Source organism: Dermochelys coriacea, chromosome 11 (genome assembly GCF_009764565.3).
Source record: "Dermochelys coriacea isolate rDerCor1 chromosome 11, rDerCor1.pri.v4, whole genome shotgun sequence".
Taxonomy (NCBI): Eukaryota; Metazoa; Chordata; order Testudines; family Dermochelyidae; genus Dermochelys; species Dermochelys coriacea.
Window position 1 is genome coordinate 56,514,384 of NC_050078.2, and position 72,089 is coordinate 56,586,472.

Consider the following 72,089-nt stretch of genomic DNA (forward strand, 5'->3'; position numbering starts at 1 on the left):
AAGAATGAGCTCTCAAAACTGGATACTCTCATAAATAAACAACCTTCCACACAAACTTCCTTGTGGCTGGACTTTAAAAAAACTAGACAAGCCATTTACAACACACACGTTGCTTCTCTACAAAAGAAAAAGGACACAACTATCTAAACTACTACATGCCACAAGGGACCACAACAGTGGTTCCCTTAACCCACCCAGCAATATTGTTAATCTATCCAACTATACTCTTAGACCAGTAGAAGAATCTATCTTATCTCGGGGCCTCTCCTTCTGCCCCTCGAACATGATACAGTTCTGTGGTGACCTAGAATACTATTTTCAGCATCTCCGACTCAAGGAATATTTCCAACACACCTCTGAACAATATACTAACCCACAGAGACCTTCCTACCAACACTACAAAAAGAAGGATTCTGGGTGGACTCCTCCTGAAGGTCGAAACAAGAGACTGGACTTCTACATAGAGTGCTTCTGCCGACGTGCACGGGCTGAAATTGTGGAAAAGCAGCATCACTTGCCCCATAAGCTCAGCCGTGCAGAACACAATGCCATCCACAGCCTCAGAAACAACTCTGACATCATAATCAAAAAGACTGACAAAGGAGGTGCTGTCGTCATCATGAATAGGTCGGAATATGAACAAGATGCTACTAGGCAGCTCTCCAACACCACTTTCTACAAGCCATTACCCTCTGATCCCACTAAAGGTTACCAAAAGAAACTATAGCATTTGCTCAAGAAACTCCCTGAAAAAGCACAAGAAAAAATCCGCACAGACATACCCCTGGAACCCTGACCTGGGGTATTCTATCTGCTACCCAAGCTCCAAAAATCTGAAAATCCTGGATGCCCCATCATCTCAGGCATTGGCACCCTCACAGCAGGATTATCTGGCTATGTAGACTCCTTCCTTAGGCCCTACGCTACCAGCACTCCCAACTATCTTCGAGACACCACTGACTTCCTGAGGAAACTACAATCCATCGGTGATCTTCCTGAAAACACCATCCTGGCCACTATGGATGTAGAAGCCCTCTACACCAACATTCCACACAAAGATGGACTACGAGCCATCAGGAACAGTATCCCCGATAATGTCATGGCTAACCTGGTGGCTGAACTTTGTGACTTTGTCCTCACCCATAACTATTTCACATTTGGAGACAATGTATACCTTCAAATCAGCAGCACTGTGATGGATACCCACATGGCCTAACCCTAACCCTTGAGGAATTCCACCATGATTTCAACAATTTCCATCCCACCATCAACCTCAGCCTGGACCAGTCCACACAAGAGATCCACTTCCTGGACACTGCGGTGCTAATAAGCGATGGTCACATAAACACCACTCTATACCAGAAACCTACTGACTGCTATTCCTACCTACATGCCTACAGCTTTCACCCAGATCACACCACACAATCCATTGTCTACATCCAAGCTCTACAATATAACTGCATTTGCTCCAACCCCTCAGACAGAGACAAACACCTACAAGATCTCTATCAAGCATTCTTACAGCTACAATACCCACCTGCTGAAGTGAAGAAACAGCTTGACAGAGCCAGAAGAGTACCCAGAAGTCACCTACTACAGGACAGGCCCAACAAAGAAAACAACAGAACGCCACTAGCCATCACCTTCAGCCCCCAACTAAAACCTCTCCAACGCATCATCAAGGATCTACAACCTGTCCTGAAGGACGACCCATCACTCTCACAGATCTTGGGAGACAGGCCAGTCCTTGCTTACAGACAGCCCCCCAACCTGAAGCAAATACTCTCCAGCAACCACACACCACACAACAGAACCACTAATCCAGGAACCTATCCTTGCAACAAAGCCCGTTGCCAACTCTGTCCACATATCTATTCAAGGGACACTATCATAGGGCCTAATCACATCAGCCACACTATCAGAGGCTCGTTCACCTGCGCATCTACCAATGTGATATATGCCATCATGTGCCAGCAATGCCCCTCTGCCATGTACATTGGTCAAATTGGACAGTCTCTACATAAAAGAATAAATGGACACAAATCAGACGTCAAGAATTATAACAGTCAAAAACCAGTTGGAGAACACTTCAATCTCTCTGGTCACTCGATTACAGACCTAAGAGTGGCTATTCTTCAACAAAAAAACTTCAAAAACAGACTCCAACGAGAGACTGCTGAATTGGAATTAATTTGCAAACTGGATACAATTAATTTAGGCTTGAATAGAGACTGGGAGTGGATGGTCATTACACAAAGTAAAACTATTCCCCCCCCCCCCGTTCCTCAGACTTTGTCAACTGCTGGAAATAGCCCACCTTGATTATCGCTACAAAAAGTTTTCTTCCTCCTCCCGCCCCCCCGCTGGTAATAGCTCATCTTAAGTGATCACTCTCCTTACAGTGTGTATGGCAACACCCATTGTTTCATGTTCTCTGTGTATATAAATCATCTCCCCACTGTATTTTCCACTGCATGCATCCGATGAAGTGAGCTGTAGCTCACGAAAGCTTATGCTCAAATAAATTTGTGAGTCTCTAAGGTGCCACAAGTCCTCCTCTTCTTTTTACTAATTTAAGTAACGAGCTCAGACTCCACTTGGGATCCAGACAGAGGCATATGTGGATTGTGCAGTCTGAACTTCCAAATACTATGATTTGAAGAAAAAAAAACAAGTAATTCCTTTTAAAAGTAGGTTTCAGAGTAGCAGCCATGTTAGTCTGTATTCGCAAAAAGAAAAGGAGTACTTGTGGCACCTTAGAGACTAACAAATTTATTAGAGCATAAGCTTTCGTGAGCTACAGCTCAATGCATCCAATGAAGTGAGCTGTAGCTCACGAAAGCTTATGCTCTAATAAATTTGTTAGTCTCTAAGGTGCCACAAGTACTCCTTTTCTTTTTTCTTTTAAAAGTAGTAACACAAGGTCTAAGTCTCCAACTTGTTTGAAGATTTCAAGGATTATTCCTGTTCCAAATTGTTCTAAACTGCAAATATTAAACTTTAAAAGGCACAGAGTATTTTTTTTAATTCAAATCATTAGTTTTCTGTCCCTGAAGAATCACTAAATCTGTCCATATTTTTATCATTTCAATTTTGTAGGAAAGTAAAATATTTGTGCTTTAAGACTGAAAGTTTACCACTTGCTAACTGAAGAGGCAAAAGATGCCTGGACAACTCCATCCTGGATGCCTGAATGGCACATATAACAATGGGTTTTAAAAGCTAAAGTAGATAATACCAACAAAATAAAACATGAGGCTATTTGCAAAGTGACAGATTAAGAAACCAAACCTCAGTCACCAGAAAGTCATTTCACACAGAAGAGCCCTGATCCAAAGTCAATTGAAGCTAGTGAAAGTGTTTCCATTTTAATGGATTTTGAATCAGGTCGAAAGACATTAAAAATTGTGTTAAAAAACAGGAACGTTTTATGTTAATCAACTAGTTACAGTAAATTGACCTGTGTGTTCCACACACTCTTCTCATTAATTAAAATGTCACTTTTAAAACTAAAGTTAGCCAAAGGGAAAATAAACTGATTTTAGAACTTGTCAATAGAAATTGTATGTCTGTTAAAGTGGTGAATATCTGTTGAGTCAAAGATAAATAAATCACATTTGAATTGACATGTGTCATAAATATAAAGGGAAGGGTAAACACCTTTAAATCCCTCCTGGCCAGAGGAAAAATCCTTTCACCTGTAAAGGGTTAAGAAGCTAAGACAACCTCGCTGGCACCTGACCAGAATGACCAATGAGGAGACAAGATACTTTCAAAGCTGGAGGGGGGAGAAACAAAGGGTTCTCTCTGTTTGTTTTACTTTTGCCAGGACCAGAGCAGGAATGCAGGTCAAAACTCCTGTAAAAAGTCAGTAAGCAATCTAGTTAGATATGCGTTAGATTCCGTTTTGTTTAAATGGCTGATAAAATAAGTTGTGCTGAATGGAATGTATGTTCCTGTTTTTGTGTCTTTTTGTAACTTAAGGTTTTGCCTAGAGGGATTCTCTGTGTTTTGAATCTGATTACCCTGTAAGGTATTTACCATCCTGATTTTACAGAGGTGATTCTTTTTACTTTTTTTTCAATTAAAATTCTTCTTTTAAGAACCTGATTGCTTTTTTCTTGTTCTTAAGATCCAAGGGTTTGGGTCTGTGTTCACCTATGCAAATTGGTGAGGATTTTTATTAAGCCTTCCCCAGGAAAGGGGGTTTTAGGGCTTGGGAGAATTTTGGAGGGAAAGACGTTTCCAAGTGGGCTCTTTCCCTGTTATATATATTTGTTAGAGGCTTGGTGGTGGCAGCAATAAAGTCCAGGGACAAAAGGAAAAGTAGTTTGTACCTTGGGAAGTTTTAACCTAAGCTGGTAAAAATAAGCTTAGGGGGTTTTTCATGCAGGTCCCCACATCTGTACCCTAGAGTTCAGAGTGGGGAAGGAACCTTGACAACATGTGAGTATCTTGTTTTTTCCAAAATCCTTTTCTGTGTGGGTTTGTGTGGAAATTTGGGGTGGGAAAAGGAGAGATGGTGATGGAAGAATGATTCTTGAAACCTCTAGAACTTGTAATTTAAATATGGGTTTTTGAGAAACATTTGAGTTTCAGAAAACATTTTTGTAAATTTTTCCAATTTCCTAACTATTGTTTTCCAAGCTGTTTGTTGGTTGCTTTTTTGTTTTGTTTTTTAATATCTATTTCTAACTTAACAGAAGGCTGTACTATACAAACAATCAAGTCTTTTTCTAGAACAATTATTGCGCACCTCCTGGAACTAGAGGGAATATAACCAAATGTACAGGAGCCCAAGGCTTACATTTTGTCAGATATCAATGTCCAGGGTAGGTATCTGGGTCTGGATCTGAGGCTGCTCGGAAGGAGTGCTCCACCATGAGGAGCCAAACTTTAATCTTCCGGGTTTTTTAAATCTTTTTTGAAAGCTGAGCAGATATTGCACTGAGCTGGGATGTGTGTGTGTCCCAGACAGAGGGGACAGCAGGATATATTCCCAGCAGGTAAGGCAGCCCTTGAATCCCAGGGATCGCTACATACGAGGTCAATGACAACCCCTAAGGCAAACCCCTCAGAATGGAGAGAGGAGAAAGAAGGTACGAAACAGAAATCCCCCAAATTAACTAAAGAGGTATGATTATCAAAAGAACTAAACAAACTAATCTAAGATAACACTAGAGCTAAGAACTCACTGCTAAGCCAGAGTGTACCTGAAGCAGGCATGCTAGACACTCCACCACAAGCTGTTGGGTGGCTGATAAGAAACTGAGGGCAGTTTGCCTACACAGCTCTATATATCCTCAGTACAAGGCAGAAGGATGTCTGGAGTGCAAGCAGAACTGAACAGGCACTGCTAGCAACATCTCCAATCAAAGCTGTGTCGGGCACCAAAGGGATATTGCTCTAAAACAGAACAGTGCCGTAGCTTACCAGTCTCCCCAAGTCCTTTTAGCCAACAAGAGCCAAAAGCACTATCTCTAGCTTTTTCCAGGGTCACACTGTGCTTACCGGTGCCTGGTTGGCTTTTTCTTCTCTCTCTGTTCTTGCCTGTAACATCAATATCTGTGTGTTCTCTCACACTCCCACACACACCTACTCAAAACAGTGCTCAGCCCCAAAGCTCCTGGGCAGGCTCTAACCCCACCTTTTGTCTTATAGGGGGCTTATATTTATAGATATGGTAACTGAAAGGTGAGGTCACAACTATCAACCTCAATAGGTTTTCACTCAACCCACAACAAAGTTTCATCCAGCTCGATTTTTAAAGGTATTTGGGTACCAGCTCCCATTGAAATTGATGGCCCCAAACTTTTTAAGGCACTTTTGAAAATCACACTAGGCACCTGTCTGCATCTTTAGATGCCTACACACCTTTGAAAATCTGGCCCCAAATTCCTTAGGCTGTATTAAACCTGAGGGGTTTTGTGTGGAGTAAAATGGGAACAGGCAGAAATATTTGCCCTTGAGTGGAACATAATAGTTGAGGCCCATGATAAAATGTCTATGTAATCAACCCACGTTAGTTGTCTATTTATTTAAACACTTTATCTAAAAGCAGTAGCCATCAAAGTTCTGAGTGCACATTTTTTAGAATAATTTGACAATTACACTAAAATTAGTAGTCTTTGTCCAAATTAAACAATATATCAGAGAAGTCCTACCATCCATATTCAATTAAAACTTCCACTGAGTCAATAAACATTTTGTCTCATTGCAGGCTGAGTGCAAACTGCAGCATTTTGGCCCTTAGTATTAATTTTGATGTAATTGCATCATTATTGTCTGTTTATTAACTTCTAGCTAGTTATTAAATGTATTAACCTCAACTGATTAGTTTTTAATGAAAAGCTGTTTTCTTTGCATTAATATGCAATTATTACACTGATTGGTCCAAAGAGACGCATCTAATTAGAATACTTATTTAAAGCTATTTAAGCTCCAGTTATTAAAATAACTTTTGAAATATCCATATGAGTCTGCTGTAGTGCTGTCAAGACTCAAAAATCTGTTTTTCAAACTGGCACATGCAGTAAGTATTCTTTTAGTGATCCTTATGTTAAAAAGAAAAGGAGTACTTGTGGCACCTTAGAGACTAACAAATTCATTAGAGCTAGCTCACGAAAGCTTATGCTCTAATAAATTTGTTAGTCTCTAAGGTGCCACAAGTACTCCTTTTCTTTTTGCGAATACAGACTAACACGGCTGCTACTCTGAAACTTATGTTAAAATGTAATATAAAGTATTACACTGTTTTCTGTAAGTCAGAGTCAAAAGGTACATATCACTGAGTGTGCACAGAACACATTTATCTCTGTTCAGCTTAAAATATTGGCATGCAGTTAAAGTCTTATAGGCTTCTGCTATTGATGCATGGGGATATATATGTGTGACATCTATTAGCACTAATGGGAGTTGCCCAGGTAGATCTCCTATCCATTGGTTAGAGAAAAGACTTGCAATGCACTTTACCACATAGAGCAAGACAAGTTTCATTTATCATTTCCCACCTTCAAATATTCACTTAAGAAATCTTTTTACTTGGCAGAGCTAAAACGTGTAAAAATAACATCTTATTTCCATTTCTGTTTGTATCGCCAACTTCATATGTTATCCCGGCTTTTTTTCATCATGTCCTCTTCCACAGTTCAAAGCATCTGTGAAAGAAAGATAAAGAAATGAGTACTGCTCCTAAGGAATGCAATATGAGATCTTTACACTTAACATTCATAAAAAGAACAATCAGAAATGTTATCTCTGACGGGTAAATTGACACTTTATTAAATCCAGTAGACATCAAATTTCAAGTAAAACTCCTGCCAAATATACATGGGGATTTTGCAGTAACACAGGCAGAAACTAGAACCAACATGATATGCAAGCATTTTTATGACAAAAATTATGTGTTTTTCTAGGAATTTGATGGTACAGAAAAGTATGATGGAGTGGAGCTGCTTATTTTGTTAAACTGGAATAGGAACAAACAAAGCTGAACCTGAACAAATCTTTGTTTCTTCCCCTATGGGTTAGACACATAATAACCATCTTCTGCTGAACTATTAAATTACTAGGTTTCAGACTTTCATAGGACATTGGGAAACCCCTTAGGCTCTTTTTTCACTAAACCCCTAACCTGTCTCTGTTAATTTGCCTCCCTTCTTAGGCTTGATCTGCACTATAAACTTATGTCCGTATAACTATGCCATAGAGGCATGTGGAAAATCCCCAACCCTGAGTGACGTAGTTATACTGACCTAACTCCCAGTGTAGACTGTGCTATGTCAACAGGAGGACTTCTCTCATTGACTTAGCTACCATCTCTCAGAGAGATAGAGAAGCTCTCCTGTCAGCATAGGTAGCATCGTCACGAAGCAGCACAACTGCAGCACTGTATGTGCAGACAAGCCCTTAAACTTCAAGCCTACATATTTTTTCTGTCTTTCTTTTTTTTTCTTTTGGGGCTAATGCTATTGATCTTTCTGACTCAAATGGTAATTCTGTCACTTCATTTTCTCCCTTTCCTGTCTGCTCCCTTATTTCACAGGAGGGGGTCTGGGCTTCCTTTTTTTACACATTTGGTTTGAGAGTCCTGGTGAAGTGGTGCTTCTCTAAGCCTGTTTCAGTTAATATTATTTTTGTATCAGTCTGGGACAGAAGGGGTACAAGGAACAAAAACAGGGGAATTAGGGCAGAGAGGTCTTAGGGCACCCTGAAAAAGTATTTCCTTGGTCTCACATGGGCCTATCTCATTCCCAGCCTAGGGATGGTGATGACTTGGCTTGGTTGCTTCATCATTTTACCTCTCTCTTCCTGGATTCAGGGCAACAATTTCTATAACCTTTAAGTCACAAAGAACCAAATTCTGGACCATTTCACAAGTCTCGAGTAAATGGACCTTGCACACATACAAAGGATGCAGGGAATGGAATCTTTGCTCAAACCATCGGGTCACAGTCGCTCACATATCTCTACTGCTCTGAAGTTACTGCAAAATGCTACCTCTAAGCTCCCCTTAGGCGAGGTTGTTGGCTAGTAGATCCATTCCAAACTGAATAGCCACAATCAAAACATAAAGAATTGGGGATCATAATAGCATTTTTCAGGGCTGCCCATTTCAAGCAAATGAGCAGATATTGGAAGCAGATAGATCTTTTCAATTCTTTGTCGCTAATGTAAATATGGTGCAGGTCAGTCACAGCACAATTCATAACCACCTGATGGATACTGGATAGCCCAGATGGGGTTCTAACCCATCAGAAGCAATAGGCAGTAAATGGCTATTTGACAGCCTCGGCAAAATGGCCAAGGATTCAATGGGCATGAAAAATGTTACAGTCTCTCACTCCTTGAGGTGATCCTAGCCTTGAGCATACAAATGTGTATAAGAGAAATCTTGCCCTACCAGTGCCCATAAAATATTTGTACTGTGGTTGCATATAGGGTTTTCTTTTCCAGTGCTGTCTCCTGACACTATTCACAAGCACTAAATACAATACGATAAAAATGAAGAAACAAATCAAGACTTCTGAGGGAGAGTTATTTTAAAGAAGATCTGCATTTGCTTTTCATCTGAATTCACTTTAATTGTAAATTCACTCTCTGGAATTGAAAACATGTCTCTGTATTTATTTTAACATCAGGCCCGAGGATAGCTCTTTTTAAAAACAGCACTGCTACATCTGCAGCCTCCCACTCGCAGAAACGCTGTTCAGAAGACAAATAAAGTTCAAATTTCCAGCAACATGATGAAGATTATTGCTTTCCCAGTAAATTACTCTTAGCCTTCAGCTCTAAGTTGTCAGCTAGGTGAAGGACAATTTGTGTTAAGGAAGTGCTGTGTGGGGAGTTGAGCTGTCAGACCCAAACCAGAATTGGATTTTCTTTTTTCCCCAAAAATGTGCAGAGACCTATTGATATTCTTCTTTAATAATACATTATTTATTAGCAGGGAGTGCTTGTTTGTCACTGACATTTACCAGAAATTGAAGATATCAAATAAATTATTCCTATATTTGGAGTTGTATATTTTCCATGATTTCTTTGTATTGGCTCCTCTTTCTTATGCTGCCCTGTTTCCCTGCCCTGCCTTCATTATAGTGGGGGGAACAACAGCAGCTCTTCAGCCTCTACAAAGGCTGTAGTAGCAAGGTTGGTTCCACTTTAGCCCCCTGCAGTGACACCAAGGAGGGGATTATAAGCAATTCCGTGCTTGGGAACCAGAGACGAGAAAGGCAGCAGGTGTCCAGGCCCCTGCAGTGTGGCCAAGGATGGGAATAGCGAGAGCTCTCCAACTAACCACATGGGGACCCAGCAGGAGAGTGGCAACAGCTCTTAAGCCCTCTGCAAGGCATAAGAGATGGGTACTAAAAAATACTGGAAAATGACTCAGGGGTACTTCAATATTACTTGGTCATTAGCCTAGTAATTATAACAGTGCTGCTCCTGCCTGATGTCGTAATTTAAGAGGTTTCAGCATTTCCATTATAATCAGCTGCATTTATTTCCTGGGGTTCATGGGCCATAAAATGTACACCAGGAAAAGGATAAGGGCTTGCCATGCTGACAATTAAGTTCAGCTGCAGTGCTTTGGCAGTCTCTGAGCTGCAAATAGCTTGGGTGGATCTTTCATCATGCTCCAGGGTGCCGTGCAAGGCGCACTTGTTCCCTGAGAGCTTTTAATGGAGACTTTTAACTAAGGTTTTTAATTGGATCTTTTTTACAAAAGTGGGGCAGTTCATTGTGTGCTAGTCACATAGCTCTCCCTCAGCAAGATAGTGGGGTTGGACCATTTGAAGAAGAAGGGGCTGACTTTTAGAAATGTTGAGAACCTTTTAGACTGACTTTTAGAATGTTAGAGAAATTATTCAGGACCATCCATTGCTCCTTCCTTGTAACAGCCAATGGGGCCTATGCTCCTTTGTGAGCAATATAAGCATTGCTTATCCCCCCCTCCCCCCAGTAGAAGGTTCAAAATATGATATGTCAGGTTTCTTCCTCCTCTTTGTTGGGCCTTAGTAGCTAATGCACTCAGATCTCACATGCTTCTGGGTACTTTTCCATCAGCCACATCTTTGAGCATCCTGTGTCTTTGCAGAGGAAGATACTGAATCTTGCAGAGGCTGGAGTGCAATAAGGAGAAGCATAGCTCCTCATCTACTAGGCCCTGATAGGAAAGCTATATATATTTAGGGAAGCCAGTCAACTATGTGTTTGGGAGGAGAGGGCTGGGTGGGAGGAAAGAGAAGGATAGGGGAGTGCAAGAGGGTTTTCTTTTAGAGGTCAAGGAAAAAGAGAGACAGGCAAAACTTGAAACCTGACCCCAGGGCCATTCAGAACGGTTGTCAACAGTCCTGTTTTTGATTAAATGGTCCAGTGTTTTGAAAGTATGTCCAGGGTAACTGCAATGCTGGTCTGTGTCCTGGAACCATAGGTCTGATCCAAAATCCACTGAAGTCACTGGAAAAACTCTCACTGGATTTAATGGGCTGTGGACCTGCAGCAGAAGGTGGCCAGTCATATCTCTGCTCTGCTAAGAGTCAAGCAACATTTTCCCTAGCGGCTCAGTAGCCCCTCACAATCCTTTTTCTCGCTCTCTCCCTACTACACAAATGCAGGGTGACATTTGGCAGATTAAACATTCAGTCTAAGTACGATTTTTTCCTCTAAATATCAGAAAAAATTGTATTGATGTTTTACAGCATTCTTCAGTCATCCAGGATGCATTGAAACCCATTTTATTTTTCAATTTGCACCCCTCTCTCATGACATGATGCAGGCACCACTAAGTCCATCATGAGTGTCTGGGCCTGGATATTTACATCTTTCCAATAACTGAGATTTTGTTTAAGAAATGTGGCTCTCGGCATATGAACATTTGCTCTAATTTCAGTGACACTTTCAGGGCAAAGATTTTTTTCTCACTGGATGCTCTAGCTCATACCCAGCTGCCTGTTCAATCGTACAGACCCTAACATTTCTACAAGATACATTATTTTCTACCAGGTCAACAATCCTTGAGCTAAAATGGATTAGGACAGACTATCACGTCTCTGCCATCAAAACCACACTTTGAAACAATTCACCAGATACATATTTATCCAACAAACTATCTCACATTTTGAAAATGGAAACTTAAAAGATGGGTCTCATCCACCAAACTGCGTGTGTGATTAATTAATGCATTTTTAAAAGAAAACATTGATATTTACAGTAGGATTGGGTGACTGTCTCAGTGTATTAGGTTTTACACTTTTTACTTGGGCAGGGCAAAGAATTACACCATTCAGTCAACTTGAACTGTTTGTATTGATCTGCATCGCAGATTGGGGGGAAATGATATATTGTCTCACTGGAAGCTTTTTCCTGGTTTTATTTACTTTGCAGCAGTGCAATATTTTTCTCAGCATAGATTGAGTGCAATGGCTTCATAAAATGGCCCAGGAGGCATCCATGGTACCATTAAAAGAGAGTTCTCTCTGCTCAGAACTTACCAAGTTCTAGTGCTGAAGAAATGGAGTCCCCTGGCATATTATTCCCACAGCTGCCATGATGAGCCAGCACTTGAAATTCACTTGAAATACTTCTCAGCTGTGCTGACTGTGATAAAAATATGGTGTAGCAATTTCTCCCTTAAAACATTACTACTCCCATGAATGAGAAATAGAGCTCCTTCAAGAACTAAATACCCTGGGAAATCATTTGAAATGGGATAATTAATACCAGGATCGCCATCAGAGCTTGGTGAATTTAATTTATTTTCCCTCTTTTTTCTATTCACCTGTTTCCATGAGCAGATTGTGGTTTCCTTGAATTCATCTGTTAACTGAAATTACTCACCAAAGACTGAATTGATCCATTAGGCTGAGCCCAGAGAAGGGGATGTGGTACCTCAGGAGGAGCTTGAGGAAGTAATTGTGACACAGAGAGGGTCCAATTTCCTTGCTTGTACCCTTTGCTCTGAGTGGGGAATAAGTGACTTCATTTCATGATGCAGCTGCCCATCAGTCTAGGTTAACATATGTGGGTTGTTTTTAGTTTCTAACACTGAATTTTACTGAGTATAAATGAAGTGCTAGCAAGGCAGCTATGATGAGCAAACTACAGAACTCTGTCTATGAAAACCCCCCACAGAAAGGCCAATCTGATCAGAATTAACAGAGTATGTGACAACTTAAAAGACTTCTCAGCAAAAAAGACCATCTGGACAAAATGGGCCAAATTCTCCTCTCAGTTAATCCACTGACCTCAGTGAGAGTCATACTGCTCTCCTGGCAGGAGTGTTTGTCCCCAGCTGTTTGACTTTGCCACATTTTGTACCATCTGTGATGTTACTTCGTTTCTGTAGAATGACAATGGCAAAACCACTGGGCAGCAATCAGCAAGAAGAGAAATTACTGCTGATAATTATTCTCAAAAGAACTTTGGTTTCGACCATGTTAAGAGAAGACCGTATCAGAAAGAGTCACACAAAAGCTGGCAGTAGTAGGAAATTGAAGTGTGAGTGCCTTCACTTGCTCCACTTCTTCCAGTGTTGAGGTGGAAGGAAATAGTCAATGAAACCAAATGGGAAATGCATCTGACAAAATCATTCTTTTCTGGGATTCCAAACGTTCTTTTTGCCAAGCCTGACCCTGAGAAACTACCATTGGTCCCCATCCCTCCTGAATAAGGTCCACAAAGTGATTTAAAAAGAAAGTGATCAACACTTGTTGGTTTAGGGCCCAGTGCAGTTCCCACTGAAGTCAACAGAAATATTCTCATTGTCTAAGTGACAGCTGGATCAGGCTCTTGACCTTCTGTTGCTTTAACACTATTAACTGTGCACATAAGGACACTGTGATATGGAGAAATGCATACAGGCTGGAAAGCAGGAGATCCTTAGTTGTAATCCAGGCTCTGTCACTGATTATGAGTGGCCTTCATCATAAATAGCTATAATACAATGGATTGGTTACATTAGTTTGCTTCAGTGACAAAATTCAACCTTTTTAAAATTTAAACATGGCATGAAACATATTTATCCCCATTCACACTTTCCTTTTGACTTACTTAAGATGCTAAATTTAAATGATATCTTTAGCTAATTCACTTGACATACAGTATGTTTCATTTAATCCCCATTGTCCCAGTTCAATAAACTCCATGTGAGCAAGGGCCCATGAAGAACTAATTGTAGTCCCAGTGGTCTATATTTATTTCAACAGTAAATATCAAAACCAGAGGTAGTTCTCTAAGAGATAATACAGGAAAATGAATGCACCATGCTAAGGGATGGTTTTTACATAACTATCACTATATACAGCTCCAACTTTTCATTTGCTTTTATCCGTTGTCCCTCAGTAAATTACTGAGGCCATAAATATAGAACATTTGAATAGATTTCTGAATGAAATCCTTGAATACATCTTAGAAATGAGCCATGTGAGGAGACATTTGCCACAAAAACAGCAGAAATTATTTTGTCTGTATTTTGACTGAGAGTTGATTCTGCAATCCTAATCCAAGAAAAACCACCGCTGCTTTACATAGAAGTTTGCCTAAATAAGAACTGCTGTATTAGGGTCTGTCACAGAGTTTGTGGTAGTTCAAAAAGCAAAAACTTAACATCTAATGTAATATAAAATAGTCTGTAGGTATTATCACTAACTGAAAGGATCTTTGACTGTGAACCAGTCTTCTAAGGGAAGTAGTGGAAACTCCCTCTCTTGAGTCATTTAAAAATAGACTGGACAAAGCACTCAAGAAGACAATGTAAAGGTTATTGCCAAGGCGATGCATAAGGAGTTCTAGTAGAAATTTCCGATTTATTATAATAGCATTGGCTGACAGTGATAATAAACCCTTATTGTGGCACTGGCTGGCAGTGACAATAAACCCTTCAACATCATATGATGGTGGTAAGTCTACCAGCCATGACTTCATTAAGGACTTGATCCAAGGGCCACTGAAGTCAGTAGAAAGACACTTAATAATTTAGGGGTTAACCCATAGTCCATAACTTTGATGGACTATGGGTCAACCCCTAAATTATTAACCTTAGTATACCGCAAACACTTAGCCTAGGAGTAGCCAGTGATCCTAATCCTTTTTTGTTTCATAGTCAGCTCTAAGCCTTAAGCCTGATAGGCAACTCACTGCCCACACACTTGGCCACAAACAGTTTATCTGTGGATGTTGCATTATACCTATGCATGTCAGTATGGTTTACTACCATTATCGGCCTTAGCACTATAAGTTCTCCAAAACCCAGTCTCAGACTTTGGAATTATAGGCCCCGAGCCCTATGTATATACTCCTAAAGCACAAATTCCCATGACAAATAAATCTCTATTGCTAACTGCCTGATAGGCTCCAAAACAAAGATGCTGCAACCCTGGACCAAACACTTACCACTCTTAAATTGTAACACTCCCCCACCCCAGCCACACAGGGTATGAACTTCTCCTCCTTTATGGTGTTCCAGAAAATGGTGAGAAAACCAAGAGCTAGGTCTATGTATTGCCAATGGAAAACACCGTCTCAACCCCCAAACCAAAAAACTAGCTCTGAGCATTTGAGTGAGGATCTCCAAGCATACTCCCCTGTACCCAGCCATAATCTCTGCCAACTTCTTTAGCTCATCTTGAGATGTCAAGCCTGGCCAGAGTCAGCGACATAAATTAGGGCATAAATATAGCACAGAAACTGTCACACCAGATCAGACCACTGGTCTGTCTACTCCAATGTCTTGTCTTGACAGTGGCCAATACAAGTTGTCTCACAGGAAGATACAAGAATCCTACAGTGGATAATTATGATCCTGAGCTGGATTCTCTTTGTTATGCAAGAAAAGGCAAAGAGCAAGACATTCTCTGTGGGAGCTCCAACGCTATGAAGATTGTCAATCTAAAACACCACTAATATAGTGAATTTCAGGATCTGCTGCAAAAGATATCTGTTTGAGGGAGTTTTGGGAGGTGACTGAGAGTATGCTTCCCACAAAAGCTAAGGGGTGGGAAGGATATTCTGTACATGGCTGGCTGGATGGATGGCTGAGTTCCTGTCGCAATGATTGCTTTAATACTGATGGGATTTCATTGTATTAGTAATCATGTTTTATGGTGCCTAAAGCCTTGGATGGGCATCTTTTTTTATTATTTTAAAATCTAAATAAATAAGTAAAATAAAAATAGGAGTAAACTGCCATATGGAAAGCTGTTTGTTTAACCTCATTAGTTAATGGTTATTTTATTCCAAGGAGCTATTAAAAATAAAAACACTTAAGTATTATGCATATTTAAATAAGAATATATGGGAATATGGAAACTCTGATTTCAATTCAGAAGCAAAGGAAAAGAACAATATCTAAATTGGGACAAACCAACTTTCCCACTAACTTTATATTGTTCCAGTACTTGTCTAGTAAGCTACTAGGGAGAAATTTAAGCCACTAGACAAGCAAATGCTATAATCACCTTGCCATGATCACAAAAGAGATTTTTTAATATACATTCCGAACCCTCTTTTTATAGCAGATCTTAGGTACTCTTTGAGATATGGGAATATCCTTCTTATTTTATTTGTGCGCTTTCTCACTACTTCTTCATTCAAACTACTGTACATCATCTTTTAAAGCACTGTAAAAATAAATTATTTTCTACCTATAAAAATAAACCCATCACAAATAAGTTTATATTTTTTCAATTTTTTCAAGCATGTTATGGGAGAAGTTTATTATTCTTACTACTGCCAATTATTTTTTTTAAATTAGTATTAGTGGAAAATATCTGGCTGGTGGTTGGCTACTACTGCCACAAATTCTGTATGTGTTGAAACACATCTGGGCCAAATCTGTCCAGCTGTCTCTGGGCAATTCATAATGTAGCTGGAGAAAGTGGCACAGAACTAATTCTGTAATTGTGATAAATAGATGTCCTTAGGTAAAATGATCCTTCATTATGAAAGAGAAAAAATCATAGTATTGACTAAGAAAGAATTCACAGTATTCACTAAGCATAAGAAGTTTTTTTACACAGTAGTTTTACTGTACCTTCACAGTAGTGTGTGTGTGTTTGTAGTAGCATCTTCACAATCATGAGTTATATACTTAATTTTAATCAGATTAAAATTGGTTTACATGGATTTAACCTGCTCCTGTTAAACAGGATTAATCATTGTAAGAGTGTCAATATACAATGTTGAAGCAGTTTAAATTGATACCGCATCACAACTGTATTTAAACTGGTGTAATTTCTGTGTGCAGACAAGCCTTCGGTCAGTTTCTCTCTCTTTCACTCTTCTTATGCATAATGGAATTGTCCTCTAAAAAAATTAACCGCAGTAAAAAGGTTCTTTTGTGCATCTATCCAGTGGGCATGTTCTGTAAATCAGTGGAAGGATATTGTGATAAAAAAGAACATAAGAATGGCCCTACTGGGTCACACCAATGGTCCATCTAGTCCTGTATCCTGTCTTCTAACAGTAGCCAGTGCCAGATGCTTCAGAGGGAATGAACAATGAATTATTGTGTGATCCAACCCCTTCAAGTTATGTTCCCATTTCCTCCTGGCCTGTTTCTGTTCAGTTAAGAAAGAACCATATTCATTCTCATCACCTTATTCTTATTTTCTCCCCTCTCACTGCGTACGTTTCACGCAGCTTGGGAAATTGTGCTATACTCTGCTGAGACCAAACTTGGAGCATCACCAAGAATTCATGATTTTGGTATTTTTTTCCAACAATTATTCATTTGATTATTCCATTTGGTCTGGTGTTTCAGTTCTAACCCGTTACAGGTTGAAGCTCCTTTTCCTACCCTGAACATCTAAAGGGGAACTAAGAAATAGGTTTACATTGGCTTTCAGAAATTATTCCTTCTTATCTGAATCAGTCTTCAATGGAATCTACACAACAATATCTTAAACGTTTGATGAGTATTTCCAACTCCTATTGCTTGAGTTATAACAATAAAGCTAAATTTTCTTTCAGCCCCAGGTGTTATACAACGTTCCCTTCCTTTCCTAAGTTGAATGAACATTTCTTTTGGAAACACAATAACCTCACTTTGTCCACTTCATATCTGAAAAGACAAGATAAAAGTTGATAGGTTAGATATTTTTTGTGTTATCCATCTGTGTTCACACATTATAATGCCATGGAAAAACACATTTTGCCATATAGCAGATCAGACCAGTTGGCCCATTAATTCTACTAAACTTCCTATACCGTTGCCAGTACTCTTTGGTTTAAGAGTCTCCCTTCTCCTTGACCTTATTTAACCTGTGTCTTCTCTTTGTTTTTACTTGAAGAAGCCTTTTTTCTGATTAATATGCAGGGCCATTATCCTGCAAATATAATCCTACATGGAGTTCCCATTGAAGCCTATAAGCAGTAGATCCTTTTGCTGGATTCATAGATTAATAGTGTTTAAGATCAGAAGAGACAAGTAAATCATCTAATCTGACTTCCTGTATGTCACAGATCATTAAATTTTGAAGTCTTTCAACTATAATGGTTAAAGCCATTTAAAAAATATTGATTTGGGGCTGAATTGAGAAGAAGGGGGATTATTGGGGGTTGAAGCTTCCCTGCCATCTCTCTCTCTCTCTCTCTCTCTCTCTCTCTCTCTCTCTCTCTCTCTCTCACACACACACACACACACACACACACACACACACACACACACACACACACATACAAAAGCATCAATAATTTCTTAATAAATATAGATATGGTTATCAGTGATACCCAGAAATTTCACCATTCCTGTATCAAACCTTGTAGTAACCAATGAAGGGCAAAAAAGTTTGCTTAAACTAAACAATTGAGCTGGCCCTCTTCTTAATATTTAATTTAAACTTTTTATGGGTTTGAAAATAGTTTTGTGCCCTATTTTACTGTGATCTCTATTTCCAATGAGGACTGGAAGCTTAAGCAATGAAACTTAATGCGACAAACTGCTCTGGCAGCATTTCTAGTATAGTGGGAAGCAGGAAAGATCAGAAACTCCAAGAGTTTATTGCTGAGGAATTTCCAGTCTTCCTTTGTGGACTCAGGAGGTTTGGATAAGAATCTGGGATTCTGGGCATTGAAAAACACTGAACATTTTATGCATCTGAGAACATTAACTATAACACCATATGGTTCCATGGATATACACAGTGCCATGACCTGGAAAATGTAGATGTACACAAAAGCCATGATTTGAAAGTGTGGCAAATCTGCAGAAAAAGTAGCAAGATTTTAAAATGGCCTGAAACTCACACCACCATTTTGGGTTACTTTTTTCTAATGACAGAATTTCTGTGGGCCAATTTGAAGCTTTCGAAAACTAAATTTAGCTTCTAAATACCTTTTAGAACATTGCCTATAAACAAAGGCTCTTTAGAACAAAGCCTCTTATGCTTCAGATATGGTCATGTTGATTTCCCTCCTGAGACAGACAAAATCTAAAATGGCAGCCAGTAGCAAGTCAATGCAGCTTCTTTTGGAGGCCACGGGAAGTTTTAGTTGGTTTGGTTCTTTTTTTCCTCGTCAAAGGTTATTTTAGTTTTGCTTATGCTCTAAGGGGCTTTCTTTAAGAAAACTAAAGCTTCAAAAGTGGCCACTAGGGAACTATTTATGATCTCCAGTTTGGACTCAGTGTATTATGGAGGGAACGCTCAAGGTCAAAGCTTCCTTTTCAGTTTTGAATGACTCTTTGAAGAGTAACTCTAATTAAAGATGCATTTTAACCTGAAGCTTTTAAATTTCCAAATGCTACCACAGGGGACACTTCACAGGAGTGCAGTCAGCATGGTGGTCCCAAAACATATCCGATTTCAAGGTCCAATAAGTCACATATTATTTATTATTTGTATTCCCTAACACCTATTATTTGTAACACCTAGGAGCCCTAGTCATGGACCAAGACCGCCTTATTCTAGGTGCTGTACAAACATAGAATCATAGATTTTAAGGTCAGAAGGGACCATTATGATCATCTAATCTGACCTCCTGCTCAATGCAGGTCATGGAATCTCACCCACCAACTCCTGTAACAAACTCCTAATTTATGTCTGAGCTACTGAAGTCCTCAAATCATGGTTTAAAGACTTCAAGGTGCAGAGAATCCTCCAGCAAGTGACCCATGCCCCACACTGCAGAGGAAGGCGAAAAACCCCCAGGGCCTCTGCCAATCTGCCCTGGGGGAAAATTCCTTCCCGACTCCAAATATGGCAGTACAACTATACCCTAAGCATGTGGGCAAGACTCACCAGCCAGACACCCAGGAAAGAATTCTCTGTTGTAACTCAGATACCACCCCATCTAACATCCATCTCAGGCCATTGGGCATATCTACCACTAGTAGTCAAAGATCAATTAATTGCAAAAGTTAGGCTATCCTATCATATCATCTTCTCCATAAACGTATCAAGCTTTGTCTTGAAGCCAGATATGTCATTTGCCCCCACTGCTTCCCTTGGAAGACTGTTCCAGAACTTCACTCCTCTGATGGTTAGAAACCTTCGTCTAATCTCAAGTCTAAACTTCCCGATAGCCAGTTTATACCATTTGTTCTTGTGTCCAGATTGGTACCAAGCTTAAATAATTCCTCTCCCTCTCCTGTATTTATCCCTCTGATATATTTATAGAGATCAATCATATCTCCCCTCAACCTTCTTTTAGTTAGGCTAAACAAGCCAAGCTCCTTGAGTCTCCTTTCATAAGACAGGTTTTCCATTCCTCGCATCATCCTAGTAGCCCTTCCCTGTACCTATTTCAGTTGAATTCTTCCTTCTTAAACATGGGAGACCAGAACTGCACACAATATTCCAGATGAGGTCTCACCAGTGCCTTGTATAACAGTACTAACACCTCCTTATCTCTACTGGAAATACTGATGCATCCCAGGACCACAGGAAGACATATTTCCTTCATGCATCTTTAGACAACAGTGTGTGCAGCATGCCAAAGCTGAGTGACTCTTATGGATATATCTTGACTCCAATTCACACCCAATGCAGCCAATAAGCTGTGGGGAGTGAGGAGGTAATAAGAACCATCCCTCCTCCTTGCACAGCCCACCTAAAGGGAGCACAAGGGCTTCCACCAAGTTGTTGCCTATCACCCTTGGACTAATTTCCCAAGGAGGCATCAGAACGATGACTCTGCCCCTACATGCTCAGTGGGATTATGCTTGCACCCCCAAATGTCACAATACTTCCCAATGCTTCCCTGAGGCAGCAAAGATTCATACCACCCCTTCAAACAGACTCAGTCTTAAAGGTAAAATCTAGTTCTTAATGTTCCTAAAATATGCTCTATTCCCTAGAGGTGGTTTCCTGAATACAAAGCTGTCAGTTACTTGGAAATATCCGTGATATCATAGTGGAAATGTTGGTTTCCAATTATCTGAGACTCCCAAACTCACTTCACTTGTAGTCTTGAAAAACAGTTTTAGTGGCAAAAGACCAAAGCTTTCTTTGGAAGCCTTCATATCAGCTAATTTTCTTTTAAATTTCATTTTTAACCTTTTTTACATTATAGAAAAGTACATGTCAACAGACTGGAATTAAAAAGGTGACAAACTGTGAAGAATTAAAACTTCTAATTTAACAGATGAGCAACTGCAAATAACAAAATCTCAAACAAACACAATTTTAATGAAAGGTGACATGCTAGAGAGAGGTTTTTTTCTCATCATCAGGTGGTAACAAATGAGTTTAGGAAGCCATACAATAATACCGTGTTTGCAATAACAAATTCATATCCTGTGCTGTTAATTTGTTTTGTTGCTTGCTTTCTGAAACTACCTATGACACTTCTTTTGTAATAGTATATTTTCTTCACACTAGAAGTGTCAGAATTTGTTCATGTCTGGACTAGCTCTCATCTCTTATTACTATCAAGTATTGCTCTTATTTTTCATCCCCTATGGAGTTTAATTTTTTAGCCTGCTGAGATGGTGGTTGTAGCAAGTGTTGTGAAGGTATATAGTTCTGTGGGGCATTATGCAATATTTGATGTATATAGAAGTGCTATGTTCTGTTCAAGTTGCAGACCTGTTTAGAGAGAAATATTTAATTATGGTAAAACTCTGAAAAAAAATTCAACATGAATTAAGCAAACCATTAAACTAAACTAATTATGGATCTAAGAATTTGCTAAAAATTTTCTGACTGATTGCAAAGAAGTAGGGACATGGTTAGCTGTCCCTTATACATTTTAGGACTTATTTCCAAAGAGTGCATGTGCAAGTCCCATTATTTGTTGATGAGATTTTTTTTGTATGTACCTTCCACTCATTGCTTGGTAAATGTATCCCTTAGAGTGCTTACCTATTTGTTCCACTCACTGGCTTTGAATATTTGATCATGCTCTTAGCCTTTTCCCAGTTTGTGTTTGAATGGTTGTTTTCATTTTGTTTTTAAGAGACTATCAGAATTAACACAACTGGAAAGAGTGTTTGGTCTATTTTGCCGCTTTCATTGAACATTTTGTTGGCAAGGTTTTTATCTTTGCCTGTGTCTTCTAGCATATCCATATATTGATTCCGAGAGTTTAACTATAATAATTATCTCTCTGGTCTGCCTAAGGCTTCATTTGTTCTCTTTCTATGCCCACATTTTAAAAAAATACTTTGAAAACAAAAAGCTTTAGATAAGAGCTAAGGGCCTGTCTACACAGCAACTTAGTGCACAGCAAGCCAGGGTGTGAATGTACAGCACACTAGCCTGCCACACACTAACTGGCTGTGTGTGTTATGTGTACAGAATACACACAAAGATATTCGATAAAAACATAAAATACTCTTGCTGGAAGATTGCAATGTTACACTATTTTATTTCTTCATATTTAGAACTACAACATACAAGGACCCAAAACCAGAAAGAGACAAAGTAGGCTGCTCCCTAAAACAGAGAGGAACACCTCACCCCACCTTACTCTCAGATGTTTGGCTGCACACGGACTGCTGCGCTTCTCTACGGAGTCCCCTAGCCTGCAAGCAGGGCCAGGGGGGAAAGGCTGAAATTTAAAGTGACAGCCTATAATTTGAATACAGTTTTTAAATACACCACAGTGTGAACCCTGCTACCATGCACTAAAAGTTGTTCCCATGCACCTAAAGTAACCACGCACTTTGACATACTCTCCCTTCAAACAGCAGTACATTGAAATGAATGTGGAATGTTTAGAGTGTGAGAGCAGGGTCCACATAGCCAGCTATGCATGGCAGGCAAGTGTGCTATACATTCACACTCTGGCTTGCAGCATACTAACTCTCCATGTAGACAAGCCCTAAGAATTGTAACTATTATTACCACTCTTCTTAATGTCAAAGAGCATTGTATTTCTACAGTGAGCATGTTTAGACAGCTATATTGGTTCTATTTTGAATTATTATATTACAGGTACACCAAGAAGCTCCCACCAAGATCAGGGTCCCATTGTACTAGGCACAGTACAAATATATAGCCTGAGACAGTCACCGCCATGAAGACCTCAGACAAAAGTAGTTTTATCCCCATGTTACATATGGGGAACACAGAGGGATTAAACAACTTGCTTAAGATCACAGGAAGTAGGTGGCTGTGCTGGAAATTGAATCCTGATTTTCTGAGTCCCAAAACAGTATCCTAACCAGAAAAGCTCCCTGCCTTCCCACACCCCATTCTTTTCATCAAGTACCTGCAGTAACATGTCTTCCTGTACTTAGAAAAGGAAACACCATAGTTCTGCGGTCGCTGTTGAGAGGTGAATATTTTTTATGGCACCCTCTGTATATGGAGAGGAGAAGATATCCAGCATGTTTGTGAATTTCTAATTTCCAGATGGAGAGTGAATTCCGTTTATGTTGGAGAAAAGCTGCTGGACATTGGTGTATCTTCTTACTAATTTTGCCAAGAGTGGCTAGCATACAGGCTACTACCGTCTCATCATTCAAATCTCTCCTAAAGGTCCACTTCCAGCCGTGACACTTACAAAACACCAATCAATACCAGTATTTATTTGTATTAGCTATTTATTAAGATTTATACAAATGCTAAAAATAGAGGGCCAGTTCTTTCTGTGTAGGGGACCTTGACATACTTTTAAAATACAATAACATAATGCCCACCCTCAACTAAAGTGCAGAAGTACAAACTAATATTGCCCACTGCCAGCAAACCAGACAAATAAAAAAAATCATATAATTCTCTTTCTCCCACAGTTCCCCCCATTCCAAATTCCCTTCTCCCACCGTCCCATTTTCAAATGCCTGGGGGCGGGGAGGGGGGAGGGAAGATGAGCCTTACTTATTCCCCGAAGGCCCTGAGAGACTGATTGTTGTAGAAAGGGGTGTGGAAGCAGGGTGGACAAATTCCAAAGCCTTTGGAGCCTCACAGAGTGTATTTCTACAATACACTACAAATTAACCTAAATTGAAATCCAGATGAAAACTTTTCAAGTTGGGGTCTTTCTATCCATGCTTTGAGTTCAGGCCTGTTATACAGAATTTAGATGTAAGATTTGCAAAGCTCAAGGGAGTGAGGATCTTAGCATGATGGCTGGTCCCATGTTTATTATAAATAAATGGACCAATAGCAGTTGTTAGGGGAAAACGACTAAATGTAAATACAGTTCCAGTTGATAAAATCTGCACCAAGGAGTAAGTACTGAGGCCAAATGTTCAAACTTGGGAGGTTTAGAGTAAAGTACCTAACTCTTTATTTAGGAACCTGAATATAAGTGGCCTGATTTTCTAAGGCATGGTAGTTATTGGGAGCTGTTACTGTCCAGCACTTTTGAACATGAGGCCACTTTTATTTAAGTACCTACTTACTAGGCAACAGAGTTTGAAAGTGTTGAAAAGATGGTTTGTGTAACTGTTTCTCTCTCCCCACATCAACGCTCTACTCTCCAGGCAGCCAGAAGTGCTAAAGGAGTACAATGATTTCATGCAAGAAACCAAACATAAATTTAGAAGAAAAAGATCCTTCTTCACTGACATCTACAGTTTCTTGACACAGTTAAATTGTAGCAAGTACAGTGCATGATTGCCTCATCATTTATAAACATGAACATTCAAAGAAGCAAAATTCCATATAGAATCCTAGAAATGTAGGATTGGAAGGGACATCAGGTGGTCATCTAATCCAGTCCCCTGCACTGAGGCAGGACTAAATATTATCTAGACCAGTGTTTCCCAAACTTGGGACGCTGCTTGTTCAGGGAAAGTCCCGGCAGGCCAGGCCGGTTTATTTACCTGCTGCATCCGCAGGTTCTGCCAATCGCGGCTCCCCTGGCCGCGGTTTGCTGTGCCCAGCCAATGGGAACTGTGGGAAGTGGCGGCCAGTACGTCCCTCGGCCCACGCCACTTCGCACAGCCCCCATTGGCTGGGCACAGCAAATCACGGCCAGTGGGAGCTGCGATCGGCCAAACCTGCAGATGTGGCAGGTAAACAAACCGACCCGACCCGCCAGGGGATTTCCTTGAACAAGCAGCAAACCAGAGTTGAGAACCACTGAATCAGAGATAATGGGAAGCACAGCATATTGTGCACACTGAGAGCACAATTTCTTACGACGCATGATATCTACATAGAATCATAGAACTGGAAGGGACCTCAAGAGGTCATCTAGTCCAGTCCCCTGCACTCAAGGCAGGACTAAGTATTATCTAGACCATCCCTGACATATGTTTGTCCAACCTGCTCTTAAAAATCCCCAGTGATGGAGATTCCACCACCTCCCTAGGCAATTTATTCCAGTTTATCGTCCGCAAACATTATAAGTGTACTCTCTATGCCATTATCTAAATCACTGATGAAGATATTGAACAGAACCAGACCCAGAACCGATCCCTGTGGGACCCCACTTGTTATGCCCTTCCAGCATGACTGAACCACTGATAACGACTCTCTGGGAATGATTTTCCAACCAGTTATGCACCCACTTTATAGTAGGTTGTATTTCCCTAGTTTGCTTATGAGAAGGTCACATGAGACAGTATCAAAAGCCTTACTAAAGTCAAGATATATCACATCTACCACTTCCCCCCTATCCACAAGGCTTATTACCCTGTCAAAGAAAGCTATCAGGTTGGTTTGACATGATTTGTTCTTGACAAATCCTTGCTGACTGTTATTTATCACCTTATTATCTTCTAGGCATTTGCAAATTGATTGTTTAATTATTTGCTCGATTATCTTTCCAGGTACAGAAGTTAAGCTGACTGGTCTATAATTCCCCGGATTGTCCTTATTTCCCTTTTTATAGATGGGCACTATCTTTGCCCTTTTCCAGTCATCTGGAATGTCTCCTGTCTAATGGCTCAGATATCTCCTCGGTCAGCTCCTTGAGTATTCTAGGATGCATTTCATCAGGCCTGGTGATTTGAAGACATCTAACTTGTCTGAGTAATTTTTGACTTTCCCTATTTTAGACTCTGATTCTACTTCATTTTCACTGGCATTCGCTTTGTTAGATGTCCAATCACCACCAACCTTCTTGGTGAAAATCGAAACAAAGAAGTCATTAAGCACCTCTACCATTTCCACATTTTCTGTTATTGTCTTTCCCCCCTCATTGAGTAAAGGGCCTACTCTGTCCTTCATCTTCCTCTTGCTTCTAATGTATTTGTAGAATGTTTTCTTATTTCCTTTTATGTCCCTAGCTAGTTTGATCTCGTTTTGTGCCTTGGCTTTTCTAATTTTGTTCCTACATGCTTGTGTTATTTGTTTATATTCATCCTGTGCAGTTTGACCGAGTTTCCACTTTTTGTAGGACTCAGCTCGTGGAAAATCTTCCTCACAACACACACTTCCTCATTCTCTGCCACATTAAATCAATCAGCAGTTTTCTCATTTTACAGTAGGCATTTAAGGTTTGGGGGGTATTTTTGTAAGGATGTATTTTCATAGTATATGGCAAATTGAGTCTCAATTTCAAGTCCTCGTACAGATGTAACTCCAGAAAGAAAGGGACAAACTGGGTTTGAAAATATGGGCCTGGTTTACCACTGCATTCCTCCAGTTTTATGCTGGTTTGTCAATGAGCTGACACCAGCATATTTCACCTCTTATTTCCTTGCTACTCTATTCCTTCTAGTCCTCAGGAATTACTAAAGAGAAAATGGAGATCAACAAAGGTATGAGAGCCCCCTTTTTATACCCACCCTCTGAAGAAAGCCAGCAGTGTCCACTGTACTCCAGACCCAGCTCAGCTTCACTGAGCATAAATGAGCAAAATGTGACACTTCAACGTGACACTTTCTGTGGCTGGCCAATTCCAGTATAGGCGGCTGATTGTTTCTACTATTTTAGTATGTCTCTGACTGTGATGTTTTGTGTAGGCAAACGTAATGTTTATATGGTAATAGCTGTTTCCCTATGCACTGTCTCTGTGTAACCCTTCAGTGATGCATTTGTGTGTGTTTGGTTTAAGTTTGACTTACTTTATTATAGAATGTGGCCTTGTTCCACATTTTTCTCATTTAACAGCTAACAAATGTTAGACCATGAACTAATTGTACCTCATTTGAATTATCCTGAATTTCCTTATAAATGAGTTTGCTTTATGCATGTTCCGGGGAAGGAGGGCTTTGACCAGCTAGCATCATCCAAGGATAGAAAATAGAACTGGGTGGCCATGTAGTTTAGATTACATCTATCAGTTGAAAAGCCAGCAGACAGCAGCAAAGAAATGCTGAAAGCTATCAGGAGGAAGAGCTTGTATGTGTCCAGTTTAAACAGAGAAAACAACTTCCAGTGTTACATTCAGCACTCATCAGAATTGTCCCAATCCAGCAAAGCACTGGAGCATGTGTTTATCTTCAGTAGTTTAGTAATTCTACCTGCTTCAGTATCTCACTAGCAATGAGATAAAGGGCCCAATTCTCTGCTGGCATAATTAATGAAGTTACTGGTGTTACCCCAGCAGAAAATTTGACCCATATACTGTATAGTAGAATATTAGTCAAACAAAATAACTAATCAACATAAGCGTTGAGGATTCAGGTCCTGATCCAGCAAAGTACATGAGCACGTGCTTATCTTTAAGCACATGAGAAGCCCCCACACTTTTAATGTGATTGTTCAGTTCCGAAAGAAATTATAAAAGAGTGGTTTAACTTTAAGAGAGTGGCTATTTTGAATTTGTTACAATTTTTGTAATGTGCAATACCATTGTGTACTAACAAAGCTCCAATATTATGTAAGTATTTTCATAAATAAAAAGGAACCTCTCACCTGGAGAACCAAATTGTTTGATTACTAGCTGATCACTGATGTGTTATTGTTTCAAACAATCCCATCTTGCTGCTGAAAATTTTTCCTTGTCCTTGATGTCTGAAGTGTTACAACATCCATCTCCTTCCTGCTCCCCATTCTGATTACGTTCCCCTAGACAGACCTACAGGTGTTGGATCTGCAGAGCAAATACACTGAGATATTGAGTCTGTTTTCAATATTACATACTACACATTCCTAAATAGCTTTTTAAAATAATTTAAAACATGAAAGCCTATAGAATACTAAAATAAAGACTTGGATCCCAGTTCTGCTCCCATAGAAGTCAATAACAAATTCCTATTCATGAAAGTGGTGTAGGATCAGGCCCTTGATCTCAAGAGTTGCTGGACTTGGGAATTGCAGGTACTCAGAGCTTCTCAGTCAGGCCCTGCATGAACAAATTTACTGCAATCCAAGCTATAGCAAAAAGACAAAAAGAAGAAGCATTCAGTATTGCAGCTCCTTTGAACTATACAAGTTATTAAATAATAAGCCAGAGAGTATAAATCCAATAAGGACAAAATATGATGTATAAATTAGAACATTCACTCAAATTTAACAAAAATATTGATGATGTGGTGCAAAACCAACTGCATTGCTCCATCTGCCAGGTAGGAGAAGAAACAGGAAGGTAATAAAATCATTAATAATCCTTTGAGGGTAGTTACATGTTTTCAATAAATTAGACTACTCTGCTATTACACTTTTTTAAACAGGAGCATACTGTTGTCATTATTTAACTTACATGTAAAATACAGTCTTAACCTGTAATATATGACAGGTATATAAGTAACTCAAATATTAAAGGTTTCAGAGTAGCAGCCGTGTTAGTCTGTATTCGCAAAAAGAAAAGGAGTACCGGTGGCACCTTAGAGACTAACAAATTTATTAGAGCATAAGCTTTCGTGAGCTACAGCTCACTTCATCGGATGCATTTGGTGGAAAAAACAGAGGAGAGATTTATATACACACACACAGAGAACATGAAACAATGGGTTTATCATACACATTGTAAGGAGAGTGATCACTTAAGATAAGCCATCACCAGCAGCAGGGGGGGGGAAAGGAGGAAAACCTTTCATGGTGACAAGCAAGGTAGGCTAATTCCAGCAGTTAACAAGAATATCAGAGGAACAGTGGGGGGTGGGGTGGGAGGGAGAAATACCATGGGGAAATAGTTTTACTTTGTGTAATGACTCATCCATTCCCAGTCTCTATTCATTTTGTATCCAGTTTGCAAATTAATTCCAATTCAGCAGTCTCTCGTTGGAGTCTGTTTTTGAAGCTTTTTTGTTGAAGTATAGCCACTCTAAGATCTGTGATCGAGTGACCAGAGAGATTGAAGTGTTCTCCAACTGGTTTTTGAATGTTATAATTCTTGACGTCTGATTTATGTCCATTCATTCTTTTACGTAGAGACTGTCCAGTTTGGCCAATGTACATGGCAGAGGGGCATTGCTGGCACATGATGGCATATATCACATTGGTAGATGCGCAGGTGAACGAGCCTCTGATAGTGTGGCTGATGTGATTAGGCCCTATGATGGTATCCCCTGAATAGATATGTGGACAGAGTTGGCAACGGGCTTTGTTGCCAGGATAGGTTCCTGGGTTAGTGGTTCTGTTGTGTGGTGTGTAGTTGCTGGTGAGTATTTGCTTCAGATTGGGGGGCTGTCTGTAAGCAAGGAATGGATGAGTTATTACACAAAGTAAAACTATTTCCCCATGGTATTTCTCCCTCCCACCCCACCCCCCACTGTTCCTCTGATATTCTTGTTAACTGCTGGAATTAGCCTATCTTGCTTGTCACCATGAAAGGTTTTCCTCCTTTCCCCCCTGCTGCTGGTGATGGCTTATCTTAAGTGATCACTCTCCTTACAGTGTGTATGATAAACCCATTGTTTCATGTTCTCTGTGTGTGTGTATATAAATCTCTCCTCTGTTTTTTCCACCAAATGCATCCGATGAAGTGAGCTGTAGCTCACGAAAGCTTATGCTCTAATAAATTTCTTAGTCTCTAAGGTGCCACCGGTACTCCTTTTCAAATATTAAAGACACTGTAAATTGAGGAAGTTAAGAAACTTAGCGAGCATGGTGAAATTAGAGGAAATATTAAAACCAAGAGTGCCACAGAAGGCTGGTAGATCCTACAAGTCACCAGACCTAATTTTTTGAGGTGTTCAGCACTCATAAAACAAATCTTTTAGAGTCAGTGGAGGCTATGTGCCTTGAAAAGCAGGCCCCATTGTGTTTAAAGAGCAATGCTACAATGCCAATGGAAAAAATAATGCTGCAATGAATAAAACCTGGCTAATGTGATTCCACATCAGGCTTCCCAAAGACTTGAGGGTTAAAAAAAAATCTGTCCAGAAAATGGAGAAGTGGAAGGAAACAAACAAACAAAAAATCTACAGAGTCATGGAAAGTGAGGAATGAGATTGAGAGAGAGAGCCTAAGTAGGTCTTTTGGATTTTCCCACCCAGCAGGAATGTTCCTTCCAGCACATGAAAAGATGGGCAGTGCCTTACTGAGTGGGACAATTTTATGGTGCTTTATCAAATGCAGTTTTAAGCGTCCCAAGTGATGAGGTTTCCACCACTTCCGTGGGAGGATGGCCCATAGCTGATACATCTCAGTGTCTGGAAGTTTTTTTCCTGTCTAAATTTTCTCTTTGCTAATTTCATTCTGTTTCTCTTCTTATATCGCCTTCTATTTACTATTCACACCCAAAAATATTTGTAGACTGTTACATCCTCTCTTGACTCTTAGCCAAACCATGACTATTTCATTCTTTTAATCTTTCTGCATAAGTCAGTTCATCCAGCCCACTAATGATTTTTGTGGGCCTTCTTTGAACTCCCTCCAACATGTCAAGATCTTTTTAGTAACGAAGTGCCTTCACCTAAATACAGTATTCCAGGTGCAATCACCCCAAAGCCACAGGAGAAAGTCTTGTTTTCCTGTTCTGTAACTTGATGGCTCTGTATGCATCCCTAGATCACAATTTTTTACTGCCATATTGCAAATTCATGTCTAATTTCCAATTTGTTATCACCTGTGATCTCTTTGCAGTATTATGGCTTCCTAAATCCCTCTCTCCCATTGAATCTGTTTGGATTAATTTCCTCTAAATACATTTATCTTTAATTTTCCAAGATTTAATCTCCTGTTGTTTTCTCTCCATACATATAACTTATTTAGGTTCCTTCTACTATGTTTTTGTCCCTAGTGACACATATAGCTCCTCTCCGATTAATATCATCTGCAAATGTAATTACTTTGTTGTTTATCTGATTTTCTAGATCATTAATGAAGATATTACATAAAATGAGGTGTAACACAAGTCCTTATAGGAGCCTATAAATTATCTTCCTGCAATCTGATACATTATCATTTTAGTTTAATCTTTGCTTCAGACCTTCTGCCAGGTTTCAGTCCCTATCATGGTGCTCATTTACAAGTCAGTTTGTTCTGGGAGCAAAATGTCTGGTGCATCAAGCTTTCATTAAAATCCAAATATATTATATCTATGGTGTTGCCGTCCGCATATAATTTTGTAATTCTATCATAAAACCACAGTTGAGTTTGTCTTGCAATATTTATCTGCCATTATACAAGTCTATTAGCCAAACATCCCACAAATTCTTGTATGGAAGAGGGGATGTCATGGCTGTGCGGCTACCACAAAGCAGCTGGAAGCTGTTCCCATGTTGCTCTTTATATCCCCTCCTGAACTCTGACTATTCACCGGCATAAATGTTTGAAGGATTGAGAAAACAGTAGTGTCCACTAGATACAAGCCTTCAGAACTTTCAGTTACAGAAAAATATATGTGGGTGTATAAAAATTTTCCTAGACTATTTAGGTTGTTGTCAAACTTAGGTTGCCAGGTGTCTGGTTTTCGACCAGAACACCGGGTCAAACCCTGGAGGCTCCAGTCAGCACCTCTGACCAGGCCATTAAAAGTCTGGTCGGTGGCGCAGTGGAGTTAAGACAGGCTCCCTGCCCTTCTATGCATAGGGGCAGTCTGGGGGCTCCGCACACTGCTTCCGCCCAAGCACCAGCTCTGCATTTCCCATTGGCCACGTAGGAACTAGAATCATAGAATCATAGAATCATAGAATATCAGGGTTGGAAGGGACCCCAGAAGGTCATCTAGTCCAACCCCCTGCTCAAAGCAGGACCAAGTCCCAGTTAAATCATCCCAGCCAGGGCTTTGTCAAGCCTGACCTTAAAAACCTCTAAGGAAGGAGATTCTACCACCTCCTTAGGTAACGCATTCCAGTGTTTCACCACCCTCTTAGTGAAAAAGTTTTTCCTAATATCCAATCTAAACCTCCCCCATTGCAACTTGAGACCATTACTCCTCGTTCTGTCATCTGCTACCATTGAGAACAGTCTAGAGCCATCCTCTTTGAAACCCCCTTTCAGGTAGTTGAAAGCAGCTATCAAATCCCCCCTCATTCTTCTCTTCTGCAGACTAAACAATCCCAGCTCCCTCAGCCTCTCCTCATAAGTCATGTGCTCTAGACCCCTAATCATTTTCGTTGCCCTTCGTTGTACTCTTTCCAATTTATCCACATCCTTCCTGTAGTGTGGGGCCCAAAACTGGACACAGTACTCCAGATGAGGCCTCACCAGTGTCGAATAGAGGGGAACGATCACGTCCCTCGATCTGCTCGCTATGCCCCTACTTATACATCCCAAAATGCCATTGGCCTTCTTGGCAACAAGGGCACACTGCTGACTCATATCCAGCTTCTCGTCCACTGTCACCCCTAGGTCCTTTTCCGCAGAACTGCTGCCGAGCCATTCGGTCCCTAGTCTGTAGCGGTGCATTGGATTCTTCCATCCTAAGTGCAGGACCCTGCACTTATCCTTATTGAACCTCATTAGATTTCTTTTGGCCCAATCCTCCAATTTGTCTAGGTCCTTCTGTATCCTATCCCTCCCCTCCAGCGTATCTACCACTCCTCCCAGTTTAGTATCATCCGCAAATTTGCTGAGAGTGCAATCCACACCATCCTCCAGATCATTTATGAAGATATTGAACAAAACGGGCCCCAGGACCGACCCCTGGGGCACTCCACTTGACACCGGCTGCCAACTAGACATGGAGCCATTGATCACTACCCGTTGAGCCCGACAATCTAGCCAGCTTTCTACCCACCTTATAGTGCATTCATCCAGCCCATACTTCCTTAACTTGCTGACAAGAATGCTGTGGGAGACCGTGTCAAAAGCTTTGCTAAAGTCAAGAAACAAGAGGGGGGATGTGCCGTTGCTTCCAGGAGCTGCTTGAAGTAAGCACCACCCGGAGTCTGCATTCCTGATCCCCTCCTGCAACCCAACCCCCTACCCCAGCCCTAGTCCCCTTCTGCCCTCCAAACCGCTCATCCCCAGCCCCACCCCAGAGCCTGCCCCTCCCTACGCACACCAACCTCCTCCCCCTGCCCCATCCCTGATCCCCCTTCTGCTGTCTGAGCCCAGAGACCCCTCCTGTACCCCAAATCCCCCATTCCCAGTGTGATGGGTTCGGTCACAGAGACCCCCTTGGGACTGTCACCTGTTCTGAAATTACCTCTGAGCCCATTTTCCCTGCCAGCTTGGGACTCCAGAACCCTGCCTTGTTGAGCCAGACACACTAGCCTGCTGCAACACAGATCCAAGTCTGAACCATGCCGCCAATGCTGCAGATTTTAACTGAAAACCACTGAGCAGGTTACCTTTTTCAGGCACCCAGACACACAGTTTCCAGTGGGATCCAAACCACAAATAAATCCGTTTTATTCTATATAAAGCATATATAGGGTAAACTCATGAATTGCTCAACCTCTATAACACTGATAGAGAGATATGCCCAGCTGTTTGCTCCCCCGGGTATTAATCACTTACTCTGGGTTTACTAATAAACAAAAGTGATTTTATTAAGAATAAAAAGTAGGATTTAAATGGTTTCAAGTAATAACAGACAGAACAAAGTCAGTTACAAAGGAAAATAAAACAAAACATGTAAGTCTAAGCCTAATACATTAAGAAACTGAATACAGGTAAATCTCACCCTCTGAGATGTTCCAATAAGCTTCTTTCACAGACTAAACTCCTTCCTAGTCTGGGCCCAATCCTTTCCCCTGGTACAGCCCTTGTTAGTTCCACTCAGGTGGTAACCAGGGGATTTCTCATGACTGGCAGCCCCCTTTGTTCTGTTCCACCCCGTTTTATAGCTTTGGCCCCAGGTGGGGATCTTTTGTCTCTCTATGTCCCCACCCCTCCTCCTTAATGGAAAAGCACCAGGTTTAAGATGGATTCTAGTGTCATGTGACATGGTCACATGTCCTGTGAGATCCCTAGTCTCCAGTCTTCCAAGGCTGGCCCGCACGTAACCCAGAAGGTTTGCAAGTAAACAGAGCCATACACAACCAATTGTCCTAGTCAACGGGAGCCACCAAGATCCCAAGCCACCATTAATGGTCCACACTTTGCATAATTACAATAGGACTTCAGAATAATACTTCATATTTCTAGCTTCAGATACAAGAATGATACATTCATACAATAGGATGAACACACTCAGTAGATTATAAGCTTTGTAATGATATCTTACAAGAGACCTTTTGCATAAAACATATTCCAGTTACATTATGTTCACACTCATAAGCATATTTCCATAAACATCACACCCTAGAGACTTCACTGACAGCCAGAGCCCTCACACAGTCCACACACACCCTAACCCTGTATCCCAGCCCAGAGCCCCCTCCTACATCCTGAACCCCTCATTTCTGGCCCCACCTCAGAGCCTGTACCTCCAGCTGGAGCCCTCACCCCCTCCTGCACTTCAAACCCCTGCCCAGTCTGGTGAAAAAGAGAGAGTGAGTAGGGTGGGGAAAGTGAGCAACAGAGGGAGGGGAGATGTTCTGAGCAGGGACGGGCCCCCTTGCCCCAGTTTTGCAAACTCATATATGAAGTGCTTTAAAGTAAGGGAAATGCTCACATGAGCAAAAGCTACACACAACCAATCATGTTTGCAATGCCCAGGCAATGATATGTTTGGGGCATTACTACTTATTCAAAATCACTTTTAGGCTAAAGGATAATAGTTGTCCATTTTAAACATGTGAGCCTCAAACCAAAGAAAATTACTCTGAACAAATTCTAATGGGATGTTTCGCTGACCTTTTAATCCTGCCCAATTGATTCTTGCTAGTGACCTCCTGGGTTGATCCCTCACATCCGTTGAATTTGTAACTACACTGTAAGGCTCAGATTTCTTGACATCTACGTCTGATTCATCTCCAATAAAGATTTTGTATTTAGATATTTGTACATGTGTTCAGATGTGGAAGGATGAGTTGGACTTGATTTCCATATGATTGTCTCAACTCCCTCACAATTTTTGACATTGTGTCTATCTTTAAGAACAAAACAAAAAATTGAGGTTTTCAGAAGAGCTGCACAAAATATTTCCACCAAAATTTTTTTTTCACTGAAAAATACAGATTTGAAAACACCAAAATGTTTTACAATTTGTGTTGGTTTCATCAAACACTTTTGTTCATAAAAAAAATCTGAAATAATCCAAGTGTTTTACATCAACATTTTCAAAGGCAATATTTTGATTTTCTTGTGTAAAATGACTTTTGCTTCAAATTGTCCTTTCTTTTGCTTTTTTTAAAAGATTTGTTCACATTAAAATGACCAAAATCAGAACAAAATGTTTTCATTTAATTCAACCCAAAATAAAATGTGTTCAACTTTTCAATACACCAAAAGTTTCAAAAATTTAAGGTTTCAGTCCAAACTGAAATCAATATTTTTTTTACTTTTTGAAATTGCCAATGAACTAAAAAATAATATATTTGCCCTGCTCTAGTCAGCAGCAATTAGTTTTGAAATCAAGAATGATAAAGTGAGCATTGCACTGTACCTCGCATTCTCTCATTATTTATTGTTTGAATTGCAGTAGCACCTAAGCTCCCTAGTCATGGGCCAGTTCCCCATTGTGCTAGGAGCTGTACAAACACAGAACAACAAAATAGTTCCTGCCCAAAAAAACCTTATAACCTAAATATAAGACAAGATACAACAGGCGGAGACAGAAGAACCCAAAGAAACAATGAAACAATAGTGGTCGGCACGATAGGCAGTAGGCAGTTGCCTAACCAGTGTCAAGTTTTTTGTAGGCAGGGAGGACACCAAAGTAGAGTTTTAAGGAGGACAATGAGGTAGCTTTGAGAAAGTTAACTTCTCCCAACTGTGAGGGGCAGCATGGGAGAAAGCACAAAGTTACTTGTTTGAAAATGTAAAAAGTGGGAAAAGAAGGCTGCCATCACTGACAGAAAGGAGTCAGGAGATGACATCTTGGTAGTGTATGAGAGCTAATAGGCAGTATGAGGATAGGTCGCGAAAGTGAACCAAAGTCTGGCTATCTATCTAGGTACTTCAATATATGCATTGATTTTGGAATAAAGAAGTTAGAATATTTATTAACATAAAAAGTGTTACTAAATATACGTTTGTGTATATTTACATTGTGTTTATTCTTCCATCTTGCAAAAGCAATTGTGTGTATGTATTTATAAAATACGTACATATGTATAAAATACGTACATATGTATACATATATATATGCATAGTACTTTCACTAGCTTCACAATGTCATTCCCTGTGGCCTTACCTCTATTACACACATCATTCATTAGATTATGAAAACCATTTATGTCATGCAGCAGAACCAAATGAATTCACTAAGGGACTGCTATTAGCATATCAAGTAGCTATTTCTCAGCTAACTATTCCTGACAGCTCTCATTACATATGATGGATGAGGTTTATAAGAGGTAGTGCTTCCAGAAGAAAATAAAACCTCAGCATTCTACCACATGTGACCCAATCATTTTTCTATTGTCTATTTACATTTCTTCCCTTTTTATCCTTTTAGGATGAAAGAGTTGTAAACCTCACACACAAATTAACTGCTTAATTTGAAATACATTAAAAATTGTGAGCCTAATTTAGACTCGATTCTGAATTTTGCAGGTGCTTTATTCATGAGATATCAAACACTGCATCACCACCGTTCCGTCTCAGCCATATGCCAGAGAGGAAAAGAGAGAGGGAGCTGTGGAGAAGCAGGTAAAGCCAGATTTTAAAAGAACATATATTTCAGAAACTTCTAAAACTAAAGCTGGAATCCGACATGTTCGAAAGCGAGAGGCTGAGTTCTGAAGGCAAAAAGTGTGTATGCAAAAGTACACTCATGATTGCATGAACAGTTACTTCAAAGTTCTATGAAAAGTGGATTATTGCACATACAGGCACACAGTTGGATACCTCAATAACCATAAGCTTTTTGGGGCAGAAACCATCTTTTTTGTTCTGTATTTGCATAATGCCTTGCACACTGGGGTCCTGGTCCATGACTATGGCTCCGAGGCACAATTGTCGTACAAATCAATAATACTGACAATAAGTTGGGCCTGCAGTTACCCAGTTTGTGCACACAACTGTGGCAAATGTGTATGCAGTTGGGAATACTTTCTGGATACTTTTTTGCACACAGACCTCCTTTCTCTCTTTTTTAACATTTTTCTCTGATATTTTGAAATTTCCTGCCCTAAATTTCACCGTACAATATTAGCATTCAAGTCCAGATCCTCTACTGTGCTGATTAACACCAGATGAGGATTTGGTTCTAAATTTTAAAAATATGAACCTTTATTTTTTATTGTAAAGAGATTTGTCATTTATATTCTTGGCTACCACAGGCAGAACTAACAATGCAGGGAAGTGGACTGAAAATCAGGAGCCAGAATACCCCAGCAATTACATTGGTTGAGGTCAGGTAAACATTGCTTGGAAAAACATCTTGTCACTCTGGGAAAGATTGTGTATCTATCTATTTTTAGGTGAAAAGTTCTTCCAACTTCTGTTAATCCTATGTTACACATTCATTAATCCCAGAATTGCTGTATGGTGGTCCAGTTCTATCTAAAATTGGATCTAATATTTCATTTCACATCTTCCACCCCTCCTGCTAATATATATATATATATATATATATATATATATATATATATATATATATATATACTGTAAAATGGGGGTTGGTACAGTAACATTTATAGACTATAATAAAATTCACCTTGGTTAACATTAGGAGTATAAACTGGAACAACAGCAAAGTCTAATTCAATTAAACTGATAACTACTACCAAAGCTCTACCCTCCACATTTTCCATTATTTTAGTGACTTGGGAGTTTAGATATTAACTGGGAAAAATTGCAATTCCTCATAGTTTATTATTAAAGCATCTCTATAAATTCGTACTCTCACCCAGTCTGATTCCACTTCTAAGAACTGGGTCTCTCTCAGTAGAAGGATCAAGTGAGATGTCCTTTGGTTCTTGTTTTTGCAGTTAGGTTGTATTATATTTTAAGATGTTCAATAATTGATAAAAGTTGTATTTTTGGTATGCAGCTGACAGCAGGGCAATGTTCTTCAGGCTCATACAAGCAAAGGAGAGAGAATGGACATGGAGACTGAACTACCCACTAATCTCTAGAAGCTGTTCCCCCAGGGTTGATGCACATTTGTGAGGCTAGTGGGAAAACTCCACTACTCTTGTCTGTACCATCCCGTTCTGTGGATTAACACAAGATTTCAGTCTCCTCAGCTGTGAGTTCAGCGCCTTTCCCAAGCAGTATCTTTGCTTTAAAAAAAACAATTAAAGGAAAAACATTTCTGTAGATTTAGAGAGAAATTTTAATAACAAAAATACAAAGACACAAAGAAAGTCATGTGTTCCCCATGGAACTTATTTTGCATTCTAATGCAAATTAGGTTTATAATGAAGAGAATATATAATGGGGAAAAGCATTTAAATTGCAAAAAAACCCCAATTTTTTTAGAAGTCCATTTTTTCAGTTTTAAATGATTTTTCCATTCAAAATTTAAGCTAAAACAAGTAAAAAAAAATTTAAAGGTCAAAATTATAATATTTTGATTGATGTGAACCGAATATTTGTTTAGATTGTTGGGTTGTGAACATTTTTGAGATTTCAACTTTTTGTACCAAATTAGAAAAGGGATTTTTCCTGGAACAGTTTCCCATTAGCTCAGGCTTTTGGTTTTTTACCTACTTAATTATTTTTAACGCTACTAGGAAAAAGAATATAACCACCTGAAAACTAGGATGAATATAGCCAGCGGAACATTTTAGGGCACTTACCTGCTTGCGAGAGAGCCCCAGGCTTAAAGTTAGCCATGCATCTTGAGTTTCTAAGTTCAAGGTAAATAAATGCAGAAACTAAGAACAATGGCATAAATAAACAAACAAACAAGCACGCTACTATTCACTGCAAACTCCTTTCAAATCTCTAGGCCACTTACCAAAAAATGAGTATGGGGGCTATTAAATATTGTGACTATCTTCAAACTTTGGTGTCTAAAGTTAGGGCCCTAACTCTGCAGGTTTGTTTTGACCCAGGGCCATAGCCTCCAGTACCAGAAAATACGAGAGAGCAAAGGAAAAAAGAGTTCTCCCTATACCATGTACCACACTAGATAGTTCTTTAAATCAACCTTGATGTTTATGTTTTTCAATATATCTAGGCTGTTATTACGTCACCTGTTTTGTCGCCTTTTAAACAAACTGGCTATATTTCACTCATTTAACCTTTGCTTATGAATTAATTCCTCCAGCATCTGTTGTTCTGAATTCCTTCCAATCCCTCTAGTAATAAAGGGGTGCCAAAAAATGTATGCAGTATTTTCAGAGTGGTTGCATCAAAACTGTATGGAGAGGAACTATTAACTATCTGCTTTGTATCTTTGTAGCCATCCCAAAAATGTACTGACCCTTTTGATTGCCGTATGACATTGTGAACATGTCTAATTTACTGGTCTGTTTTAGAATTAATGATTTCCAGTTTGTCCTTCCCATTTCTCCAGATATATTGACTTGCATTTTCCAAGCTGAATCTCATTTTGTTATTCTCTTCCTCTGTTTCTAATTTCTCTCATTCCTTTTGTGTTGCTTTCCTGTCTGACTGCTGCCGAATACTATCTACATATTTTATTACCATGATGTTTACTCTTGCTTCCCATATCACGAACGAGAATGTCAAATAACTGACAGAGCCTCACTAGACACCAAACCTCACTTCAGTGCATTGCCATTTACCTTTGTCCTTTGATTATGGGGCTGTAGATAGTTTTCAGTCCATATGGCAGTGCTCCTATTCAAGCCAATGTGAATTAGTTTTTCAAACAAGATTGCCTGAGATTCAGTATCAGGTGTTTAACTAGAATACGAATACATGATATGTCTTGAATTTCCATCAGCTACTAATTTTATATTCTAACCGAAAAAGCAATAAAGTTTGTCAAGCAAAGATTTATTATTTATGCTATTTATTGTTCATGGGTCTGTTACACTCTAGATGTTTAGTGATTTGATCTAAATGAAACAGCGGAATCGGCTCCAACCAAATTATCAAAGAGTATATTAATTATTTTTTATTATTATTCAGATGTGAGTGTCACTTTGTAATAGGAAAATAAACCTGACACTGACCATATAATTACATACCAATATAACAGGAGGGTGTGTCCAGTCATCTTCTTTTCCAAATTCAATGCCTACCTACTGTATCAAGTTTCACTTCCCTTTGTATCATTGTTATTTATCGTCTCACTAGTTGAGAGGAGTTTGTTAGAATAACTCCCTTGAAACCAGCACTAGAGAAAGAGAAGCCATTCTGTATTAAATTTGATGGGGTTGCTGGAATAACACAATGTTGCTCCCAGAAATTTTTGTCCCTACACTGTACTCCTCTGGTATTGATTTTCTTCAAGTCACACCATGCTAATTCACCACCCTTGAGATGTCATTCCTGGAAGTACTGGCTTTTATAAAGGATCAAGATTTTCAAAATGACTCATTCAAAGTGAGACACAGAAAAGGGTTTTTCAGAAATGTGATTTTTCTGAAAGTGCTGAGTGTCCACCCCCTGAAAATCAGGCCCCTTTGAAGTACATCAGGTTGGGCACCCAAAAGCTGAGAAACTCTAAATCACTTCATGCATCCAATGAAATGAGTTGTAGCTCACGAAAGCTTATGCTCTAATAAATTTGTTAGTCTCTAAGATGCCACAAGTACTCCTTTTCTTTTTATGGATACAGACTAACACGGCTGCTACTCTGAAACCTCTAAATCACTAGTCACTTCTGAGGATCTTGGCAATTGTCTTTATAAAAGACAATGCTGCCAGAAATGATATTCCAAGAGTGACAAGGTGGGTGAGGTAATATCTTTTATTAGACCAATTTCTGTTGGTGAAAGAGCTTTCAAGCTTACACAGAGCTCTTCTTCTGAACTGATCTGAAGAAGAGTTCTGTGGAGCTCGGAAGTTTGTTTCTTTCACCAACAGTAGTCGATACAATAAAAGATACTACCTCATCCATCTTACCTCTCTAATATCCTGGGACAAACATGGCTACAATATAACACTGCACATTCCAAAAATGCGCAGTTAGAACTGCATGATTTGTGAAAATCGAGGCCAAAAAGTACACTTTGGCTATCTGAAGTTTTAATGGAATCTCATATTTACTACATATGAAAGAATACCATGTGTGCCACTACATTTTCTCCATTGCCTTTTTTGATAAATTAAATTAAGATGGTATTAATACTGCAATAACATTAATTATCCAAATGGAAAACTAGTAAAGGCATATATACCAAGACAGACCCTCTGTGCACTTGTTCTAGTAACTTCCACAAGTTTATTCTATCACTTAATGCTACATAGAAATTAACAAGAATAAATCAGCCATAAATGTTCAATGCAGAAAAAATCGGCTCAACATTAGGCTTGCAAAACTAACAATTACACACTCACTTCTCTTCACCACCATAAATAATAAATCATAGAACACTTCAAAGATGTTCAAAAGAGATGATATAGGAAACTAAATAAGGATAAATAAATATATTAACTCAAAGTTTTACCTTAAGCATTCACTTCTAGCTAGTGAGATATTAATACTCATGATGCTAACTTCAGGAAAATTGCTTCAACAAACTGTGTATTAAGCTATGACATCAAGAGAATTCTTGGATGCTAATATTCTTTCAATTTCCTAAAGTTCATTCGTTAACTTTATTTGGAAAGACTACGTACTTAACCTCACCAAGACATCACTTTGGAAGTCTTTGCTACTGGAATGTTGATTTCAGCAGGACTGTTCAGGAACTTAGGTACTACTCAACATGCACTGGATGGAGACTTGATTCTATTCCCAGAACTGCCACTAAACTGCTGGGTGACCTTGTCAAATTAGGTCACCAAAGTGACTCTGTTTCCCCATCTGTAAAATGGGGATAATGATACTAATCTCTTTTGTAAAATGCTTTGAGATCAATGCATGAAAAGTGCTCTATAAGAGCTAAGTTGTATTTATCAGAACCATGTCCTAAATGATATCAAATTTAGGCTCCACCATAGTTGCAGATTCTTGGAGTCTACAAATAAGGATACATATGTAAACCTTATATAGTTAGGGTTCTTTCATACCATTCTGGAAAAAGAGATAAACAAAAATGAAAGCAAGGCAAATGGTATCGTTTACTCTGCTCTGGCTAGTTTTCAGGGTGTCTTTTCCATGGAAACACTCATTAAATTCATGCAGATGTTTGCATCCTTCTTGCCCTCGACCTTTAGAGGGTTCTTTCATTCTGTTTCTCAGGAATTTTCAGAACATATTTTAATATTAACATTTGTATTCATGGCAATTTCTACCTCATTTCTCAATATGACAAACTCTACCAATTTGAATTCTTAAAATTCAGAGCATATGACACTAAACCGAATATTTAAGAATTTAAGAATGTTTCCATGGTTCCTGGAGTGGACCTAATATTTCATCTTTGGCCACCCTGATTTTGCAATTAATACATTTGGAAGGAAACATTATGGAGGGGTCCCTCGTTTTACAGAAGCATACTTTACCCTTAAATTAAGGGCCAGCATGTGATATCTTTGTTCATGCTCAGTAGTATCTTGGAAATACTAGGAATAAGGTATTTTTATCATGAATAAGAGTATCACAATCTGGCCCTAGAAGACTAAGTCCATCATCAAGATTCCAAAGGCTTAACTAGCAGTTTTTATAAAAAAAACCAAGAAGTTTAATGTATTAATAATGAAACTACCCTAAGCCTTTGAAATAGCTTGGTGAAAGTGTGCCAATAAAGCTGTGGATGTGGTTATGCTTAAGAGAGTATTGAATTGATTGCTATTCAGTTCAGCAAGAAAACATTATTCTGCAGAAAGGAAGATGACGTTTCTCAAATCAGAGTGAATTTTGCAATAGCATCCCCAAATTAGCTAGTGATAATTAGATCTGGTTTGGAAGGGATAAGGTAAAAAGAGGTGATAAGGGAATGTAATGTGGATTTCTGTATCTGACTTTTCTTGCTTCTCCAAAATTGTGCAGTTGATGCCCACTGCCCAATAAATAGATCATTAAATAAAGAAATGCTATGATAGCCAAATAAGAACAGACCAAAAGTTTCTATTCTCCCTGAATCTTTTGTCAGAGAGGACAAGTCAGTTTTTCCCCTTCTACTGCCTCAAGATCCGTACCTTTTAGGCATTACTAGTCAGCTGCTGGCCAAGTTGGGGGCTTTCAAAGAGAGAGGATGTCTCAAGGCTCTGAAAATGTTCTGTGAAAAATCAGATAAAAATTCAAACATTTGCCTGCTTATCCAAACTGAGAACCAGATACTTAACTAGTATCTGGCAGATCTCCTCTGAAGTCAATGGAATCAAGCTTATATACACCAGCTGAGGATCTGACCCTATATCTCTCAAGCTTGTGTGGTTTGCCTCCCATTGCTAGAAGAGAGCCATAACAGTCTCCCTCTGTTCCTCTCTCATTTTTCATCCCTAATACCCACATTTCTAAATAATGCTTTGGGAGTGACTGTAGGCATAGGACCCCAGTGATCATTCAGTATAGAATCTGCTGTACATGACTCCTCCTCTGTAACAGCAGCACTCAGTGCCAAAGTTGGTCTGTGACAGTGGCACTGAATTCACAGTAGCAGGGTAAGCAATACCATCCTCACTTTAAGGACATTGGTTCAATTTCCTTGGGGAAGAGGAGATAGATTTTAATTGTATTTAAAGGAGTTTTGCTGACGTGGAAATTCAGTTATCTTCCCAGAGCAATCAATTATGGGCATGCTCCTGATCTCTCTATATGAACTTCAGTGGAAGTACACTGGCTTTAAACCAATGAGATCAGAGTGAACCCCTGTGTTTCTGATACCCAGGGACCGTGTCCCTTCACATGTATCCCGTCACTTGTGACTGTGCTCCTCCCCACTCCCATGAACATCTGGCTCCCCATGTACCTCTTTTGCTTTTGGTAGCATTCCCAGAAGCATTCCCAATACACCAGTCATAAGAGTGTTAAGAAGGCTGCTGTGCCAAACTAGTTACTTGCCAATATCTTGATTCTCACTCTAGAATAGTATATGAGCTTTAAAAGATACATGGTAACAACAAACATATTTGGTTCCTATTACAATTTCAGGCTGTTTGCTAAATCTTATCTAGATCCCCCAAACTGTAGTAGTCCACATTAACATTGAAAGGCACTTACAATATTACTACTTTGCCTTACTTTAAAAGTAGCTGTTTAATCTCTCACTGTTTTAAGTGCTAGCGATCATGAAGAGTGAACTGTTCTGAGTGGAACTGCTGGTTTGATGTATGCTCCGAATGACCTGGTGTCACACCTCGTCTCGCTTCTGCTGAGAGACCAAGTGAGCCGTACGGCTAAACAGCAGCCACCTCATGAATGTTTGATGACAGCATTGCCAGCAGCACTTGCATTATTTTTACAAGGATTACACTTGTATACAGTGAATAAAATCAACAGCTGCACATAAAGCAGTGGCATAGTCATATATTAAAACATAAAGGTCTGTTACAATGGGTTGCTTCCAAGTTGGGAGTGCTCACTTTAGGTCAGCCTTGAGTAAGGTCTGCTCACTGTGGCACTTTGTGAGAAGACCTTAAAACGCCTCCTAGTAAGCCCATTTTTAATAAGCTTGGGACTCTACAGCCAGTTAATCCCATTGGATTCCTTTTCCACCTGTAGGGTAGAGATCCGTTGTTCACAGGGAAATGCAGCCTCTGTGTGCCACAGATCAACAGACAAATCCCAAATACAGCACTTTTAAATAATGAATGGTTCATTTAAGAAAGAATCAGATAAGATTTAAAGGATTAACTCGTATCCTCATGTATATACTTGCAATGGGAAACTGTGCTAATACCTGGCAAGGGAATAAAGGTCAAGGGTTTGTAGTTTGTTCTCCTGTAGTATGAGTGATGTCCCAAATCAGAATTGTTCCCCCTTGAGCCCATCATTCCAAATGCATGTTTGTTCTCCCCATTAAGGCTGAGGACTCCCTCTCATGTAGTAACACCCAGCTCTGGGGGCTTGGTATATTATCTCCAATCCACCTTTCTTTGGAACATATCCAGCCACCTAGTCCCACCCCCTCTCTCCAGAGTCTACCTGCCAGTAATAATGATGGTTTCTGCCTATAGCAAATTCCCATGTGTGGTTTTTCTCTTCGTTTTTTCTTTCACCTTCTAAAAAGAATATAACTTCAGTTTCACCAAGAATCCCCCAGCAGACCCACTGTTTATTAGAAGAATTGTCCGTGGCAACATTTGTCATATGGCCATCTAACCAGGAGGAGAGAGGCAAAGAAAAAAGGATGGTCCAACCAGGGGAGTGACAGGAAGAGCAGTGGGGAGGCTTGAAGTGAAGAAGAGGGGAGAGAAGGAGAAAATTAAGAGAGAAATTAGAGAGTGGGAATGGGGAGGGGATTGGAGAAAGCAAAGGGGGAGAAAAGGTAAGGAAGCTTTTGGCAGAGAGAGAGGGAACTTGGGGGAGAACTTGGAGAGAGAGAGAGAGAGGCTGAGAAATGGTGGCTTCACACAGAGTCAAAGAAGGGGGGAAAGAGAGAGGCAGAGAAAACTGAGGAAAAGCTAGTGGAATACCAGATGTGGAAACAAAGATTGCAAAAATATAATGATAGAGACAAGAATGAACAAAGAGAACAGAGATTGAAAACGGGGGCAAGGGAGAGCAAGAGAATGCAGATTGAATGACGATTCCCAGAAGCAGGGATGTGGAAGGAGTACGTGCAGATTATTCACAAATGGAAAGATTTCCAACCCCAAAAGTATGGGAACTAATAACATAAATGCTGCCAGTGACTGGGACAAAAGTAATGCAGGGGACACTGGTGGATGATCTCCTTTTAGCCCTGGATACCTATACACATATAGTTGGATCTCTCTCTCCAGCATTTGATACCATCACCCATGGAATCTTGCTGTCCTGCCTTACAAATGTGTCAGAGGATAGAAGGATCCCACTGACATGGTTTCACTCATTTCACTCAAATTGTATCCAGAGAGCCACAATGAATGACTGCTCCTCCATTTGCAAAGCCTTCACCTGTTTGCTAATTGTTGTAGTTCTCTGGGCAAAGGTATGAAGCTGCTGACCGTAAAAGAGTTACAGTTGGTTCAGAGCACAACAGCCCATCTGCCTTCAGAATAAAACCTCACAACCTGCTTCTTTGGTATGTCCTTCACACAATGCTCCCTCACTTAAAAAACAACAACAACAAAGGAAGAGAAACAAAACAGAATCATGCCCAATAAAGACCAGTCTCTGCTGACAACAAAGGAGAGAGAAAGGTTTATCTATCTTTTTAAGTGTACATTTTGGGAACTGCCCAGATATCATAGTAATAGTTGTATGCACAAATTGAGGACAGTGCCCTTATACACTTTTGTCTATTAAGTAAAAGACTAGGCAAAGGGGTGTTATATAGTGATGAAAGTCCAAGCCTACTAAGCACTTAGCAGGACAGTTTTGAGCCTAATAATCTACTGGTAAATGGTTATTTTGACCTTTGCATACATTTTGCAAATTTTAGTGGGCTTTTAAGATAGGTTGGGTCCACTGAAACATGTTTTAAACCCTGATTCTTCTTGAACAAAGCTTTTTATATCGAGCTAATGGTATAGGTCAGCTCAATCATTTGGGAAAGTAAATGTAACTTTCTTTAAAAAAATTGTTAATGACAGCAGCAGGGGACTCATATGCCATGATTGGGACATTCTATAGCAGTGATCTGCCAAAGGAGATTAGTTAAACCACACATCAGGACAAACTACCAGAGAGGAGAAGGAGGAGGAGGTATTGTGACTAGAGAGGTTAATTTAGGAGACCAGTGTAAAATATACATGAATATTAAAGGAGAGACAATAAGTTATAGGGAGTGAAAATAAATAAAGAAAAGGGAAAGGTGGCAGGAGAGAGAAAATCCTTTTGGACAATCCCACTGAATGAAACAGGGATTATAGAATTATATGGAAATTTGACAGGATTCTATTGAAACTATCTTAAATTTATAGCATAGATAGAAAGATATTTCCTTTCTATAGGTGTTTTGAATCATCCAACAGAGTTATATTTCAGGGCTAGAATTCTCTATTCCATCCTATAGGGTGGTTCAAAAAACTCTATCGAAAAGTTATCATTTTCCTCTAAACTCTTTAGGATCATGCCATAAAGGGAGGGAAACTGAGCATAAAGGTAAATAGCTTTAGCCATGAAATGCCCCCTTTTCAGAAATGGGATTGGCAAATCAAGTTAGGAAAAAAATAAGAGATAACATGAACTTTTCCCTAGACCTTGAAATGAGCAATGTCTGAAGCTGAGAAATGTTTTTTCATTATTTTTCATTCTTGTGCTCTGCTGCATTTCCTTGTTCCACTCCACCCAAGAAGTGAAAAGTGACAAAATACTATGAAAAAAGGCTGGCCTTCTGGTATTTTCAGCCTAAAAGAAATGGGAAGTACTGATGCTATAGGTCTCATGAGAAAGGCTTCTTCTCATTAGAGATTTGTCCTGAGTTTAGAGATAAAAGACATTCAGAAAACCATCCTATAAGCTTCAGATAACCATATCATAAGGCTCAGTAAACTATACAAACTCTGATTGCTTATTTAAATAAAGGGCCAAAATCCATACTTATTGAACCACGTGCAACTCTGCTGGTGAGTAGCAATTATTGAAATGTAAATTAGTGCAAATTTGTCCCCAAAGTCAATGGGTTGGTATGAGGTGTAAATTGGACTAAAATCTGGCTCCAAACCTGCAAAATTTGGGGGGCTGTTTAATCTCTATTTATATTTATACATCAATAATTCAAAAAGGATGCCAACTTTCCTTGATCATTTGCTAAAGGGAGGTATATTCTGATATTCTGATATTGCTACAAAATAAATCCACGCACTCAGAATTGATGACTTAGGCAATCTTTGTAAAGCATGTATATGACACTATGTTGCCACACATTTAGTAACATCAGCAGCCCCAGTAATAATGCTGAGACCAGCTGAACTGACTTAGTAGTAAAGTTTCTCTTCTGTTTTCCAGTTTTTTCCTCCCTCAGTACCAACCAGCAATCCATTCTTATCATGACTTACATGTACCTCCTAATATGAATTTTAAAATTGGTCCATTTCAAAATACAAGTGGCGCCCATTCCACCCCAACAATACACAATTTCAGATTTAGAACTGTGCCTGAGAGGAAGAAATAGGTATTCATCACTGGCTGTGAATTTGAGTGAGAGTAGCTACCTACAGAAGCTTGTGGAGAAAAGCCAAGGAAATACCTTATGGAGTGCAAACATAAATATCCCAATTTTATAGAACTTCCCATCTGTTAAAATTAATTTCTTTCCCGTACTTCCAAACCAAGCTGCTCAACCATACAAGAAAGAAAGGGCTTGAAAGAATAATTATGTCTGTCTCTCACTTAAATGAGTTCGAGGGGCAAAGGGTCTTTCTCTGCTAACATCTTCATGGAAGGACATATAGTGGTATAGATTTCCCCTTTCCAAACGTAGCAACTTTCCCTACAATCTGACTGTTCTTCAAACATGAACTGACAGTCTTCTCAATTTCCCAGTTTTTCCAGTGGTAAGACTCACCCCTGGTGTTTTTACAGCTTTAGTGAAATACAGTTCCATAGACTGTGTAGTCACTAATTTAATAGTCTGCTAGACTAGTACAACTGCCTAAGGTGTCATGTTCTGGAGTATTATTCTAAGTGTTTAACAAACAAAAACTCAATCTGAACTAAATAATTCATTATCCTTCTCTTTGGTAACCAAAATGACTTGGAAATAAGTATCAGATCTTAATCTATTAAGTGATATTAATTTGGAAAGAACATAACTCTTGGAACAAACTGTGAATGCTTTTGGTATATTTGTGCACTTGGTGTTCAATTGCTGTATTTCCACATGAAGTTAAGGGATATTTGCAGTTTGCCATGTATGTAGTCACATAAGCTGCAATCCTGGCTTTGGCCAAGCTACACCTGGCACATAACCTGGCAAGTTGGGGGACAAGTAAAAGATGGTTGTCGGTCAATCCCTCGATCCTTGGGGCTGCCAAGTTTACATTTAAGTTGGGGCAGCCTCACAGCTGCTCTAAATGCGTCTAACTGTTAACAACCCCAAGAGGCCTGTGTGCCAGTGGCAGTGCTTGAGCTATGCTCCCTCCCCACAGGCCCACCTTCCCAGGGACATCTCATATATGGGGATGGGTTAGTAGGCAGAGCTGTAGACCCAACTATGCCAGCTACATGCCAGCCAAGAGCTGCCCATTGGGAGATCTTTATGGTTGGTTTACACTGCTGGAGTAGCACAAAGAAGACACATCAGGGCTGAGTATCTGGACTATGAAGTAGATTATTTGTATGTGATTAAAATTCATCCACTGAATATATCAAGTGAATATTTTTAATCTGATTGGTGGGACTAGCTGTGGTTTGACTGTATAACAGTTCTGCATCCTTACTTAAATTTTTAAAAAATGTTTTAACCTAATATTAAATTATAAAATTAAAAACAATAAAGAAGTGTTTAATTTTTAAGTGACTAAGCATCTGTGTGCACTTGAATTATTTTTTCTTTCCCCCCTTTTTTTCTTTGTTCTCCTTTTTCATCTTCCCTTTGCTATTTCCCAGTCTCTCACATACACCTTGTATGTCCCAACCCAAAGGAAAATCAGTCATGTGCTTAACTTTCTAGATTCTTTGCAAATTTCACAAGGAAATCCACCACCTACAAGTTGGGTTCTGATCTCGCTCAGACCCAGGTAAACTGGAAGTAAATCCATTATTGAAGTCAGTGGTGTTAAATCAGGATAAAACTCATGTAAGTGATGTCAAAGTCAGGCCCAATATGTCTGAGAAACTTGTTCTCTGTGGACTAATAGGAGGATGATTTATTCCTCTGCATTCACTATATCTTATGTCCATCTCCTAATCGTAAGTCACAAAAGTATCTGAGTAGCTTTAAAAAAGACATGTAGAGTTTATCCTGCCTTATTTGCATGCATACGTCATCACTAATTACCAATTAAATGTTAAAGTGAAATTTACAAATAAAGAAAAAATTCAGAGATCCACCCAGCAGATTTGCATACATTACATATAAAAGTAGTCACGAATATATACTTGCCTGCCAGCATTTTATCCCTGTCTGCATCCCTGCCTTTATTATCCAAGCTCTCTATTACCAATTACACATACATTTTAAAAAAAAATATTGCCCGTTATATGGAACATATAATGATGACTCTGAAATGTTCTTGTGCTGAGATCTTAACATCAGACTATTTCATAACGAAAGGGTTTCAGAAGGAACAATTTGGGGAGACAAAGACATCAGGTCATGAATCCTTTTGCCAATAACTCTCTGGTTCAAACCTATCTCAAGTCAGGAGTGTTTAAAAGCCAGGGACAAGATTTTCACAAGTGACTGGTGATTTAGGGTGGTTCAGTTTTTGGGTACCCAAATTGATACACCTTACAGGGGCCTGATTTTCAGAAAATGCTGAGGTATCTTCCATCAGTCCTTGTGGGCAGATCCCACATCACATAACTGGAACTAATTGGTACTCATTCTGGCAGTCTTAGCAGAGGTAAAGGATCTGGTAAATCTGGTAAAGGTAAATCATAAAGCCTAGAGACTGAAATGTCCTTTTATTGCTAGTGCTGGTTCCTGTAGATCATATTGGGAGCACCAGGGAGAAGCTAGCACTGCCCTTGCCTACAGATAGTTGTTGTATGGATAAATAAATTAATTCATTTTCCAAGGCTATCAGTTCATCACATTTCATAAGCTCTAAATTCACATTAATTTTTTTAAAAAGAAGAAGGTTGTGGAAAAATAAACCAGGAAGAGAAAATACGAGAGGTGAGGCTTCAACTCTGACACCTATGAGACATTCTTTCTTCTAGCTGTGGATAAACACCCAGGTAAGCTACAAAGCGTAAGAGAACAACTACCCTTTAATCTGTATAAACAGAAAAACAAGAGTGTGAAAAATGGAAGGGGAAAAGGTTACATTGTGAAAGGGGCTGGTCTTGTTTCTTGCCTGGTTTTAATTTGTGTAAAACTCCACTTAATAAGTATGCCTTATTAAGATGTCCATTAAAAGTCAAAAATGTTAATCTAATGGAAAGAATTTGATTACATTGTTAGATTTTCCCATTAACAATATTGACTTTTAGTGGCTGTCCTAATTAGACATTAATGAGAATGTAAAACAAATTAACAACTGGCCCAGAGGTTGAGTACTTTAAAGACCAGACAACTCAGAAATGTGCAGCTGTACCTTCCCAGATCCTGTTAGAGAAAGGGTAAATTTTCAAAGCAATGTAGGTAAAATATTTGAAAGTAATCTCATTATTTCTTTTCTGTGTATCATGTAGTGAGTTTGCTATGTTCTTTTCTAACCTGTACTCAGCTGTTTTATCGTTACATCTTCGGTCAATCACTATGCCACACCCCAATTGCAAACGCACAAACACAAGCTTATGACATAAGATTGACCTTTACAATTTTTAAGTTTTAGTTTTAAATGAGAATTGAAAATCTCAGTTGATTTGTGATTTGTTGTCAACTACAGGGACATGTATCCAGCTTCAGCTTCTGTAACATTTGGAGGAGGATTTTTGTTTAGGTCTAACCTATATAGACAAACCCTATGGCTGCTGAAAAGAAAAGACATTAAATCTCATGCTTTCTAAAGTGTCTTATTCCAAGGTAGTCCAGACATCTTAGTATTATGGGGTGGAATTTTCCAAAGAGCCAAAGGGCAAATTGTTCAAACGAATTTAGGTGCCTAGAGTTGCTGATAGGAACCTTAAGGGGTTTTCAAAAGCATCCAGTCAAGTGAGGTGCCTAACTCAAATCGATTTTAATGGAACTTATACACTTTGGCACTTTTGAAAATCCCAAAAGACACCTATCTGCAACTTTAGGTGCCTAAATGTCTTTGAACATCTGGTCCTAAGTGATTTAGGAGCACAAGTTGCATTGATGTTAAATGAAACTTGTGTTTTTAATCACTTAATTGTTTTAATCATTTCTGTGGCTCTTTTCTGAACACCTTCCAATTTATCAACATCTTTCTTGAATTGTTGGTATCAGAATGCGGACACAATATTCCACCAGCAGTCACGCCAGTGCCAAATGCAGAGGTAAAATAACCTTTCTGCTCCTGCTCAAGATTCCCCTGTTTATGCATCCCCAGATCTCATTAGCTCTTTTGGCCACATGGTCACACCGGGAGTTTGTGTTCAGCTGATTATCACCACAACCTTCAAATCGTTTTCAGACTCACTGCTTCCCAGAAAGAGTCCCCCATAATTTAAGTATGGCATACATTCTTTGTTTCTTACATTTAGCCATATTAAAATGCCTTCTGTTTCCTTAAACCCAGTTTACCAAGCAATCTAGATCACTCTAAATCAATGACCTATCCTCTTCTTTATTTACCACTTCCCCAATTTGTGTGTCATCTGCCATCTTTATCAGTATTGATTTTATGTTTTCTTCCGGGTCATTGACTAAAATGTTAAATAGCATAGGGCCAAGAAACAATCACTCAGGGGATTCCCTCAGAGCGGAAACACATCCACTTGATGACAATTCCTTGTTTACAGTTTCATTTTGAGACCTATCAGTTAGCCAGTTTTTAATCCATTAAATGTGTGCTGTGTTAATTCTATATTATTTTAGTTTTTTAATTAAAATGTCATGCAATACCAAGTTAAATGCCTTACAGAAGTCTAAATATATTGCATCCACACTATTACCTTTATTAACCGAACTTATAATCTCATTAAAAAAATATATCAAGTTAGTTTGACAGGACCTTTTATCCATAACCACAGGTTGATTTGCATTAATTACATTACCCTCCTCTATGTCTTTATTAATCAAGTCCCATATCTACCACTCCATTATCTTAACTGGGATCAATTTCAGGCAGACAGGTTTATAATGACCCAGGTCTTTCAGGTAAAATTAAAGTAAAGATGATTGGTAAATTATTTAATTATTCCACATGCAAAAATTTATGAAAATTAAAACTTTTCATTTTCATTTAAAAATTTCTTCTAATTTTTTTTTTGAGTTTTCCTTGAAAAAAGAAAAAAAATTAAAATTTCTATTTAATCCAAAAGCCATTTTGTGGTGTGGGAGAGAAACAGCTCCAACTGCATATCTTCCTTATACTGTACATAGCTGTAAATCAAATATTATAATTTAAGGAAATATTTCTGTATTTATAGGTGAGTGGATACCTTCTCAAATTTGTCAGTCAAAGACAATTTACCCAACAGAGAAGCTGCGCTGTACAGAGGGAATCTATATATCATCCCTCATAGGATTAGAAGAAGGGCACTGGAAATACAGAACAGCAGTGCACAGCAAAACCACGTCATATTCCAAGGGAAACTGGAGAGACCATATACTAGCAGCCCAATCCAGATTGGCCAGGATCTAGCCAATCTGGAACTGGGCCAGATCCTCAGAGACTGACATAGGGATTTGCAACAGAGACAGTTACAATAATATACAATGAATGCCAACAGAATCTATTTATATTTAGCATCCATCATATGAAATTTCACAAAATGCTTTACAAAGAAATGTACAATCAGTGTTCTACAACTCACACTACAAGTGTGGCAGAGTTGATATTTTCATTCAGTGCTATTGTCAATGATTTAGAACTTTCGCAGAAAATATCTTTAGAAAGTTTGAACAACAATCTGAAAACAACTTTAGATTAAGAGCAGCGACCTATTGCCTACATATGTGTCTCAGCTTGCCAGCTGGTCCCTTTCTCAGTTCTTCATATATTTGTCCAAACTTGTATTGAAAGTAAATGAAATTTTGTTACTGCTGCTGCTGCGGTTTCTTCCAAGAGAAGCTTGTCTCTCACAACTGATCAGCAAACTCAATTTAGAGTGTCCATTAAGAAATTCTCTTTAAACATAATAAATGGACACAAGCTATATAAAAAGAAAAGGAGTACTTGTGGCACCTTAGAGACTAACAAACAAGTACTCCTTTTCTTTTTGCGAATACAGACTAACACGGCTGCTACTTTGAAACAAGCTATATAAGTAAATGAAAATTGTGGTATGCATGACACCTATTTCAGCAGCTACATCACATAAATAGTGACTTTTATATTATTCTCATCAGAAGTTGTTTTGGCACTTGGATATTCAAGCATCATTCAGATCAGATATGAGGTCCCAATCCTTCAGATTGATGCATGAGTTTAGCTTAATGCATGTGAGTAGTCTAACTGAATTCAGTGGTTTCAGAGTAGCAGCCGTGTTAGTCTGTATTCGCAAAAAGAAAAGGAGTACTTGTGGCACCTTAGAGACTAACAAATTTATTAGAGCATAAGCTTTCGTGAGCTACAGCTCACTTCATTCATTCATTAATTCAGTGGGACTGCTCAGCTGTTTAAAGTCAAACAATGGCATAAGGCTTTTATCTGGGTCATAGTGAGAATGATATAACCAGATCAATAGTTCTGCAAAGTGCGTGACCTAAATTCTCTAATCCTACTGTCACCAAATTTGTTTGAGATCATTTTTTTCTAGAATGTTCATGTTCAATCAATCTCAATCCTCCCTGATAAGAGGTGCTGGATTTTTTGATAGCAGTTTAGAACTGTTTTGGACTAGACTATGCAACCTGTTGGTGAGCCTTTACTTATGTGAATAGATCTATTAACTTCAAAAGGACTATTCATGTGAATAAATGTTCACCTAAGGATTCCAAATCCTAGCCCTTAAAATCCATTAGCTCTTTATCCAATGATTCCTGTAAATTTGCATGCTTCCCACCTCTGTCTTAGTTGATTGCTTTGGTGTGTGATGTAGAGTTGAGGTGTGAAGGTTTACAAGTAATTTGCTTACTGATGAAAACTTTCTTTCACAATTAAGTGGAGGATATTCATTCTTTTTTTTTTCTCTTTTTGAGTTTTTATTGAATGCTGAAATGATTCTGCCACTATAAAACTTCAACTTTTCCTACTTATTTGCAGATAATTAGACAAATATAGCACTAGTTAGAGTCTGGGCAAAGAACTGATTCTGGTCTATTTCAATGTTTCCTGTGTAATAGTCTTAAGAACTAGAGTTACTATAAGTATAGTGTTGTAGCATTGGCAGCATAAAAACAATAGAAAGTGTTCTTCACAAGACACTTAACTGCAATATTTGATTTTTCCTGGTTACATTATATATATGTGGCTGTTCTGTTCTGTTTTTCAAACCTATTTATCAACATTTTATTTAATTTCTTACTATGCTACAAGATTGTCTAGTATGTGAAATAAGAAATTCTTTCTATGTTAACATTTTGCACTATATATGTACAGTACATTCATAAGAAAGGATTATCTTGGTACTTTAAATTTTCTCCCAGTTATCTATCCCTATACAGAGTAGAGACAGAATGGAAAAGACACGTGGAAAATGGTTTCTCATTATGTGAAGCACATTCAATTCACATGGATGCGGTTAGGAATATTCAGCCAGTCAAATATCCCTTCAGTCAAGGCAACTGGGTGAACACAAAAAAGGGATATATATTGGGCCTGTTTCGCCTCTGATCTGAACTGGTTTTACAAAAGGAACATAGTAACTGCCACACTGGCTCAGAATAGTTGTCCATCTAATCCTATATCTGCTCATTAGCTGCTTCAGAGAAAGATGCAAGAACCCTGCAGTAGATAATTATAGGATAACCTGTCTCCAGATAAAGTTTCCACCTACCCCTAAAAGTTCAGCTTATGCATGAAGATTTATAGCTCTCCAAGCTCTTCTTTTATGTATTTGAATATTACTATTATACTCTGGATATTCTGGCTATGCAGAGAGATGTCTAATCCTTTGAGAATTCTGTTAAGGTGTTGGCCTCAATTATATCTTGTGGGAATAAATTCCATGGGTTAATTGTGTGTTGTGTTGAAAAATATTTCCTTTTGTCTATTTTGCATTTACCACTCTTCAATTTCATTGACTGAGCCCAGGGAGGACAGGATAGCAATATTCATATATGTCACACCTAAGAGTGTTAGACATCAGGTTCACCGGAGAAACTGGCTAGTGGTTCCTGCAAGGTGAGCAATCTGTTGTGGTTGACAACAATAGGAAACAAAACACCATTTGGTATAAAACTGGCAGGAACACAGAGATAGGCTATGAGAGTGGGGACATCCCTGATTTTCAGGGTCATAGGATTACCCTGTTTATTTATAAATACTGAGATTGAATTATTCATTCACAATAAAAAACACTGGGGTGTCAATATGGTGGATAAGAATCATCTAAATCAATGGTGGGCAACCTGCGGCCCATGGGCTACATGCAGCCTATCAGGGTAATCCGCTGGTGGGCCACAAGACAGTTTGTTTACATTGACCATCCGCAGGCACAGCCACCCACAGCTCCCAGTGGCTGCGGTTCGCTGTTCCTGGCTAATGGGAGCTGCAGGAAGCAACCCGGGCTGGCCACCACTGATCTAAATGTTTTTGTTTGGAAAGGAGGCATAGAAGTGAGTAATTTATTTTATTTTATTGGCAATAGGAAGATGCATGGTGTCAAAGTGTTTTTGGCGAGAAAAAAAAATCAAAAGTTTGCCCCAAGTGCAAGTCCCCATGGATATTTTAGGGCATGTTTACATTGCCCAAAAAAATGTGTTCTTAACTCAGGTTAGCTAACTCTAGCAGTGAAGCCACGACAACTAGGCTTTTAACTTGGATTCACAGCTCACTTTCAAGCCTACAGGGGAGTCCATGTCTAACCTGAGTTACCTAACCCAAGTTAAAAACATACCTTTTTTGGCAGTGTAGTCATGCCTACAGCCTTGTGTGTCCCATTCAGTCATAGGCTTCTAGAAGGATGTTCAAAGTTGTTAGTAAAGAATTTTCAAGTTGCCAACCTGCCATTTTTGTACTGGCCTTATCAGGAATGTTACATGAAAGCCAAGCCAGCTAAAACCAAGTAGAAACAAACACTATTCTCTGTAATAATAAAAGTGACAGGTGTTCTCTGTGTATCTCTTAAAATAAACAATCCCAGACCTTAGCCAAAGCTCTTGCAGCCAAACTTTGAATGGGAAAGTATCATATGGGTGGCAGGAAGTCTGTGTTCAAACAACTGCTCTCAAAGCTCTTGTCATACATGTTAAGGGAGGAGAGGGAAAAGCTGGGTGTCAGCCTGACAGAATTCTGCCAAATGCTGGTCTGACTGAATCTCAAACACTCCCGGCAAACAAGAGGCATCTGACAGTTGTGGTTTTTTAAATTCCTGATTTATTAAATATTTTCTCCAGAGTACATTTTCCACAGTTGTCTGCTTTGCACTTAATCCTCCTGCCTGACATAGACACATCAAACTATGTCCCAGCACACATGCTGCTCATCAGCTGTATGTGCCCTTTAGCCTTCTGTAATTGAAGCACAGTTTGCACTTTCCTGGGATTCCACAAGGACAAAATATGGGCAGGCAAAATGCCAGGACTAGCCCCACCAGAAAGCCAGATGTTACACTTCATTGGCTGGTTTCCTGGTGAGGTTTACCAAGGGGAGGAAGGGGAGATTTGTGCCTCTTTCTTAAACCACATTCTGAGTTTAATTCACCACTAAGTTGTCAGTCTCAGCTTTTGAGTGCCTAGTAGCTTCACTTTCCAAAGTTGGTTTGGAATGTAAGCAAAACCAAAAAAAAGTAGAGCCCATCAAAATAATTGGTTTCAGAGCAGCAGCCTTGTTAGTCTGCATCCGCAAAAAGAAAAGGAGTACTTGTGGCACCTTAGAGACTAACAAATTTATTTGAGCATAAGCTTTCGTGAGCTACAGCTCACTTCATCGGATGCATGCAATGGAAAATACAGTTGGGAGATTTATATACACAGAGAACATGAAACAATGGGTGTTACATTACATACTGTAACAAGAGTGATCAGGAAAGGTGAGCTATTACCAGCAGGAGAACCAGGGGGAAAAACCTTTTGTAGGATAATCAAGGTGGGCCATTTCCAGCAGTTGACAAGAACGTGTGAGGAACAGTCTGTGTGTGTGTGTGGGAAAATAAACATGGGGAAATAGTTTTACTTTATGTAATGACACATCCACTCCCAGTCTTTATTCAAGCCTAAATTAATTGTATCCAGTTTGCAAATTAATTTCAATTCATCAGTCTCTCATTGGAGTCTGTTTTTGAAGTTTTTTTGTTGAAGAATTGCCACTTTTAGGCAATTGAGCTGGTAATAGCTCACCTTTCCTGATCACTCTTGTTACAGTGTGTATGGTAACACTCATTGTTTCATGCCCTCTGTGTGTGTATATAAATCTCCCCACTGTATTTTCCACTGCATGCATCCGATGAAGTGAGCTGTAGCTCACGAAAGCTTATGCTCAAATAAATTTGTTAGTCTCTAAGGTGCCACAAATACTCCTTTTCTTTCATCAAAATAATTGCAGCCCTGGGGTGGAAAAAAGAATTCCAGTGAAGCTTTAAACACCTTTCAAAGTCCTTAGAGAGGCAAGATGGGTGAAGTAATATCTTATATTGGACCAACTCCTGCTAGTGAAAGAGATAAGCAGTTGAGATACACAGAGCTCTTCTTCAGGTCTAAAGTGCTTCTCATTTAAGATGTTCTTAAAAGGCAAATACTGTAAAATACTGTTCTCAGAACAAAAAGCATACTATGTTTGTGCTTGTTAATTGTGTTTGTTTTTCTTATGACTAATTTATTAAGGACAATTGAGAAAGCAGAAGCATCTCAACTGATTTTCCATTTGTTTGGCTATTAACGTTCCTCTGTGAAATGTATGTTTATTTAAAGTATCTCCAGCTACCCATTTACAATGCATTTGTTAAATTAGTTAAGAGACTTTAATTGGGCTTTGGGGATTAGTTGTGCAATTCCCAAATCTGTTTACTAAAAATACGTGAGAACAGTGAGCAATTTATTTATAACCTTGTTGTATTAGGCCATTAGTAACAACAGAGATTTCCCTTACCATATTTTTAATGTGCCATATTCAAAATTCAAGCCATGTTTGCTCATGTTTTATATAGCAGCCTGCAAACAGTTTAGAGTAAAATACAGTAGAACCACCTGTTAAATTTGGAATGGGGTTCCAAAAAATGCAACAATTTAAACCACAATAAACAGTATTGTCTTTCTCTCCCATTTGCACAGTTCCTATATCTGAAACCACCAATATAGTACATATGAGACAACATTATTATTTATTTATTTTGTTCAGGCCTTCACCTATCCCAATCTATAGGCTCCACACATAGATTCATAGATACTAAGGTCAGAAGGGACCATTCTGATTATCTAGTCTGACCTCCTACACAGTGCAGGCCACAGAATCTCACCCACCCACTCCTATGAAAAACCTCACCCATGTTTGAGCTATTGAAGTCCTTAAATCATGGTTTAAAGACTTCAAGGAGCAGAGAAGCCTCCCTCAAGTCAACCATGCCCCATGCTACAGAGGAAGGCGAAAAACCTCCAGGGCCTCTCCAATCTGCCCTGGAGGAAAATTCCTTCCCGACCCCAAATATGGCAATCAGCTAAACCCTGAGCATATGGGCAAGATCCACCAGCCAGATACTACAGAAAATTACATCTTTTACAACACACAAAATTATAATCTTCATTACAGTATGGAGTGTTATTATAGCCATGTCTGTCCCAGGATATCAGAAAGATAAGGTTGGGGAGATAATATCTTATATTGGACCAACTTCTGTTGGTGAGAGATACAAGCTTTCAAGCCACACAGAGCTTCTGTTGGCTCTCTCACCAATAGATTTTGGTCCAATAAATGATATTATCTCACCCACGTTGTCTCTCTAATATCCTGGGACCAATACAGTTACAACTATACTGCCTACAATGGTTGATTTAGTCAGTTCTCCACTCTCACAATCATACTGAGGTGCCCCACCAAACCCCAAGAATCCAACTATGCCATTTCAGAATCTACACACTCTGAGTTTATAAACACATATGTCTTCTAAAAGCCTGCAGAAAAAGATAAGTCTTGCAGTATACCTGAAAGGTTAACAAATCTGGGCTCTAGCAGACAAAGGAAGGGAGAAAAGGAGGTGCTACTTTGGGCAAAAATTAGGCCAGAGGTATAAAATTCAGATCCAGAGCTGGATTTTGAATCCTCACCCCCATCCTCTCCAGAGTTCAAGTGTTCTGGTTCAGCCTATTATGAAGACAGAGTGTGACACTACATCCCATATTCATCATGGGGATATAATTATGATATGATTATGACATAATAATGACAATGTGTGCAAGATGAGTCATGTGAGTTGTCATTGGAATTTTCTGTGATTTTCTGAATATGATTATCCTATTTGTATGCATGTATAATTTTTGTATCTGAAGTTATGAATATTGACTATGTATCTGTATTTCAGATGTGCTTACTCTGATAACACCCACAGCTAGCCCTTTAGGTACAACAATGAAGAAACTAGACAGTGCTAATGGCTCATCAACCAAAACAATGGGCTGTGGAAAAGCTTAGCTTTTCTGTAAACATTCTAGACAGCCTGTAAGTAATAGCTGCTCTGACTCAGCAAGGGCATGCCACCAGACCCAATGATACTGAACTCCATTTTGGGTACCTGTATTTTTCCACAAACTGGACTGGGAACTGTTTTTGGAACATCCTGCCATATGTTAAAGTTATGTAAGGTGAGGTGTGACATCATCTAGGGGCCTCACTCCCCACAAGAGAACTCCTGGAAATATCTCAAGAACAAAAACTGAACTGGGGGAAGTGATGGTCCCAGGCTCAAAGGATTTCTAGCCTGTGTATGGTGAGAAATTGCTAATTCATATCCAATCTATCTAGTATTTTAGGCTTAGTTTGTGGTTTTATTTATTTGCTAGGTAATCTGCTTTGATCTGTCTGCTGTCACTTATAATCTATCTGTAGTTAATAAACTTGTTTTTTGCTTTATCTGAACTGGTATGTCTTTGAGTGAAGTGTCTGGAGAAAAATCTCAGCTTGGTTCACACAGGCTTGTTGCATATCTCTCCCACATTGAGTGGGGAGCGAACTATTTATGACCTTACATTGTACAGCTCCTGTGAGGTGCAAGACAGTATAATTCTGGGTTTATACTCCAGCCAGGGGGTACATGCCTGGGAAGCTGGGAAATTGGCTGGTGTCTGCTGTTTGCACTCAGGTAGCTCAGTTTGGGTGAGTGGCACCACCTTCTGTCTTGTTGAGTGATAACAGGACCTGGTGAGGCTGGCTGTAAATTTCTCACAAAGCAGTGTAAGCAGGGGCCAGCCCAGCTGGGCGGTTAGAGGGGCACAGTGGTTCCCACAGTTCCCAAACTGCACCCCAGGGGTGACAACCCATCACACAGGGATTATTTGCTGGATTCAGGTTGGGATCTAAGTTCAGATTTCTCATTAAAGCCTTCTTATAGTTTGGAGTTTTGGGATCTAGGATTTGGTTCAGACCCTCCTCTAGCCAATTCTTGCTCAATAAGAGCTGATTTTGGCCAGGGCAATGCTCTTAGAAGCATGAAACCCCCTTGACTTTACATTTGAAAAGAAGGGGAGCATTATGGGAAATAGATTCATTCCTAAATATACCATGAAAAAGTAGCAGTCTCTGGTAGACAGGGTGGGGGAGGGGGGATAATTTACCTTAAATGTGGAAAAGTTTATAACAAACTCATGGATTAATGTTTCATTTTAATCCTCAACAACAGTCAACCAAATCTATTTTACATCAGCTACAGCTGAGCAGAGATGGTAATTCTTTTTCATGGAGGATTTCAAAATTTTGAAATTTAGTTTAGTTCCAATTTGGATGAAAAACAAAATGTTTGATATTCTCCACAAAATAGAATCAAGCAAAAAAGTGTTGTGAAATATCCAAATGGTTCATTTTGATAATTCTTTCTGGTAGGATGATAGGGGGCTTGGAGTTTGGAAGCTCTGGGAGCACCAGCTGAACCAGGAGCCTCTGAGCTTGGGAACCAGTGTTCCCAGGGCTTTCACGGTCTCAACTCCCGATAAACCCTCCACATGGGCTGACAAAGAAGCCTGGAAGCCTGAGCTCTCCACCAGCCTACAAGGCAGGCTGCTAAAGAAATGGCCAAGCAAGCTGACAGGAGACCAAGCAAGAAACCAGACAGGTTTCAAAACTTACCTGGCAAGCAAGGTTCCGTAAGATCCTTACCTGGGTTCCATGAGAACTTCGTCGACCTCTAACCATCTCCTTGAAACATTTCTATTTTGATAAATCTGCGCTCTGAGAGAAAACCTTTATGTCAGAGAATTTCCAACCAGCTCTAACATCAACCAGCAGCAGTAAACAACTCACCATGTGTTCAACTGGAGAAAAGTGCTAAAAAAGTCAATGGATTTCACATTTAGTGTGTAGTACAGGTAAATGTACTCATAGTTATACATAAAGTTTTCAGAAAATTCAGTAGCAATCGTGTTCCTTCAACCTTGTGAAGATCTGTATCTACAAAGTAGGCTGCATCTGAACCAGCCCAAATAGAAGCTTGCTGATAGAACTCCATTTTCTCTGTAACTATAAAATTCTGAGGAGGAGCAATGATATAAAGGGAAGCTGAACTCATGGTTTCAGCCCTGATGTTATCTCACACAGAGCCAGATTCATGATAGTTATGGGGGTGGGAGTTAAATGTATCTTTGCAGCTCCCTCAGGGATCTTAATATCCTTCCAGAGGGAGCATCCAACTCCTGGTCCTTTCCAACACAGGGCCTTCATCTTGTAAGAAGCTCCAGGCAGTCAGATCCATGTATCCACATAGAGCCTAACTGAAGTCAATGGAGTATTGCATGGGCCTAGGGTCCACCCATGTGGAGCAGCTTATAGAACTGAGTCTTAAGAACTTAACCATTATAGCTTTCCAGCACCAATTCCTTCTGAGTTTTGTTAAATCCAGCTCCTGCTGACATTGGTCTGCTATGATGTAAAGAATGAATAAGTCTACAGTAGGTGGCTGTAAATGTTAACAAGGCATTTATTTGAACTTTGTATAAATCAGATTGCTTTCTTCCAGAGGAAATCAACAACATACTGTCTAGATCATATACATTTATTGAATATAACATTGGATGAAGCTTTGTTTGCTTTTTTATAGATCACAGAAAGGCAACTTGTTATACAGAACTCTGTGACACCATTTTCCCAAGTAGTTTGGTGCATTGCTAATCAAAGGGCCAAATCCTCAGCTAGTGTAAATTGGCAGTGCTCCATTGAAAGCAATTGACCTGAGGATCTGGCACAGTTTATCCTACCTTTAATCAGAAATACAAGACTAAAAAAGCAGTGTTATATACCAAAGGAGATGAAAGGAGTAATGCAGTCAAAGTCATGCCAATACAATACTTTATATCACCCCCACTTTTGTGTGTGTATACACACATATACAAATATACACACACACACACACACACCCCTACAATATCTATAAATGCCCATAAATGTATATTTGCTCTATATATACATTTTTTTGTTTTCTTAAATGTTATTTTAGGGTTATCCATCACCTGTTCTGATTTGAGTTTCATTTTTCTTCCATCAAGGCTCAAGATCATAAGCTTGTATAATGCAATTTGGTTAACTATGATGTTCCACTGATTAAACCACTCCACTTGTTTGTCTGTTAGCTGTTGTATTTTTCCTTTAATTTGGACATACTGGAGTAAATCACAGTTTGCTTCCAGATCCTGTTCCTGCTGAAAGACTCTGAAGACTGTCCGGTACATTAGACGATTGGTTTGATCTTCAAAATGTTTTCAGAAAACTTTCACCTAGGCAAAAAACCTTTATTTTTAAAAGTCCTCCAAGTGCAGGGACTATGAAATAAAAGTGAAACAAGCCTAATGAGTCCTTTTGGGGTTTATGGCTGCAATCAAAGAACAAGAGGCAATAAGGTGATTGATAGTACTGTATATCCTGGCATACAGTATACACATAAGCAACTCATGGGAGAATATTCACTTAACTTTGCAGGAGGCTTATAGTTTCTGCTTCTGCTAAATCTCCCCTATCCTCTAGTTCCCCAGGAATAACAACATTTACGTGATTGTTCTAAACAGATTGTAGTCTTGTAAAAATATATCCTTCAGAGTGCTTGGAAAAGCTGGAGACTGATTTAATTAGCAAAAATGGCGATTAAATCACTGAGTGGAGTTTAAGTTCAACAGATCATTTTTTTCCTAGCCATCATTTCATATAGTTTGAAGCCAGTGAAACAGTCATGTTCTCAAAGCTTCAAACACCAGGCAAAATAAAAGGTGAAAATAATTAATTAAAAGTGGCAAACTCTCTGGAGACCTTAGAAAGGAGCATCAACAGAAGCCACCTTGGTGAATAGCAAGACCAGAAACTAGCAACCAATATCCTCACAGTGCTCTTGTGATAAATTTAGCACTCCAAATCCTGACAGCCAGGATTCATTCCCATCTGGCAATGCTGAGAGACAAACACTCATATATCAGATGTGCTGCAGAGCTAACATTCCCACGCAAAGAGCAACAGACATTCTGTTCTGATTTCGAACACTCTCCAAATGCAGCGTATTTCCTGATGTTGTTGTCCACTATACAGTATGGAGATAGAAAAAATAAAATAAAAAGCAGCCATTCGGAACTGTAGGAAAAAGCCAAACTACCCACAGACAATCTGCTGAAGCAGAACTCATGCCAACAGTACCTGAAATATCTACTGAGAACAAGAAAAGCATATTTCCTTCCCTGACAGAAATGATCAGAATTAAGTCTCTATAGTTGAGAACAAGCAGAGACACCATAAAATTGCAAGCTGCCTAAACTCAAAGTCCACTGAATGAATGTATAATTATGCGTGACTTCCACTGAAGTCACACTTGCAGAAGGAGTATATTTTCAGTGATGGGGGAAAAGTCTCCTTTATAATATAACTGTCATTGATTATACTTTGATTCCCTGCTATGTAATTTTGTTTCTAAACTGAACAACTATCAGTGCACCATGTATGTCCCTTCTGAGGGGTTACTCCTGCCACTGCATATGCAATTGAAAGAGATGTCTGGAGTTCAAAAAATATACTTTGGGTGGGGCTGAACTGTTCACCCCTTTCTTCAAACAGGCCGCAGGAAGCATAGTGGCTCCTGTAGTTGGAGCAGATGACTTCTGGGGGTCTATCCCTGACTGATACACTCAGTTTATGACAACAATGAAGTCAGCTAGCACATCAATGTGCCTTTATTGTCCCCTCTGTGAAAAGGAAATAATAATATTTCTCTCCATCACCAAAGTATTTTGAGGCTTATTGATTGGAAAGTGTTTTAAGACCCTCAGATGAAAGATGCCATACTTAAATAGATGCAGGGCAGTAATATGGTGATGATGATGATGATTAACGACAGACATAAATGGGGTAGTTGTGTCTTCATAAGAGTGTTGCCTACCAGTATTTTACCATTTTATCAGGGAATTATAGTGTATAAAATTCATTTTAAAGAGATAAGATTTTTTTTTAAATCCCACAATGAATATATAACAATAAATCACTACTTGCCATGGAAATTATCTTCTCTGATCAGAGAGTGAAGTATGTATGTGAGGTAGAATTAGAATACTGGGCCACATCACACTTTCTGGCTCTGTACAAGGAAGCTGAAATCTGAGCAGCTGGTCTGCCACAGCATACAAATAAGGAATGATACAGTTGCAGAGAGGAACTGATTGATGAAACTAGATTGCGTCTCTCAAAGGTTGCTCTTGATTTCCAGTTCAATCCTGGTTGGGGGTCAACATTCCATGAGTGATAATAACCATTGCTAATTCAAATGACTGGTCTCACAGGTTTGTCATTATCTGGAGTCCTGCTCTTGCATTGGGGGTGTGCATGCCCCCTTATAAATTCTGTGACTTGTCAGAACTGCAGTTTCACTCCAGTATCGTCCTACCTTTTGTTAGCAATTATCCTGTGTCTGGGGCAATGTGTTATAGTGATGAGAAGGGAAATAAAAATAAATAGTCATCAGAGACATCCAAGAAGAATGAGACAAGAGAGGTGCCCATACAAATAAGGCACTCAAGCACACACACATTCAGATATACACATAATAACAGACTTCAAAAAGAACTAAAAACCGAAAGCAGGAGATACAGGGAACCATTTAAAAAGAAAACATTGAAGACTCCAGGAAACAAGATAGTGTGGGATAGATAATTAGTAACAGGAATAAAAAGACAATTATTATTAATTTGTTTTAATATGTGTATTTTATCAGTGTAATAAAAAATGTACCTAGAACAACCCTGCTAGTTGAGGCTTCTAAGCACTATCAAAATATAAAGAATAATAGTAATATGTCTCAACTCCAGATCTAGATTCATTTGAATTTTTAAACTATAGAACTTGCATTTTTTCATAGCCCTCACTTTTTCAATGTCCAATGGCATCATAGAAGAGACTGTGTATAATATTAAATACGCAATGTAAATATGTATATGTGCATGCCGGGGTTAAAATACATTCGCATACACTTGCACACTTAGGCCAAGATTTTTCAAATTTAAGAACCTAAAGGTAAATACCTTAATCCATATTTAAAACCTGAATAAGTGGCCAGATTTTCATAGATTCATAGATACTAAGGTCAGAAGGGACCATTCTGATCATCTAGTCCGACCTCCTGCACAGCGCAGGCCACAGAATCTCACCCATCCACTCCTACGAAAAACCTCACCTACGTCTGAGCTATTGAAGTCCTCAAATCATGGTTTAAAGATTTCAAGGAGCAGAGAATCCTCCCTCAAGTCACCCATGCTACAGAGGAAGGTGAAAAACCTCCAGGGCCTCTCCAATCTGCCCTGGAGGAAAATTCCTTCCCGACCCCAAATATGGCGATCAGCTAAACTCTGAGCATTGGGCAAGATTCACCAGCCAGATACTTCAGAAAATTCTTTCCTGGGTAACTCAGATCCCATCCATCTAATATCCCATCTCAGGGGATTAGTCCTATTTACCCTGAATATTTAAAGATCAATTACTTACCAAAATCACATTATCCCATCATACCATCTCCTCCATAAACTTATTGAGTAGAATCTTAAAACCAGATAGATCTTTTGCCCCCACTGCTTCCCTTGGAAGGCTATTCCAAAACTTCACTCCTCTGATGGTTAGAAACCTTCGTCTAATTTCAAGTCTAAACTTCCTGGTGGCCAGTTTATACCCATTTGTTCTTGTGTCCACATTGGTGCTGAGCTTAAATAATTCCTCTCCCTCTCCTGTATTTATCCCTCTGATATATTTATAGAGAGCAATCATATCTCCCCTCAACCTTCTTTTAGTTAGACTAAACAAGCCAAGCTCCTTAAGTCTCCTTTCATAAGACAAGTTTTCCATTCCTCGGATCATCCTACTGCCCTTCTCTGTACCTGCTCCAGTTTGAATTCATCCTTTTTAAACATGGGAGACCAGAACTGCACACAGTATTCTAGGTGAGGTCTCACCAGTGCCTTGTATAATGGTACTAAAACCTCCTTATCCCTACTGGAAATGCCTCTCCTGATGCATCCCAAAACCGCATCTCCTACACCTACTTTTTACTTCAGTATTAATTAATTCATAACAATGTATTTAGGTGTCCAACTTTACGTATCCATGTTTTAATTTATTTTCCTTATTTACAGCAATACCCACACATTATAGTATATATATATAATTTGTATACATGTACATACCACGCTTTCAAATACAAAGCTCTAATGAGCCCTCTGAGGTACACAAATGATTAAAAATATAAAACATCAAATTCTCGGTTTAATAACACCTTGGAGGGGAACAGCATGAGCAGGAAAATAAAACTGGACCAAATACTCCACCTAACAATTCCCCAATGGGAAGTATGGCCATCTAGGAAAGTATAATAATGAGATTGAATACAAATTACAACATGAAAAGTGAAAATTCAATATGCAAGTATGAATAATACAAAATTGCATTAGTAAGATGACATCTTCTATTAGCAGAATATCATACAGTATATGAAACCCCTACTGTACGTGATACTTCCATGTTCTATTTTTTTCCCTTGATCTCACTGTACTACAATATATCTCAAGCTAAAAGGTGTGTATTTATTAGCATAACAAAATACTTTATTACAGAATATTAGGTCATGCTAGCATAATGCTTAACCTCCATTTTCAGCTCTTTTTCTTTAAAATTCCCTTCAGATTCTCACTGAATTACCATACATTATAAATGTTCTATGGGCTAGATTTGCCACCTTTATATTGAGTAGTACCTTACTCCATAAGTAATCCCACTGGACTAGATCATTGCCTTGTCTAAACAGCCATGCAGGGGTGTATTGTGGAGTAAGACATATACAAACCATATCCACACACAGCCTCCCTGCATGACGACTACAGGTACACAGAGAGGGGCAAGGAATAGGCACAGCTGGCTCCTTTCTCCATTGCATCAGCCAGCACAGCTAGAAGTAGGAGAATACTGTTCCTGGGAGCCAGATTCCCTGGCGTTCTCCTTAGACAGTGCAGCCACATGCTGACTCTTACACTAGACAAGAGGTGTGAAGCCCTCAGAAAGGTATACCATTTTCTCACCTCAGTACTAGGTAGGGTGACCAGATGTCCCAATTTTATAGGGACAGTACCGATATTTGGGGCTTTTTCTTATACAGGCTCTTATTACCTGCCACCCCTTGTTCCGATTCTTCACACTTGTTGTCTGGTCACCCTAGTACTGGGCCAGCTCTAAGAGCTCTGTTATGGAGTCAGGGCCACATATACCTTTCCTTGCCACCCTTTTGCAAGAGGCCTCTCCCATCCCTCACATGTGCACCAAAGCAGGGGCCAGCCATCATTAGATCCTGTGTGATCAGAACAGATTTCTCCTCTCTAGCCTATGCCTGTCCTGCACCCTCCTTCTCCATCTCTTATCTTGCCTCCAAAGGAACACAACAGAATTAGATATAATTAAATGTGTTCTTGCAACAAATATCTTCGTCTAAATAAAGACAATTTAGGTTCTCCCTGCGTGGAGTTACATATTGCAAGACAGACAGAGCCGAGTGTTCTCCTTTAATTTGATTTGTAATTCTTCAAAATGCTCTTTGCTGAATTTCCTCTCTACAAAAAATTAAATCAATTTTTAAAAATAATTCAGCTTTCCTGCAGATAACTTCTAAGGCTGACTTTTACCTGCGTATTTTTCTTTTTCTGACTAATATCCAGTATATATTCCAATCACATCAGTTTAAATTGGTAATAATATTGTAGATATTATTGAAGAGAGTGATTTGCCTCTTGCCTTTATAGATTCCAAGGAAGTCAAGCTTACTTCTACTCCCATGGTGAAAAGTTTCTGTATAGCATTGTGATGGTGTTCTTTGGTTTCTATGTTAATTTTCACTCCTCATTTGTATTTCTGTATCAGATTCAACACTGTGCTCTTGAACAATTTGTTTTCTCCTTTCATTGTCTTCTGTTCCATTCACCCCTGGAGATTGAAAGGAAGCCTTTGACGGGTAGACAAACCCCTATGGGGGAAAAACAATCCCTAATGTCAGACTGAAATCAGCAGTTAGGCAACTATAGTAAATGCAGAGAAAGAAGAGAAACAGCAAAAGAAAGACTTCTGAGAAGTGTTGGTATTCAGACACAATATATGAGACAACTGGCTGCGTATCAACTTACCTGAGGGTACCATGGGTCCTGGGAGGCTTCCATATTGTTATCTATATCTCTCCCTGAAAATTCTCAGCTGCAAGGTGCTATTTCCTATTAAGATGTCAAAGCTACAGAGCTTACAGAGATTTAATTACCTTTGGCTGCAGCAATTTGTGCCATCCAAATAAAAATGTTATCAAAGAAGGCTGCAGTCACTGATGTAAAGGCTATTCAGGAAGCTGAAATTCATGATTACCCCAGGGTTGGAATAGCTTGTGTGTTTCATAAAATCATAGAAATGTAGGGCTGGAAGGGACCGCGAGAAATCATCGAGTCCAGCCTACTGCGCTGAGGCAGGACTAGGCTACCCCTGAGTTAGGTGTTTGTACAGCCTATTCTTATAAACCTCCCATGATGGAGTTTCTACAACTTTGTGTGGAACACTATTCCAGATCTTAACTTCCCTTCTAGTTAGAAAGTTTTCCTAATATCTGACCTAAATCTCCCTTGCTACAATTAAGCCTTTACTTGCTGCAGATTAAGCCATTACTTCTTGTCCTACCTCACATGGACACGGAGAACAGTGGATCACAGTCCACTTTACTGACAGGCCTTAATATATTTGAAGACTGTTATCAGGTCCCCCCTCAGTCTTCTTTTCTCAAGACTAAATATGCCCAGATTTTTAAACCTTTCCACATAGGTCAAGTTTGCTAACCCTTTTATTTTTTTTGTTGCTCTCCTCTGGACTCTCTCCAGTTTGTCCACATCTTTCCTGAAGTGTGGTGCCCAGAACAGGACACAGTACTCCAGCTGAGGCCTCACCAGTTCTGAGTAGAAGTGGGACAATTACCTCCTGTGTCTTAAATAGAAAAGGAGTACTTGTGGCACCTTAGAGACTAACAAATGCAAGGCACTGAATTTAGCCGTATGGAGTGGAAATCTATCAACTTCATGAAAAAACTCGTACAGATACAGACAGACATCATCTTCCTTTTCAAATGCAAACAGATGGACATCATACCAAAAGGACTGAAGGTAAAAATTTGTTAGTCTCTCAGGTGCCACAAGTACTCCTTTTCATTTTGCGAATACAGACTAACACGGCTGCTACTCTGAAATGTGTCTTAAATGCAACACTCCTATTAATATACCCCAGAATAGTATTAGCCTTTTTTGCAACTGCATCGCAGTGTTGATTCATATTCAATTTCTGATCCACTCTAACCCCCAGATACTTTTCAGCAGTACTACCACTTCACCAGTCATTCCCCATTTTGTAATTGTGCATTTGCTTTTTTTGTTCCTAAATACTTATTTTGGTTGAACTTCCTCTTGTTGAATTCAGACCAAGTCTCCAATTCATCAAGGTTGTTTTGAATTCTAATCTTGTTAAATTCTTGCAACTCCTTTCAGCTTGGTGTTATTTTCAAAATTTATAAGCGTACTCTCCACTCCATTATCCAAGCCATTAATGAAAATATTGAATAGTACTGGCCCCAATACAGAGCCCTATTGGACCCCCTTAGACATGCCCCCCACATTGAAGCAAACCATTCTGAGGACAGTCTTTCAACCACTTGTGCACCCACCTCATAGTAATTTCATCTAGACTGTATTACCCTGGTTTGCTTATGAGAATGTCATGTCAGACTGTGCCTAAAGACTTACTAAAATCTAGATTGTATCACCTCCACAGCTTCCCCTCCTCCACTAGGCCAGTAACCCTGCAAAGAAAGCAGTTAGCTTGGCATGACTTGTTCTTGACAAATTTATGCTGGCTATGAATTATAACCCGATTATACTCTAGGTGTTTATAAATGGCTTTATTTTATCACTTGTTCCAATATCTTTCCAGGTATCAAAGTTAGGCTGGTTTGGAATGAGTTGATCTTTTCCAGCTACTTGGATTCATCTCTGAAAGAGGAGCTGGCTTAAAAATATGTAAATAGGGAGAACCCAGAGACAGAAACGAAAGGAACCGCAGTTTTTTTTTCCCCAGTGCTGAAATTCACCTCTGAGTCAAAGCCCAGCATAAAGCCCAACCATTTAAGTCCCGAGCTTTTATTTTGGCCCTCTCCAGATTTTCAAACAGCAGCATACTGGACAGCATAAATACCAC